At 42.5% G+C, this 69,882-nt stretch overlaps 8 protein-coding genes and 1 long non-coding RNA gene across 15 annotated transcripts; 4 read left to right on the plus strand and 5 right to left on the minus strand.

Moving 5' to 3' along the window:
- Positions 1 to 217: 217 nt before the first annotated feature.
- LOC102715711 (protein OCTOPUS-like) lies at positions 218 to 2,305 on the minus strand. Its single transcript, XM_015841937.2, has one exon. The coding sequence runs from the start codon at positions 2,181 to 2,183 to the stop codon at positions 243 to 245; it is 1,941 nt and encodes a 646-aa protein (XP_015697423.2). The 5' UTR covers positions 2,184 to 2,305; the 3' UTR covers positions 218 to 242.
- A 7,822-nt stretch (positions 2,306 to 10,127) lies between these two features.
- Positions 10,128 to 15,695, minus strand: LOC102717034 (AT-rich interactive domain-containing protein 1-like). Its single transcript, XM_015836972.2, has 3 exons — positions 15,119 to 15,695; positions 10,868 to 11,592; positions 10,128 to 10,683 (listed from the first exon to the last, which is right to left on the minus strand). The coding sequence occupies exons 1-3, from the start codon at positions 15,557 to 15,559 to the stop codon at positions 10,647 to 10,649; spliced, it is 1,203 nt and encodes a 400-aa protein (XP_015692458.2). The 5' UTR covers positions 15,560 to 15,695; the 3' UTR covers positions 10,128 to 10,646.
- A 7,361-nt stretch (positions 15,696 to 23,056) lies between these two features.
- On the plus strand, positions 23,057 to 25,475 carry LOC102715990 (pentatricopeptide repeat-containing protein At3g09060). Of its 2 annotated transcripts, none has more exons than XM_040523433.1 (2): positions 23,057 to 25,288; positions 25,408 to 25,475. In XM_040523433.1, the coding sequence occupies exon 1, from the start codon at positions 23,158 to 23,160 to the stop codon at positions 25,267 to 25,269; it is 2,112 nt and encodes a 703-aa protein (XP_040379367.1). In that variant the 5' UTR covers positions 23,057 to 23,157; the 3' UTR covers positions 25,270 to 25,288; positions 25,408 to 25,475. The 2 variants fall into 2 exon arrangements, with proteins under 2 accessions (XP_040379367.1, XP_040379371.1); XM_040523437.1 differs by having other exon boundaries at positions 23,057 to 25,195.
- Positions 25,476 to 25,928: 453 nt separating this feature from the next.
- On the minus strand, positions 25,929 to 27,170 carry LOC102716268. The gene is made up of 2 exons (XM_006644968.3): positions 26,593 to 27,170; positions 25,929 to 26,503 (listed from the first exon to the last, which is right to left on the minus strand). Exons 1-2 carry the CDS (start codon positions 26,920 to 26,922, stop codon positions 26,051 to 26,053), a joined length of 783 nt encoding a protein of 260 aa, XP_006645031.1. The 5' UTR covers positions 26,923 to 27,170; the 3' UTR covers positions 25,929 to 26,050.
- A 14,165-nt stretch (positions 27,171 to 41,335) lies between these two features.
- On the plus strand, positions 41,336 to 44,987 carry LOC102716548 (coronatine-insensitive protein homolog 1a). Its single transcript, XM_015843509.2, has 3 exons — positions 41,336 to 42,158; positions 43,269 to 43,743; positions 43,831 to 44,987. The coding sequence occupies exons 1-3, from the start codon at positions 41,653 to 41,655 to the stop codon at positions 44,635 to 44,637; spliced, it is 1,788 nt and encodes a 595-aa protein (XP_015698995.2). The 5' UTR covers positions 41,336 to 41,652; the 3' UTR covers positions 44,638 to 44,987.
- Positions 44,988 to 47,168: 2,181 nt separating this feature from the next.
- Positions 47,169 to 50,342, plus strand: LOC102717583 (L10-interacting MYB domain-containing protein-like). Of its 5 annotated transcripts, XM_015832781.2 has the most exons (4): positions 47,180 to 47,254; positions 48,887 to 48,956; positions 49,107 to 49,685; positions 49,765 to 50,342. In XM_015832781.2, the coding sequence occupies exons 2-4, from the start codon at positions 48,887 to 48,889 to the stop codon at positions 50,142 to 50,144; spliced, it is 1,029 nt and encodes a 342-aa protein (XP_015688267.2). In that variant the 5' UTR covers positions 47,180 to 47,254; the 3' UTR covers positions 50,145 to 50,342. The 5 variants fall into 5 exon arrangements, with proteins under 5 accessions (XP_015688268.2, XP_015688267.2, XP_015688265.2 ...); XM_015832782.2 differs by lacking the exons at positions 48,887 to 48,956; positions 49,107 to 49,685; positions 49,765 to 50,342 and adding exons at positions 47,647 to 47,996; positions 48,077 to 48,788 and having other exon boundaries at positions 47,169 to 47,254; XM_015832779.2 differs by having other exon boundaries at positions 48,887 to 49,685.
- Positions 50,343 to 50,628: 286 nt separating this feature from the next.
- Positions 50,629 to 52,679, plus strand: LOC107303475. Of its 2 annotated transcripts, none has more exons than XR_001549452.2 (3): positions 50,629 to 51,758; positions 51,933 to 52,010; positions 52,436 to 52,679. It is a non-coding gene; the product is annotated as an uncharacterized LOC107303475 (long non-coding RNA). The 2 variants fall into 2 exon arrangements; XR_001549453.2 differs by having other exon boundaries at positions 50,629 to 51,103; positions 51,540 to 52,010.
- A 4,653-nt stretch (positions 52,680 to 57,332) lies between these two features.
- LOC102717862 (transcription factor DIVARICATA-like) lies at positions 57,333 to 59,164 on the minus strand. The gene is made up of 2 exons (XM_040520308.1): positions 58,499 to 59,164; positions 57,333 to 58,420 (listed from the first exon to the last, which is right to left on the minus strand). Exons 1-2 carry the CDS (start codon positions 58,930 to 58,932, stop codon positions 57,964 to 57,966), a joined length of 891 nt encoding a protein of 296 aa, XP_040376242.1. The 5' UTR covers positions 58,933 to 59,164; the 3' UTR covers positions 57,333 to 57,963.
- An 8,280-nt stretch (positions 59,165 to 67,444) lies between these two features.
- LOC102718422 lies at positions 67,445 to 68,281 on the minus strand. The gene has a single exon (XM_006646425.1). It carries the CDS (start codon positions 68,279 to 68,281, stop codon positions 67,445 to 67,447), a length of 837 nt encoding a protein of 278 aa, XP_006646488.1.
- Between the last annotated feature and the right edge of the window lie 1,601 nt (positions 68,282 to 69,882).

Consider the following 69,882-nt stretch of genomic DNA (forward strand, 5'->3'; position numbering starts at 1 on the left):
TATCAACCTTGCTCTTACTACTAATAGCTAGCTAGCGAAAAGTGAAAACTCAGGGCACGTCGAACAACACGGTTCATTTAACGATACAAAATACGGTACGGAACAGAGGAGATTATGAGATGAACACCCCCCCCCCCCCCCCCCCCCCAAAATGGACAAAGAACAAGAGCTTACAATAATACATGAAGATTTTATGGCTTTGGCGGTATGACCCTCCCTCTCATTTGGCTGCGCGCGTGGCACTAGTACATCCGGAGCAGGCTCCGGGCGAACGACTGCGAGGTGAGCGGCCGGCCGGCCTTGCCCGGTAGGCCGCCGCCACGCCACGCACTGCCGCCGCCGCTGCGCATCGGCGTCAGGTAGAAACGCAGCATGCCGTTGTCCACGCGCCCCGGGGGCGAGTACCGGGCGCTGCGGTTACGCTCCAGCACGTGCTCGTCCCGCCACCTCGCGCTGCCGTTGACGTCCACGTGGCTGCGCCTCGAGCTGCCCAGCCCGCCGCTGTTGCTGCTGAACGAGCTGCGCGCGCTCAAGTTGCTGTTGCACCGCTGCATCTTGGGGTTGTACCCACGGACGCGCAGGTCCGGCCAAGCCTCCGAGAACGAGCGGTCGGCGATGTCGGACGGCCCGCCGCTCCGGCGGCCGGAGGCCATCCGGTGGATGAACCCCCACAGGCTCCACGTTTTGCGCCACCGCCGCGGCTTCTTGGCGCTACCGGGGCCTGACAGTGCGGCCTCCAAGTTTGCGGAGATGTCCTCGATGAGTGAGTTGGAGCTGAACCCACGGTCGAGCAGGTCCTCGGCGTGGTGTAAGTGGTAGAACTCTGAGCCGCCGAGAGGGGATTCCTTGCCGTTAGCTATGGTGGGCGCTGGTTTTGGCTCGGTGACCTCGAACGACGGCCTGCGCATGGAACTGGAGCGTTCCAAGCTCCGGCGTCTCCGTGTCGAGGAGTCCAAGTAATAATCTCTAGTCTGTAAGGAGCCCCCAGGCGGGTCGACGTCGGCGTCGTCTTCCACTGGGATTTGGCCATCAGAGCGCTCGACAATGGTGGCGGGGGTGTCCTCTAAGACGGACATTATGGGAGGGAGACGGGAGATCGGCGGAGGCGCGCGCCCGAGGCCAATGCCGGCGCCTGCACCAAACAAGTAGCCGTCCCACGACGCGCGCGGCTCGTCCCAGGAGAAGCCAGCATCATCGACGGACATGCGGCCAGCGTCGAGGGAGAAACGCGGGTCGGTGTCGCAAGAGCGACGACCCCCGGCGAGTTCCGAGCCGACCTCACCTCGGAGACGCCTCCGCCGAAGGAACGATGGCTTGTACGGCTTCTCCGGCGGCGGCATTGCCGCTGCCGCGGCCTTGCTCACGGCGGCCTCCTTCTTGAGCTTCTGCTTGCGCCTCCATTTCTGCCACTTCTTGCTGAACACGGACGCCGCGACCCAGAAGCTCCCTGCAATCTCTTTCAGGTCTTTCGGCGGCAGCTTCTTCGGCTGTGACGACTCGAAATCCATGTGATCCTTCATGGCCTTCGCTTCCCGGACCGCAGTGGGCTCGGTTTCGATCTCTCCGGAGGTGTCCACGACAATGACGGGCTCCACCACCGGGAGTATCTCATCCTGCTCCATGACGACGGGGATATCTTCCTCCAAGAAATCGTCCGGGATGAATGGTCGCAGCGGTTGCGGCTGTAGATGGGAAGGAGCACTGCCAGTGGCGGAAGACGACGACGGGAAGGCGGCAGACACACTGCCGTTGCGGACACGGTCACGGTCGTCCTGGTGGAACAGCGACCACAACGTGCTGTGCCCTCGCACGTCGCACGAGCGCCGCTGTGGCTCGTCGGCTCTGGCGGTGGCGGCCGCAGCAGCAGCCGCGAGCGCGTCCCCGCCGCGGCCGCACGAGAATGACTTGCACCGCCGAAGGTCCGGCAGCGCCGAGGCTCCGGGGACGGACGGGCCGCCGCCGCCGCCGCCGAACGGCCTGGCGAACAGCGACCGTATGGCGGACGTGGACTTGCGCCCAGGCGCGGAGGCCGCTGCGGCGGACGCCTCCAGCCCCGTGAGGCGCTCCCGCAGGCAGGCGGTGCAGAAGCCGGTGAACGTCTCGTCCGGGTGCAGGTCGCAGCTCGTCGCGGCGGAACGCCGCGCCGGAACCACCGGCGGGTCCAGCTGCAGCGTCGTCGTCATCGCGCGCTCCTTCCGTCACTTCTCTGCCGCTTCTCCCCCCACCCCACCCCCACCCCCACTCCCGCCCCGGCGTCACAACAATGCCACTATCACTGTTGCACCATTACGCTCGTGGGTGGGTGCTGCTGTGCTGAGGAAGCAGTTGTTGCGGGCGGGAGCACGAGAGAGGGAGCAGGTTTTAGAAGAAGGCCGCGCGCATCGCCGCATCGGTGAACGGGAGGAGAGAGGAAAGCGAAAGTTAAAGGCGAATCACGGGCCCCGGCGAGGCCTCCTCCGTCTCCTCTCTCTCTCTCGCTCCCCCTGTCTCTCCCATCGCATGTGTGATGTGTCTCCCTCTCTCTCTCCCTCTCTAGTTCCTTTTGCTTTGTAGCTCTGCCATTCTTGGGCTTCGTGTCTCGTGTGTTGGCTTTCGTTCTCCTGCACTCTCTCTCTCTCTCTCTCCCCATTCTGCAATCTGTGGAGCTCCGCAATCTACGTCCTATCGGGATTTGCCTGATCCAAAGGTGATTACTTCGATCATAATCTGCACGCGTGTGGTAAAAAAAACCGTCACTTTGCAGTTGCACGGAGCAACGGTCCGGGATGCCGCGCGCGCTCGGCCGGAAGATTCGTCGCACTCTCCGCGTTGCGGCTTCTTGCAAAGAGAAATCCATTGATCTTGATAGTTCCCGGCTAAGCAGCTACTCGACGTAACAAATGGTAAGATCATTTTCTTTACGATTGCAAATGCCTCTACTTCCACTGTATTAGTAAGTTTTTCATGGTTAAAAATACCTGAACACTGCTAATCAGTTCTGTAATATCTGTAGTATCAAAGTGGGGTATAAAAAAGTCCATACTACCAGAGTGCAATCAGTGAAGGCTTGACTTGGAGGATGATCCACTATTTGCATGGATTTGTTTATGCGGCCAGATGGTTTTATCCTATCCAGTCAAAGCATTTTGAAAGCATAAGCATCTCTAAGAAGCTTTTGTTGACAAGTTGATGTGAACTTTGCCTTTACAACTTTTCCCTTCCTATCCTCATTTCCCTGTTCACTTCTCCTTTTCCTTCCCATTCCCACATGCCCAAGACCAAAAGTGCAGGGACTGTTTGGTAATTTTCTAAAGGCCCACACAACAAGAGAATGAAGAAGCACACAGCCAGACACTACATTATCACTACTCCAGTTCAGAAGTTCAGATTTGTCCTACTAGCCAGGAAAGAGGCACCAAAAATTACTAAAGTGCTGAAACATGGCATCTAATTAATATATAACCATGGAGCATGAAACCTAGGGGGTTAGAGGTGTTGATTATGGTGCACTAGGCACATGATAGGAGACCAAAGTTGTCGCCTTCTCGTGCTTAGGAATGATAATTACCAAAGTGCTGAACCATGGCATCTAATTAATCTTTTGTTCACTTTTGCTCCTAGCCTTGATCAGAATAGTCACCACGCATGTGTAATTTGCCTGCATAAGAGCATCTCCAACAACTCATCTAAATTTGGTCATCCATATCTTTATTTGAATGATCATCTAAAATACTTTCATCGTTCACATCTCCTTGTACTCCAGCAGATCATCTATATATAGTATTCTCCATATCTATTTGGAGGATTGGAGAGAGAACATCTAAATATAAAGTTTCTCTCTTCTAATATGGATGACATCTAAAAATAGATGATGAGATAGATGTGAGCTTAATTTTTACTCTTCATTCTCTATTTTTAGGATAGAGGATAGAATGAATGAGCTGCTGGAGATGCTCTAAATCCAAGTGTATCAGCTTCTTTTTTTTCTCTGATGCGAGGGAATAAAGAAACTGGAAGGGGTGATTTTTGCTAGCTTCTCGATGTATTCTCTGCTGTGAGAGAATGGAGGGCTTTAGGATTATGTATTTTTAATTAGGTTAGTATCTTTCTCGTTTTGGATAATGGATAATGAAACAGTCTTTAGAAAACAATATTGTTCATAATTTTTTTAGCATAGTACGTAAAAATATCAATAAGTACTATCTCCGTTTCATAACGTGATTCTCTAACATTGTCTAGATTCAGATAGATACTAAGAGCATTCATAGTGGCTCATCCATATTATCATTTGGATGATAATATGGATTCTTTCTTCATATCAGTTATCAATGTAACGGGACATTCATATTACATCCTTTATATATATTTTATTAATATTTTACAACCGTCTCATCTCTTCTCTTGAGATTGAATGTTAAGATATGGAGTGATGATGCTCTATTTTATCAATTATCTTTTTTCAATATGTAGGATGCTATATTTTTGAAGATGAGATGAAATATCTACTAGATCAACTTTTTCCATATGCTCTATTTTTATAATGGAGTATGGTTAGAGTATCTACTATAAATACTCTAATGGATCTAGACATATATACAAATAATATACATTGATCAATAATGAATGAATACAAGCATAGCTAAAATAACAAGAAATGGGGGAGCATATGGTTTTATTTAACTACTTTTCAAGATTAGTCTATATGTATTTTATCAATACTTCTATAGTAAGTATTTTAGAAGTTCTGTATTTATAATCAGAATTCTAAAAGCTTGACTTTTAAACTTGTCCAAAACGACAAGTGCTATCAAGCATATAGCCGGAGGTATATCTTTCAGACCCTGAAATGGAGGGCAGAAGGCGCAAGCAAAACTAGGAGCTGTTACAATGCAAGCTCAAGGCAGATCACACTGTGTGTAGTCTTCATTTTGTACTTGATCGCACCATTCTCCGTGAGATAATGACTTCAATGATTCGATTTCACGATCTCTCCCCGACTCCAGCCCCCCAAAAAATAATGCTTTCACGCAGCCTCAGCTAAGCAGTGGTTTTGACTCCAGAATCAGACGCAGCGCAGTACAAGTTCAAGCACGCGAGAATAGAGGAGAAAGGAGTCAAGGACATGGTAACATGGTGTCAACTCATTTGTACTGAACCAAATGTGATTACCTACAAAACTAGACCTAAGTAACCATCAACTTTCGAATCTAAAGCTAATCAAGCAAAAAGAAGAAGCTGGAAACACTTCATCCCTTCAGTCAGGGTGAGCTCGATCGCATTGGGATTTCATCGCCGGTGATATCATTGCGACATTTTTCAGGGGACGCCTTTCTCCCGCCATTTCCCGCGAAAGACACCGCCGCGAGAGAGCTCGCCACTAAAGATCCCTGCGATTCTGCTAAGAAGCCAGGAAAACGAGAGAGAAAGAACACGATCTAGCGAGCGAGATGTGTGCAAACTAAATCGAGGAGTACATGGGAAAAGGAGAGCGAGAGCAAAAGGAGAGGTGCGAGCTCTCGCGCGAGGAGGAGATGGGTCATGATTGCCGTAACGTGCGAAAGGATTCGGCTTTCCCGATCCCCCGAGCTCGACGCGACGACGGACGGATGGATAGATCGACGGGATCTCGATTGACCTCCCAGGCTCCCCTTCCTCGCGCGAGCTTACCCTGTGGTCTGCAGATCGCCATCGACCTCACCACCCTCGCGCGTTTGCAAGAACTGCTGCGAGGTGCGCGAGCCTGCAAAGCAACAAAAGGGAGAAAAAGATCCCGTTCTCGGTTTTGGCGAAGGAAAACGAGGCGCTTTACCAAAATTTGAGCTCGATCCATCAGGTGATCGCGTCTCGCCTGTAAAGCTCGCCGCGTCACTGTGCTCGGGTATTTTTTTTTTTTAATCTTCTGCGCGCATCGCTTGCTTCCATACGACGTAGATCCCCAGTGACAGCGCGAGGTGTAAAACATTGGTCATAAAGCCAACGGTTTCTTCTGAGTTCATGTGAAAATATTGCGACATTTTTTCTTTCTCGCACGGTCCAAACAGCCTCAAGATTGTGCAGCGTTTGCAGTGGTGCAGCTCTCCTTGGCGCGTAACGGGACAAGGCAAGCAGGTGCAACAGCGGAGTGTATAGGGACATGTCCTGATCTAGGCCTAACCGCTCCAGTATTGTTTTGGAGCTACGTGTGTGTAGTGTACCTCAGCATCAGCCTGACGCTGCTAAAAACTGCTAAAGGAAGGAGGCTGCTGCTGCTGCTGCTGGCCTGTTGCTGCAGGGAGTCTGCAGAAGCACAGCAGGTTTTTATTGTAGTTATCTGCCAGCCCTCCAGCTCCCAACAATTTTCTACGCTTGGAAGTTTTATGCTCTTCATGGAGGAGCATCCAGCTAGTCGGCAGGAGAAATGTTCAACTCTTGTTGATTTTAATTCATTTGTGTAACCGTGTTGGGAGAGCTAGGAATGAATTCAAAACCTAACCCTTCTTGAGTATGGGACCATGCATCCATCTCGAGCTTGATAGAATTATTGGTTAGCTCAAGTGAGATGAAAACGGCAAAGAAGCTTCCAACATCCAACCGTGCAGGAGCAATTGATATTCTAGCTAGATGACCCAATAGCTGTGCCTGTCTGTACCAGACATGCCATTCGTTCAATAGAGTCCAAGGAATCCAAGGCCACCAAGATAAAGCGATGCTAGGAGAGTTAATATCAAAGCATTTAACGCCAGGTGAAGGAGGGGCTCTCATACTGCTCCTACATGAAACTTGCTACTGATGGTGAGGCAAGCCTTGAAGAGGCACGGCGACACGGAGGGGCCAGTAAGCGAGGGAAAATAACATTATTTTCTCTTCGTCGCAACGAGCGGTCGTTTCGTGTAGTAGAATTTGCAAGGGAATCACCGGCAACGCAGCAGTGCTGATGCTGCCGCTCGGGTTCAAAGCCGGCCGGCCAAAGTGGTGGGCAAAGCAACGGGGAGAGGCAGCTTTAATCGCCGCCTCTTTTGCAGGCGTTGGCATGGCACCGCCACGACGTCTCCGTGTACGTAGACGGTAGCCGCAGCCACCACAAGTAGAGCAGACAGCAGCGGAGGCAGGCAGAGCGTAGCGGCGTAGAGTAGATAGCGCAGTATACGTCTGGACCCGCGGGTGAAATGACGATCCTGTATCGCGACCCACACGGGCACACCACGACGACGACGAGGAGGGAGCTAGCCGGCGCGTGGCGAGGACCATGCCCGTACGCGCGGGCTCGCATCTCAACGCAACTAATCTCGTATGATGATGGTTTATGATGATCAAAGACCAGCTTTTACATTAAAATCAAGCACGGACCTTTCCGAGTTCTTGGCCTAATCATTGCCGCCCGCTAAGATCTCGGGTGGCCTGTCTATGCGGCTCGAGATGGTTTAGGATAGTTTTTTAAAAGGAAATACTATAGCGCGGTCTACTATTTCAACAGGATATGACACGACGGCTATGGCTGCGGCTACGGCTACGGCGGTGGCAGCGACGGTGACTTGTGCAGTGCCGACGGCCTTCTAGTAGTCGAAGTCGGCGGTGCGGTTCAGCCGTGACCCATTCGATTATTTGCGGCCCCGATAGAGAAGAAATACCACGTAATTAACCACTCATTCTTGTTGTGCATTGTCATTACTGCATGCATGCATGCATGGATTAGATGTGGGATGGTGAACTGGTATCATTTGGTACTGGTGCGGTATTATATCTAAAACCAATGAGGTATCATATTTGGTATCTCGTCGAAATCACCCTGTTCCAGTATTAGATCCGGTACCAATGAGGTATCATGTTTGATACCTCGTTGGAATCATCTCGTTTCTAGTATCAGATCTGATATCGAGGAGGTATCGTGTTTGATGTCTCGTCGGAATCATCACGTTTCCAGTATTATATCTGATACCACGAGGTATCATGTTTGATATCTCATCGGAATCATCTCATTTTAAAACAGGGTCACGTAGGGTAGCAGTCTTTTTTTTTAAAAAAAAAGATGGTTTAAGATTTAGTCCAATGTACTCCTTATGTCTCGAAAGAAATGTTTTTAGTTTCTTTTGTTTGTCTCACAGACTATAATTATTAGGAATTATTATATTGAAGTTTGTAAAAGTAGAAAACAAATACATTAAGATTTGCAAAAGTATAAGACAAATACACTGGAGTTTGAAAAAAGTGAGTAGAACGCAAGAACTTCCATGTGAAATCATTTGATTGCTTTGAGCCTATGAGGACTAAAATTACACGAGAAATCTTTAAGGTTCAAAGAATTAAAAAAATCCTAAAAATTGTCAATAAGGATAAAAGAAAAACCAGAAAAAAAATATTCAGATCCTTCACAGTTCTTGCTGTGTTGTACATTTGATTTCGACGATGACAACAACATGCATGACGAGCCGGATGCCTCAAGCAACGACTAAACATTCAACGTCACCAAAAAACATCGGATAGACAAGCCAGCAACCTTGCAATCAATCTGGCCTATCTTGCACCCTCCAGCGGCTAGGAGAAGCACATAAGAAAATGCAAATATACCCTAGGAGCTTGCCTAGAGCAGCCCCAGAATTGAGCCATAGTTGAACCCTCCGCTGAGTGGAGATTGATGCTCCTTCGGCCAAAGAATCCCGGCTGCTTAAATAATTGATGTTGCTGGATAGGAAGGAGAAGGTCATCATCTTCAGCATGTATACAGCAAAGAAAAGGAAAAAGGCTGGGTGCTACCACAACACATCTGTATCTAGCTGAGATCTAGTTTCTCTCGGAGACGATGCACCTTGAGACCCCATGAATCGCCAGGGACGACCACCAAGGCATGAAGATAAGGATGACCGATGTTAGTGAACACATCAAACACCAAAAGAAAACAACAAGATTATTCGATAGAAGGGACTTGCCCATCAAATGGATCTATAAAGAGGGGATTTTAACTTTTTGCTATTCTTTACTTAAATAGTTTAATCTCTCTCACATGACTTATGAGGAGAAAGTGACAAATTTGTTGCCACCGGTATGTAAGAGTGGTAAAAAAAAGTTAAATTCTTCCTATAAAGAAGATGGGGGTTCCGCCCCCTCTCCCTCCAGTCCGGTGGCTCACCTCTAGAGACAAGAAGAAAAAGGAATCAGAGAGGAAGAAGTGCCTGCTTTTCTCTAGGAGGTCGCGAGAGCTTAAAAAAAGAAAATAGAAGAAAAAAACAAAACAAGTCTTACTAAAATTGCAAACAAGAGGCATGAGAAATAAACTTATGTAGCTAAGGCCTAGCAAATTATCAAACTAGTCGCATGTAACTAGCAAAATAAGTAAACTAGTCTCGTTGAACCGGTATGAAATTACTGTATTCGGAGATATAAGGTTAAAGTAGTACCAATGTATACGTGGCACTACAATAACAATAAAACACATGGATTTTTATACATGCTTGGACTCATCTGATAGTTACCCTTAAGCATGTTGTGCTCTTATACGAAATCGGCGATATGTACATAACTACAAAACTAATGCGCACGATACACCTCAAATGTGTTGAGAAAGGCTGAGTAAGAGTAGCTCTTCGAGAAGACACAGAGCAACCATTCGGCCTAAGAGGCGGACGTGAACGTGGTGGTCCACCGCAAGTCAGTACAACAATTTTTAGCCTGGTAGGAGTACATGTATATCAAATCTAATATGACACGACAGCCATATATGACCAAATGAATCCTACCGTCCGGTCCGAACATGTATGATAGCATCCCCTTTTGGAGTGATTTCTACTATTTCCACGTATTATCCGCGATCACCCAGGGAATTCAGTCTCCACCTACTATTTCCACCTGCTATTTTCAGAGCTGTTTTAAAATTCATAGGACACAACTAAACAGCATACACACATGCATATGCATGATACAGTTATTCTACAAAGCAGGTTTCCTAGTGTTCCATGAAATTCGGAACAACAGAAAGCCTTAATAAGAAACAAATGGTTGTAGTACTTGGAAGATAAAGACTGCTTAGGGGAGCTTAATTCCAAGTAGCTGGTGAGTATAGAAAAGTATGGTTCCAGCTTCTGGCTTATAGTTTATTATTTTCTAGATATGTTATTGATTCTTAGAATCTGAATGTGAATCTTAACTGTTTAAAGAAGAGAAGCTGTATTTGCCAAAAATGCCCCAAAACAGGTCTTATAAGCTTTTCCAATCACAACTAGCTCACAAAATACTCACACAAGAAGAGATGCTATTAAAGCTAGAGTTAAAAAAAAAAAAAGGAGCGATATATGCATCGACAAAAAAAACTTGCTAAATGTGATACATTGGTCCTTCCAAGTTTCAATAATAAGAAGAAAAATGTTCCAGACCATTTGTTTTCTTTCCCCCCACTCTAGTTTTCCTTTTCTTTTCCTGTACAATGGGAAATAATTTCAGATCAGATGATCTTCGAGTTACATCTGAATGGATTGTCTTGTGACAGGCATTCAGAATCGTTTGCCATTCAAATAAGTTTTTGTGCAGAATGGATGGGTTGAAGCAAAGTGAACGGCTCACTTTTACCCAAATATCTGCAAAGATCAGATTAATGACCACATGGAGCAATGACAAATCGATTGGGGTCATGAGTGTCTCCACATAGACGAAACAAGTGCACATGCAAAAAAGAATGTGAAAGGTAGTTGTCAGCCGATTCATGGAATAATCTTCACATTCTGAACATCCTGGATCCTGGAGTAAAATAAAATAATTAGAAAAGGTCATCATTAATTGTACAAGACAATATGTATATGTTTGAAATAAATTTGTTATCCTACATTGACAGAAATGTCTAATGTGTAGCTCAACCATCAGCGCATTCAGATTATAACCATCTACACTATATATGGTCCATTCCAGGAAATGTAAACAATACCTGTTGGAAGCACTGGTGCTTTCAGATTGATCTTCATCCTCCTCTTCCTCTGCTTCATCTTCATCACTATCAATCTCCAAAAGATTTAATCTGCATTGGCTCAATACTCTTCTCATCAGGAAAACGTTCAGGTAATAACGCACCAAATCTATCCTGGTCTTTGTGGCAAAATGTTTTGATGCTACCGCCCAAAAGGACTTTTGGTCCAGCACAGGGACCAGCCTCTCGAGTGCATTAAACTTTAGTTGCTCCTCACGAGTCCACATTTTAGAAACCTCCTCGCCCATTGAATCAAATCGCCATTCTGTGAAAGCTTGACCAAGTTCAGACCTTAGCTGATCCCTGGCTACATCTGTGTGATGCTGTCTGCAGAAGAAGGATCCTGGATATGGGCACTTGCATGATTCTATCCTTCCCTGGCCAACTACTGTGTTGTCAGTTTGTAAAACTTCACCTTCAGGTGGCCAAATTCTGATACCTAGCATCTTTGAGCTGTTTGGGTCATTTTTGTAACGAGTAAGTTCATCTGAAGGTGGTTCAGTCCAGTCAGGTATCTCTGCCTGAAAATGCTCACCAACTCCAATCTTTTTCCTTTGTGTGAGGAGCACAGATGTCATGAGTTTCATTCTCTTAGCTAGCCTCTCGGATTTCCTTGTTGGCATATTCATCGAACCTTTACCTTTTTGTCTTTCTGCATGGTTGTTGTGAGATCTGTACTTCCTTTTCTGAAAAGATTAAAAACACGGCAAACTCTAAAACAGTAAGAAAAAGGATATTGTTTTTCACACCATAATGCACAGTAGCAGCTGACATGAAAAATAAAAATGATCCTAATCTGCCAACAAACTGGAAATAAAGCAAAGTAATCAAACATTAACAAACTCCTAAGAAAGGGGGGAAACTTGATTAAAGGATTTCATTAGTACTTGGAAGTAAAATTTGCCAAGTAGATAGGAAGCAATTATTCACCCTTTATATTAACAGGGTCCACATGCCCTTATTAGATGCAGGAAATGATACATGAACCAGTGGTATCCATGTTCTATGTGAAGTCTGGAATTCCAATGAACTGTTAGGATACAGAATGCCACTGGGTTAATGCTACTGCATGATAGATGGCCAGTGCTTGAGAATCTGGTTTGATAAAAGAGAAAATCCTTGCAATGTCTCATGGGTATACATGCAGACAATTTATGAAATTAGAATTGCCATTGCATACCCCCAAAATAAATGTTTGGGCATGCAAAACACAAGATTCATAATAAGATAATAGGATTATAGGAGTGAAGGGCCACTTTACATAAAGCAACACACCATATACACACCCAGAAAAGAACAATTCTGGTGACGGGTGGAATCTCATTATATCATTTGATTTTCCAACTGATGGATATGATAAATGCCTGGAACCATTTCTTTTTTGATGTAACCGCAACATAAGAAGATTGCATACCATTTCTCAAGCCTCCATACTAACTAGATTGCATACTATAACATAACAATAGCCTGAACCCATGATCATTAGTGGTAAATACCAAAAATCCAGAACCACAAGGATTTTAATGACAACATTAGACCTGAATTTCCAACAATTAAACCCATAGGCAATAAATTTAGGATCTGCCACAGCTTAGTATCTATCACCCCTCAATACCATTCTTCTTATAGGCTGTTCAACTGATATTAGCATCTAGATAAGCATCAGCCTCAAGCACAGGACATGTGGACTACAGTAATTGCTTCTCCCAAATATAAAGATGCCATACTGTTATGACACTATGGCACCACACCATACTGTTATCACACTGTTTTTTTCTGGATCAATGCTGGAACAGCAACAAAAATGCATTTCCTGAGACTAAATTACAAGGCTTTAACAGGCTTTTCACTAGTTCTACATGAAAATAGACAAGGTCATCATACATGTTGCATGTCTAGGGTTCCAATATGATGAGACTAAGGGCCCGTTTGTCATAGCTCCAGCTCCCAACTCCAACGTAACTGGAGCCAGAGTTGTACCAAACGGCACAGATTCTAATTTTTTTGGAGTGGAGTTGGCGGAGCTGCTCTTGAAAAATGAACTACAGGGGTGGAGCTGGGTTTTTGCTGCTCCACAGGCTCCACTCCACGCCAAAAGACCCACTACCCTTTATTATTTTATTATAATTACTTGAATCTGCCACTCATGCTACTATATATTATTAGTAAATATTTATATTGTGTGTTAACTATCATATAGTATTTTATAACCATATAGTTGTGTTGTTGAAGTTCAAAAAAAAATAATCAGTATTTAATTACATGAAAAGAAACATAATTAAACTATGGTTTAATCATGACTACACATAATCCGCAAGGCTATTATTGTCAATCTATTTTGTATTCTCTCTTTTAGGAGTTCTGGAGCAGACCAAGCTAGCCAAACAGTTTTGATCTGCTCTTCGGCTCCCACAGGAGTAGCTCTCACTGGAGTTGGAGTTTGGAGTGAGGATCTGGAGTTTAGAGCCCTACCAAACGGGCCCTAAATTATGAGGCTTTAGAAGGCTTTTCACTAGTTCTACATGAAAATAGACAAGATAAGATCATCGTATATGTTGCAAATCTAGGGTTACAATATGATTATCAATAAAATACATCACAAATATCATTGATAATTCATATACACTGCATCATGTCAACACTCTGCAACCATGCCATACAGCACTCCAGATTCCAGATATCTAAATTTTTGCTTAATAATAAGTTGTCTACATTCAATTTACATGTAAACAATTTCACATCAGTAATGAACCAGAGTTTCATTAGTGTCAAAAATAGTGATACAGGACAGATATCATAAGCTGCAACCTACTGGTGTACAACCAAACCATGTCTATGTAAATACCTAACTTCACAATGTTTCCATTACATCCCTTGAACCGTGGTTCAAGAAGGCGCTAGTTGGACGGCTGGATTGCGCCTAGTGCCTAATGGGCGCCTAGGTCAGACCAACTAGTCAAATCCAAGAAATTAGTAAGAATATTACATAAAAATTAGTCTACATTGTATATAACACTAAAATAGCGACAAAAAGCCACACAAGGTAGTTCAGCTGCCTAATCCACCATCTAGTGCCGCCTAGGTAGTGCCTAGCACCGACTTTTAGAACACTGCCTTGAACCACCAATATGTCAGAAAAGGATAGTTTGCTGACGCAATTTTCTTGTTTTATGTCTTTAATCTAGCTTTCTCTTAATATTTAGCACAGTTTTCTACAGCCTTACTCCAGGTGCCTATAGTCAAGTGAGTAAAATTCATTGTCCGAAGAAGGGAAAGACTGCCACTGAATTCATTAAAGAGGAGACTGGAGTTTCAGAATGTGGTAACTTTACCCGCACCACCCAATGACCATAGAAGATCTAGCAGAAATTTGAAAGAAACAAACTAAGTAAACAAAAGAAACTAATCTAAAGCACTGGCTCTCAACACCAGTAAAAATGTAAAATCCTACATCCTACATTTACTCCATATGTAGATTCCGAGTATTCCTCAATATCTATTTCGATTTATCTACAAGTTTTAATTTTTTTTATCTTAGCATAACTTACAGATATGTTTAATTACCTGTTGTTAACAAATAAAATGTCGATTAAGAAGCCTTGAATGGTTCAGTCATGAAGCAGAATGTTTTCTGTTGTGAGAATTGAAGGTAAAAAAACAGATGATCCTATTGTTCATCTAGGCAAAATAGTGTCTGGTGGAATCATCATGATTCATGAATGCAGGCAACAGTTTTCTAACTGGTACACTATATGCCACCGCCATGTGGAAATATATTGTAGTAGGTCGCACTGTGCCTCATTTCCACGACAGGCCGTTCCAATAAAGCTCCCCTCACTCCGAAGATCTCGCTGAGATAATGGAATGTTTAAGTCAGGATTCCCCTCCCGGATTAGAATCTTCTGTCATTGTAAAAGTAAACAGTGCATTTGTGTTTATGCAGGCTGTGATTTATTTCCCAGTGACAGATTCTATGAACAGGGGAGGACCGGTCAATTGTCAACACGCGCCCCTTGCGAGGCTGCGACTCCAGAGTCCAGAGATACAAAAGCACATCCAGAAAACCAAACCTAATGGTACGAAAGGGAACAGCACAAAGTGACAAAATCCTAGATGCAGCAGCAAACACAAACGGGGACGTATCAAGCAAGAGGCCACATGACGGTCAGCATATGGGCAACAGATCAACAATTCAGGAGGACACGAGCTCACCTTGAAGAAGCTGGGTAGCTCATCTGCGTTCGCGACGTCCTCCATCCTGAGGTACCGAGAGCGCCGCAAGGCCAGCACCTGACGCTTCCTCGCCCTGACCTCCCCCGCAACTGGCCGCGCCGCCACGGGATCCGCGGCGACCTCCCGCGTCCACCGCAGCACCTCCCCCAGATCCCCAACCCCGCCGGGGCCACCGCCGCCGCCGCAGCCGCCGTTGCCACCACCTGCGCCGCGGAGCGGGAGCAGGATCTCCCCCACGAGCGCCTCGAACAGCCGCCGTGGCTCGCTGGCTCCATGCGCCTGCGCCAGCGGAGAGGCTGCAACGGCTGCCGACGAGGATGTGGAGGCGGAGGTGGGCGCGTGCCGCGGCTGCTCACTGCAGTGGCCGCCGCTCAGGGGGAAGGGGTCGTCGACGAGCTGCTGCTGGTACATCCCGACCATCGGGCCGAGGTCGCGGCGGGCGGCCGCGGCGGCGGGGGTGGTAGCCGCCGCGCCGCTTGCCCTCCTCAGCTTGCTGCCCCCGCCTGCGCCTGCGAGGATGGAGGCCGCGGTTTATTAGCTGTAACTTGTAAAAATTTGGGATGGAATTATGGAATGTTCGGGGTTAGGGAGTGGAGAGAGGTGGTGTGGTCCGTCGAGGCAAGCCCGACGGGGCCCACTGCCAGTGAGACGGGTTCATTGTGCCAGTGTGCCTATCTCGTCACGCAAAGCTGAAGACGATTGACGCCTCCGAACAAAGCAGATGTTTTCCTTCCAAAATATAATCATTTAATTATTTAATTTTAACACTATCATATTATTATTTGTCTTAACAATTACTTTGTATATTCTAATTTATTTTTCTAATTTTATCTCCACCAAACACCTTATTCTTATTTATTAAGGGACATACTGTCATAGTTATATTTTGGGAAGTGTTTGACTTGAGTACTGCATAATATTATACTCACTTATTGTATTACGACAAGCAACAGGGGGTGATTGTTTCTTATATTTGCAATAAAAAATAATATGTTAATAAATTTTTATTTACGTGTTCTTAACCATTTAAAAGTAAAGACTAAAGTAAACTATGATAAAAAAAATTCTAAAATTAATTATAAATTTAAGTTTAAAATTTTAAATTTTGGTTTATACGTATAAGATCAGGGTGAGAGAATTAATGGTCACTAAAATCCGGCTCTCCATGGTCCAGTCTGTTTGTAGGAGTATCAATTACCTATAATCAATACACTAGTCGCTTCTTTTTACTAATCAAAGTCGTGCCTAATCATAGAGCAAATTAATAATACCAGTATTCTTGAAGGAATCATATGGTTTATTTTGCTTTTGCTCGATGATGAATAAGCACGGCAATGATGGCATGATGCAACGAACTCAACCAAGCGGTACTGTCGTGGTGCTACAGTATAGGTGCAGAGCACAACGTCATATGTACTCATATCCTTTCTTGCCCCCGATGACATGTCAATGTCACCAGAAAAAAAAAAAGATTGATAAACACAAATTATGTAAAGGGAAAACATACTACACTTCAATTGTTCCAAAATATAATTATTTATAAGATATCAAGCATATACAATAGAGAAAAAAATTTGGTTACTTTAGTGTTTTTTTTTAAAAAAATTTGAATTGGTTAGATTCAGTTTCTAAGCATCTAATTGAATCCGAAATTATTGAAATGATTGATACAGTAGAAATCAATATAGAAATGTTTATATGAGGATACAAAACTTGAATCTTATAAAATACTTATATTTTGCGTTACACAAGAACAGCATGAGAACCTGAATATATGCACCACAAGATATTGAATTGGTCCTAACCGGACAGAACAAGGGAGTAAAACAAAAGAAAGAGGAAAGAAAACACCTGAATTAAAATATAGTACTTTGCTAGTCTTTGTTTTAAGGATAATCTCTTATATATCCCTAAAATTTTAGCTAATCTCTTCAATGTCCTTGAATTTTGCTTATATACTTCTAAAATTTTATTTTAATCCCTTCCATGCCTCTCCCATCAGTTGATCGTCTACTTTCTACTACTATGAAATTGAGTATTTTACACTTTGGGTGAACAAAGAAGTTAATGAATCATATTATTAAAAATATAAAAATTTATTGTGTGAGACTATTAATGGTTATAAGTTTGTTAGGCGATACATTATTTATGACAAAATTTATTTTTAGATAATATAATAAAAAATATGTATTTATTTTATTTTTAAAAAGCTGTGAAAATGAGGACTACCGATGCTCACGATATTTTTTTTAAGAGTGCTCCCAATAAAAAAGCTATTGTCATATTAAATTTCAAGTAAAAAATTATTTTTTTTATATTTATATTTTTAAAATTTATGTCAACTTTTTTCACACTAATTATTTATTCTCATTAGTTACATAAAATACACATACTATGCACTCGAACAAAATTTCTAATCATTTTGCAAGCTTATATTCAAATCTAAATCATCAAGAGCATTGAAGACATTTGTCGTAAACTTATCAGTGAAATGATGGAAAATGTAATGATAGGGGCAATAAAGAGATCAAGTTAAAATTTTAAGGTTATAAAAGGTATCGAATAAAATTTTAGAGATATAGAAGGAATTGTGTGAGTTTTCAGGGTACACATAGAATTGACCCCTTTTTTTTAATTAGCTCTATTGTGACGTGTTGTATTTTGCTTACAAGTGAAACAACTGAGTAAGCTGACGACAATGCTCTAATCAATTAAGCTAGAGCTCATAAACCTAGAAAATAAATAAACCAACCAAAATTATTTATATTTAAAATTTCTATTTCCGTATTACTGGCACTTTAAAGTCAAACTGAAAGACAAATCATAATGAAGAAACAGAGTAACATTAAAATTAAAATTTAAAATTTGGTTGCAACACCGACAAGCAAACTAAGAGAGCCAAAAGATAATCCGTATGAAAATATAAGTTATCTTCACACATTGCGCTATCAAACTGTTATTTCTCTTAAGGTTGTGGTCATTATTTATGTACCGACGTGTAGTATTCACAATATAGGGGCTCTTTGGTTCACTATCATACCAATACAATTTGGTAGTGTCAAAAACTTGGTATATTATAGCAGAGTTGTAAAAGTTTAGTTTAGTTCGATCAAACTTGAAGTCAAGGTTTGGATTAGTACAAAACTGAGTTTAGCTACTGGCTAGTGCCAATTGTTTTGCTTCGATTCTTCAAACCAAGCTCTACTGATTTGCCAAAATATCATTAGCACATGTTTTGGCATCATCCTAAATGACCCATAGTCGTGGCACTGATATCATACACTCGTAGCCACCGCAGTACCATTTTTACAAATTACAAGACCAAGCAGCAGTAACATTTTTTTTACAAAATCAGACAGCAACTCTGGGCGTCTTCTTGCGCTAACCTCGTTAGAATTGCATCAAAGCCACAAAGTGGGAGGAGAGCCACGGGCAACAGATGGCCCCGACAAGGACGCATCAAGTTGATGTGATTGCTCTTGATCGAAGGAGAAGATAAAGAGACAGCCACAGTGCCACACGCGAATATCTAGTTGGGTACACGACCGAGGTGAGACCACCAGCCCCACGAGGCTTTTCAGATAAGCAGATAACTGTACTTATGGACATGCTTACTATGTCCAAATATATAAGGGATATTTTTCGATTTATAAAGATTAATGATAGAAATAAATGACTAGTATATTCTTAATTAAATGAGCGGTTGAACAGAAGGTTAGTTACTTAGTTTAGGGATAAGATGGTAAAAAATTTAAATAAAAAATAACATATATAACTAGTAGTAAAATAATGTCAAACATTTAAAAAGAAGATGAAACCTTACGATCTCTTATATATTTGAACGGAGGGAGTACACGGTAGAGATGGTCAGTGTGTAATACATGATTGATTCTGTTTTAGATAAATATACTAACATTTTTACTTTTAAGGTTTTAATTGACTACTCTCGTACTTTGCATCTAATTGTTTGATTTGGTTATTGCCTTAGTATAGGAGCAAAACCAAGAACACCGCTGACATACAGGGATGTGCGAAGATCAGTCTGTCGGTAATTCAAATATCGTGATCTGACAAATGGGCTTGCTAGCCACATCAGAGATGTCGGTCCAGCCCGAATGGAGATATAACCTCCTAAAGTGGTGTATCACAACAATATTAAATGTCATTGAGACAAGAAGACTTGTGGTGCACTAAATTAATCTTGAGTTTATTTATATGATACAGTGAACTATATAACTCTTATTGTCTCAATGATGTTTAATATTGTTATGACTCATTGCTTTGGAGAGTTGTATTGCCTGATGGACTCATCAATTAACCTCTAAATTAAGAGGAGAATGTTGGTTGTTTTATCGGTTTTTGCTAAAAATCGAAAAGAGATATATCCACCACCATCTCAAATATAACAGACCAATGGTTGCTTATGTGATCAGAGAAAACAAATGAGAAATAAATATTTGAGGAGTTATCCCCAAGATCCACCAACGTGTTATAGAAGAAAGGAACACAATATGGGGCCGCTCATTGGTTCGTAACTTCTTCTAAAATCCTAAACTAGAATGCATTCGTGAGGCGATTATCGGCTAATATCGCTAGCATTACAAAGACAGCGACATCAAGAAAAACACGGGTGATTATATGATGATCAAGCCGGCGTAACAAAAGAGAGAAGAAGAAAACAATAACTTTATCCGTATGTCTTTATAATTATTCCGCACAAATTTTATAGGCAATCATGTTTAGACTAAGGTTTAATTACTGTAAATAAGTGTAGTACATAACATCAATCCCTCCAACGGGATAAACCGTCCGGCTGGGACAGGACGGCAACATCGGCGGCTGAGACAGCAACGGTACCTCGGACGAGCATGGAAAAGAGTCCCCAGAATTTGACGTAATTCGTGTACTGTACGTTCGTTAATCTGTGATGCTACCTCGACCTTCTGTTCATGATGGGGGTACAGGAGTACAGGACATGATAGGCAGGCAGCTCCAACCAGCGGAGGACACGACTTGGGAGATTGACCAGTAGTGTATGGACTTGGAAGAAGAGAAGAAAAGTGGTCAAATCCTTCGCATGCATAGGCGACGCAATGCGAAAGATTCCTGAGACGGAGTAGAGTATTATTTATAGATAAAACAAAAAATTAATTAGATAGTTACGGGAGAAATCATGAGACGAATCTTTTAAATCTAATCAGTACGTGATTAGACATAAGTGCTACAGTAATCTACATGTGCTAATGATGGATTAATTAGGCTCAAAAGATTTGTCTCGTGGTTTACAGACTAGCCATAAAATTCGTTTTTTCATTCATATCCAAAACCCCTTCCGACATCAAATATTCATATCACTGACTAAACACCTTCTTAGCCAAGCTGAGTCAAGGCAGGGCCGGCAAGAAGAGCCGTGGACCCAACCATGCGCCCCCAATTAGTAAATCCCGCGGCGGGGATCGAGCGTCCACACCGGAAAAAGCTCTGCTCCGTTTGTTAAAAAAATCAACTCTTCGATTTCCGTGTCAAGCGTTTGACTATCTGTCTTATTTAAAATTTTTTAAAAAATTGAAAAAAATAACATTAAGTACTATTTATGATTTATCATCTAATTAAAAACAAAAATGTTAATCGTAAATTTTTAATAAGACGAAGAGTCAAACATTATAGGTAAAAAAGAAAAATTTGGTTTGTTTTGGGACGGAGGGAGTAAATATTTGCTACAATCACAATAACAAAAGCTAGATCTGACAAGGTTAGCCTAGCACTAAATAAAGCTCCCCGTGCACGCGATTGGGGCACTGGTTACAAATTTGGGCGTAATTAGGGCTCGTCTCCACCATCAATTCCACAGTGTAAGAGCATCCCTAACAGCTCATCTAAATTTGGTCATCCATATCTTTATTTAGATGATCATCTAAAACATTTTCATCCTACATATTCCTTTATACTCCAGTAGATCATCTATATATGACATCATCTATATCTATTTGGAGGATTGGAGAGAGAACATCTAAATATAGAGTTTCTCTCTCCTAATATGGATGACATCTAAAAATAGATGATGAGATAGATGATCTGCTGGAACTCAACTTTTTACTCTTCATCCTCTATTTCTAGGATGGAGGATGGGATGGATGAGCTGTTGCGGATGCTCTAATAAACGAAAACGAAAGATATACGAACAACTAAATACAACAATTAAACAGATGGAACCGTAAGACAATAGAAAGGAGAAAGGAGGGGGAGGGTGGGAAGGAAGGACGACGAGAAGAAGGAACCGAAAAGGGATGGATGGGAGTACTCACGGTCACATGAGAGGAGTCGCTCACCGTCCGATCGGGGTCTCGCGGATCGGGCACGGCTGCAGCGCCCAACATACGGGCGGCACGGCCCATCGAGAGACGCGGCAAGAGTCACCAGCGAAACGCTACGCCTACGCGACTCCGGGGGACCTGACCAAACTGGAGAGTCTGTGGTTGTGCGAGGAAGAATCGGGCGGGACCCGTTGGAATAAAGAGTTCTTTTTTTCTCGTCGCAAACACCCCGCTCCCCGCGGTAGGGTGATGTTCCAATCTGTGTGTGACGGCCTTTTTTGTCCGAATATTTTACTTGTTAATCACTTCGGTTCCAATTATTAATATTTATCATTTAACATAATTTGGTTAAAAATTTAAAATATTAACCATCAAAATTTATTTTAAAAGTATTTCATATATATCACAACTAATTATATTTTAGAGTAAATTCTGCAAAACATCTTTTTTTTATTGTGGGTTGTCAAAATAAGCAACTACAGTATTCTACACAAAAATCCTAGGAAAGGGCATTTCAATTGAAATCTCAAAACATGATATTGGTTCTTTCTCTTGCTCTCGATGATATTGTAATGGAATGACGAGCCTACTTCTTCGCTTTTTGCTAAAAATCCAAATTATTTTCTTTAATAGAAGGATAGAGTGAACAAAACAGTGTTAACTTTGTAGTTTCATGATACACACCTTAAATATGTAGTTTTGGGATAGTTGATCAAACTACCTATATTTTTGTGAAATTTACTTTAGATTTTATAAGATCTTTTATTAAAAAATATTGTGGTTAGAGTTTTAAAAGTTTGCTAAATTCATGTGCTAAATTTTAAATATTTATGATTAGAGGGAATGATATATAAAATGCTTCAAGCTTTTATATACTTTTTAATCTATTTATTTCTTATCGTTATTAAATAAACTTAAGGAGGAAAGAGGTTTTGACCTCCATTAGAACTATGTGATTTTATTAGAATTTTAAATTTAGTAGCATATGTTTTTAATGCTAATTTACATGACCTTACGAAAAATTCTAAACTTAAGGAGGAAAGAGGTTTGTTTCTGGCCCAAGCATCCGGTGACGGGCATCTGCTTCGCTACGTCTGAAGTTGGCTTTTATACGTATGCAAATAAATTTGGATAATAACTCAACACCCAACTATTCCTATTATAAATTTTATAAAGCACACCTTAAACTTCTAAATATTAGGAAAATTCTAAATAGATAGCCGGGAATGATTTTATAATAAGTAAATATTTTCCTAGGAAAAATGGTAACACATTTCTTCATAAATATATTTTCCTTTATGAGAAAATATAACAAATGTCATTAAGAAACACTCTAAGAAATGCTATTGACTAGTGTGAGTTCTACAAAATACTCTCAGACAAGCAAATTTATCTAAAAAAATACTATTGCCGTTAGGATTCCGTCAGTATTTTCATGTTAAGTAGTATAGTATGAATAATTTATTTAACGACAGAAATAGAAAAAACCATAACGGTGATACTCTCAGACAAGCGAATTTATCTTAAAAAAATACTATTGCCGATTCCGTCAGTATTGTCATTGGTATTTTTTTTTTCGATTTTCTCAAAGCTTTATGGGTAGTAAACCACACGTGTGTTCAGGAAGTTCTCCGTTCTTGCGCCCCTGCTGGCCGCCGCCGTTCTCGCGCAGCCGCCTAAGTGGCCCACGGCTCCCACGACCCAATGCCGCCGGCGAAGCTCGACCCCGATCTACCGCCCATCCACCGCCTACTGGAGCTGATCAAGTCCGAGCCAGACGCCACCGCGGCGCTCGCCCACCTTGAGCTCCTCGTCTCCACCCGCCCGGCCTTCCCCCCGCCCCAGCCGCTCCTCTTCCACCTCCTCCGCCGCCTCGCCACCTCTTCCCCGGCCCACCTCCCGCGCCTCCTCAACCTCCTCCCGCGCCTGCGCCAGCGCCCGCGCTTCTCCGAGTCCGCGGCGCTCGTCGTCCTCTCGGCCTTCTCCCGCGCCATCATGCCTGATGCCGCGCTCGACGCCTTCCGCGCCCTTCCTTCCATCCTCGGCTGTAACCCCGGCATCAGATCCCACAACGCCCTCCTCGATGCGTACGTCCGCGCCCGTCGTTTCTCCGAAGCGGACTTGTTCTTTGCCTCCCTCTCCCATGGCGCCTTCGGCCGCCGCCTCGCCCCCAACCTTCAGACCTACAACATCATCCTCCGCTCGCTCTGCGCCCGTGGCGACCTCGATCGAGCGGTCACTCTATTCGACTCCCTCCGTCGCCGCCAAGTTGCTCCCGACCGCATTACCTATTCCACCCTCATGTGTGGGCTCGCGAAGCACAACCGCTTGGATGACGCACTCGACCTGCTCGACGAAATGCCGAGGTATAGAGTGCAGCCTGATGTCGTTTGTTACAATGCACTCCTCGGTGAGTGTTTTAAGGCCGGTGAGTTCAAGAAAACGATGAGGGTGTGGGAGCAGCTGGTGAAGGATACAGGTGCAAGCCCCAGCCTCACTACTTACAATGTAATGCTTGATGGATTGTGCAAGCTTAGGAGATTTAGGGAGGTGGGTGAGGTATGGAATAGGATGGTGGCAAATAATCTCCAACCAGATGTAATTACCTATGGGATCTTGATCCATGGTTTGTGTCAATCTGGAGATGTGGATGGTGCTGCACGAGTATACTCAGAGATCATCAAGACTGGGCTTGTCATTGATGGTGCCATGTATAATTCACTCGTCAAGGGGTTCTGCCAAGCAGGGAGGGTACAGGAAGCTTGGAAGTTCTGGGATTGTGCTGGCTTTGCTGGACTTCGTAATTTAACAACTTATAATATAATGATGAAGGGGCTCTTTGACAGTGGTATGGTTGATGAGGCTATAGAGCTATGGGAACTATTGGAGAAAGATGTGGCGTGCATTCCTGACACAGTGACTTTTGGCACTCTGATCCATGGATTATGCCAGAATGGCTTTGCTAATAAGGCATTTACAATATTTGAGGAAGCTCGAGTCAGCAGTAAACAATTGGATGTGTTCTCCTATTCATCCATGATAAATGGATTATGCACGGTTGGGCGGTTAGTTGATGCGGTTAAAGTATATGAGAAGATGGATAAGGATGGCTGCAAACCGAATTCTCATATTTACAATGCACTAATAAGTGGGTTCTGCCACGCATACAGGACTAGTGATGCTGTTAGAATTTACAGCAAGATGGCAGGCAATGGCTGTGCTCCTACACTCGTCACATACAACACTTTAATAGATGGTCTGTGTAAGGCTGAAAAGTATCAAGAAGCTTCAAGTGTTGCAAGGGAAATGGTAGCGAATGGTTTTACACCTGATATCACTACATATGGATCATTGATCCGTGGTCTTTTTAGTGACAAGAAGATCGATGCTGCTCTTTCTATTTGGAATCAACTTCTTTATAAGGGTCTTCGGGCTGATGTGATGATGCACAACATTCTAATCCATGGCCTTTGTTCTGCTGGCAAAGTCGATGAAGCTCTGCATATTTTCTCAGATATGAAAGAGAGGAAGAACTGTTCCCCAAATCTAGTGACCTATAACACCCTGATGGATGGACTTTATGAAACAGGTTATATTGACAAAGCAGCAGCTCTCTGGACCTCCATTTCAGAAGATGGGTTGGAACCAGACATAATTTCATATAATACAAGAATTAAGGGCCTATGCTCTTGTGATAAAATACATGAGGGGATCCAGTTATTGGATGAGGTTCTCTCGCAAGGTATTATACCGACTGTAATTACATGGAATATCCTTGTTAGGGCGGTGATCAAGTATGGACCTATCCAAGTATAACATATTCAAATTCCTTATGGTATTGATTTCTTTTATTTTTTTAATCATATTATTCTGTTTCAATACATTATACTTTTCACCTTGCTCTGTGGTCTTATGCAATATCCTTTTTAAGCACCTCTTATGTTTATCATGAAGCTCGCTTGAGGGTATCGTGATGAGCTCTACATTAAGAAGGAAGTCAGTCGTTTTACGGTGGTACACTGGTATGCTATCTACTTCATTAGTAGATTAAGTAGCAACCTTTTTCCAAAATTTTTGCTTCACAACTTTAGCCGTATTTTCTTGCCTACCTTTCTTGTTCTTTTGATTCTGCATTTACAATTGAAAGTCTTTATTTTTCAACCAACCTAGGCCCAAGTTCTTCAGAATTTTTTATACCTTTGTGAGATTTAGAAACCATACATGCAAGTCACAGTGGCCAATAATTGCTCTTGCCCTGTGATAATATAACACCTTTGGATACATACTTTTCTCTCTTAAAATATTCAATTTGTATGAATTTTTATGTGCATCGGATTGTAACCCAGTTACCTTGTTTTGGCTTTTGAAAGTTTAATGGCTGAAACAAATATCTGATGCAAGAGTGAAGCTAGCTTGAGTTTATCAAACCACAGATTTGAGAAACCTGTGGTCTATTGGCCAAGCTACAAGTAAAATAAATTCTCGGACTCTAAAAGACTATATTCCATTTGAACTTTATACACTTTACATTGCTAGTGAAAATGTTGATTAAAATATACTGCTACTTTTTGATGAATATCTCTTTTTAAGTCTTCATTCATTTTTCTTCCCCTCCCTTCTTTTCAGCTTCTGGTGATGAGATATCCTGCTCATAGATGACCTGAGCAACCAAACCAATGAATATTAGAACCAGCGCTGCAACTTTCCTCCACTCCACCTCAGGTGTTGCGAAGACAGCGTTTGCAATTGTAAGCCCGAGTATTGCCATGAGTCCAAGGTAAATGTTCATCCTAGTTTTTGATCCTGCACTTTCTTTTGCAATCTCTTTGACCTTTTGTGCTTCTAGCTTGGGTGTCGGTTTGACTGTGAGCTCCTTTTTGTTGCGAGGCTTCACCTTCCCAAGGCTTTTGAAGAACATTCCTTCGTTTTTCTCCTTCTCAATCCAATCTTCAAAGTCTTCAAGCACCCTTTCATTCATTTCTATCTCCTGCCTTTGGACTTCAGCAGTTTCCTCAAATGCCTGCATCTTGCTGTCCAGCCTCTCCATTATCTACCACATCAATTACCACAAAACTCCGTGAATTGTCAAATGGTGAGAAACGATAGACGGCTCAACTTATCATTGTGGGAGGTGCTCACCTGGTCCCCAACTTCATCAAGCTCTTTCATGGCGTTCTGGCCGATCAGATCGAACTCGCTGTCGGCATCCTTCGCGAACTTGGTCAGGTAAGCAGAGCGCTCGTCCAAGAAGTTTGTGATGCGAACCTTCTGCGCCTGAAGCATTGCGATCTTTGCAAGGACCTCCTGCTGGCGTTTGTCTCCGCCAAGCGACGACGAAGCATCGGATCCATCATCTTCAGATTTGCAGGCGCATATAGAAGATCTCTTCCTATTTAGCAGCGCACGTCGATATGGGGAGGATCTGTGAAGCGAGGGAAGGGACGTCCTAACGGTGTGAAGATTAAGCATCTCCTCTTAATCCTTGCTACGCTGCTCTTGCTCTGCGAAGTATTGTGGTCTTGTGGAAGGATTTGTTTCTGCCCACCACTCGATGCTTGAGTTTGCGAACGATATCCTTTGGGCTTTATGACCAATTTGCCCCTTGCGTGTTGGGCATTCTCAGGTCGATTTCTTGGACGGTTCCTTACGTGTTGCCGTGTTGGCAATTATATCAGCTAGGTCCATTTTTTGGACCCTTTCTGAGAGTGAGCACAACTAGATAATTTAGATTTTTTTTTTAAAAAAATCTTCTTACTGAGATTGGCATCGTTTGGCCTCGAAGGTGAAATATCTTTGAGTTACAGTAGTGCATATATATATTAAAGAAGAGACTGATTGGCTTTCGAGCGTTTGGGTTGAGCTCTTTTTTATTGTTTTGCTCTTTGTTTCTTCCTGGTTGAGATTTACATGTAAATTAGTAATATGCCCGTGCTAAATGCTACAGTGCCCAGGTATGTTTGTTAATAAATTATTTAATTTCATACCCCTTCGTCCTAAAATAAGTGTAGTTTTTAGTTTTTGGATACCATCTTTGACTCTTTGTCTTATTTAAATTTTTTTACGATTAATATTTTTATTTTCATTAGATAATAAAATATAAATACTACTTTACACGTGACTAATTTTTTAAGTTTTTTATAAATTTTTAAATAAGATAGATAATCAAATGCTAGACATAGAAATTGAAAAATGAAGTTTTTATGGGATGGGGGTATAATATGTTTGTTGATCGATTAGTTAATTTTATGTTTGTTAAACTAAATTTTATAGAACCGATCCAATTAAATTTATAATCGAATATTAATCTTAAAATGGGTGCGGATCCAATATAAATAACGCTTCAACACTCATGACTAAACAACTTTATTTTCGTGGCATCAGATGTATTAACTTACAACTGTTAAATTGTTTGCAACCATGCAATTATGAACTGGGCTTAATAGGTGTAGGTGGGCTGCATCAGCCGTCAAGGCTGGGCCTCAAAAGAAGGACCATGTGCCAAGCGAATCATGGCGTTATTTGTTACCCTCGCAGCCCCACTGATTTGGATGTGAACTAAGAGCATCTACAAAGAGATGTCTAAAATTAATCTTTAAAACTAAAATTTGAGAATTAGACTAGAAAATATATCTCCAACAGGTTACCAAATACATTTCTAATATTTACCGTCTAAGATTATCTCAATTGTATTTTAAATTTAGGGCAAAAATATTAATTCCTAATACAAGTTATTCATTTTTAGATTTCTGTTAGAGGAGTGTATAATTTTTATGCCCAATATTTCCTTAAATGAACCCAATATAAGTTTTTAGATAGCAAAATATTAGCATTCTCTTAAAGATGCTCTAAGGCAGCAACTGATATGAGGGTCCTGGTTCAGGGGTGGAGCTACAGTGTTTCTTGGGGTTCTCAAACACCTGGGTCAAAACATTTTTTAAGTTGGAGTTAATGTATTTTATCATATATGCATCTCTCTTAATCCAGTTTCAGGCACTCATAGCAGTCTAAACTTAGTTTAAAACAATAAAAAGTAAGTGAGAGTCACCCCTCTATATTTTGTTCTAGCTCCGCCCTTGATCTGATTTGATTTATGCCGCTTTAGTCCCATGCACAAGGATAATATCCTTAGTAACCCTTTAATCATGATATATTAGAAATGATATCTCATTGGTATACAAAAGGGTAGCACGAAGTATTTTTAACAAAGATTAAGGTTGAGATGAAACTACTTTGATGTCCCTAGGGAGAGAAAAGTAGTATACCCCAGAAATGCTGTGGACAAATTTTAGATAGTAGAAATACTTTATATTTTTTTGAAAGGAATATCATTCATTTAGTAGGTGCAAAGGAAAAAAGAAGTTGGCATATATACCTCGGAGTCGTGTGATGGCTTACATTGGGGAAACAAATTGCTAAATGTAAAACAAGCTATATGTAAAATCAGTGAGAGTAAATTTGGACAAGCCATGACGGAAGTGATTTAGACGTCTAACCATTCCAGCGTGGTAGTTCACGTTTTCTCTCCTAAGAAATTAACACATGCTAAGAATTATCATGACATAATTAAGTTGAAGTCACAGCCTCTGGTGATCGAAATGGTTCGGACGTCTAACTATCCCAGCGTGGCAGCTCACATTTTCCACTAGGCATGTTTAAAGGTAGGGATTGGGATCAGGTGTAGTCCTGGCAGTCGATCCATCCCCAACGCCCAGAATGAATCAAACGGCTGAGACTTAAGGAATGTCCTTTCCCTCTTCATTATCTTCTCGTATGTTCATATGCTTGTTCTATCTCTTTCTTCTTCTCCTATGTACTTCGTGCCTTCGTCACTCCCAGCAAGAGCGACTTGGCCCAGAAAACCCCGTTGATTCAATTCGGCAGAGCGAGCGGTTCCTATCATACTGTTCGATTCCATTAAGATTCAAGGTTAAGTGGGTTTTTCTTGTGCTCCTCATTGGTTGAAGCATTCTCATCCTGCCCTTCTGCTCCGACCGCTCACTTGCCACCTACCCATCGTCCAAGAGCACTTGAAGTCTTGAACTGAAGCCCAAACTGGCGGAATTGTTACTATCGTCTACTTCGATGTAAAATACTCTCATATTTTATAATACAAAGACCGTCTAGTATTACATAGATTTATAATGAATATTAATAAATCTAAACATATATACGAGCTCTATGCATGATCATTTAATAAATCTAGATAAAACGAAAATGTATTATAATATAAAAAAATAGGTCAAAGAAAGTAGTCGCTGTTGCCGTTGTAGCCAAAGTCCAAGTGCTCATTGAGAAGTGCACGAGCTAAGTGAAGCACATAAGCAGAAGTTGCTCTCAGGATCATCCAATTGCATCCTGACATCGACCATTTGATGTATTTTAGATGGCATGGATCAAACCTCCAGCACAGGGAAACCGTCACTGACTCGCCGGCTATGCAATAACCCCCGTTCAGGCCGTCCAGCTCTTCTCACTGGCTGGTCGGTCACACGACTATAGAGACCTGCTTTATTCCCGACCATTTGCACCTCTACCTTTTGTTTTTTTATACTTATAAACTAAAATTTTAATTTTCAAACATAAATTTAGAGTTTATTTTGAGGTTTTTTTTTATTATAGTTTATTTTTTAGTTTTGTCTTTTAGATCACTATAAACACGTATATAAAAGTTTTTCATTATACTACCTTCTTTTCGTATTGTAAGACTTTGTACCCTTATCTAAATTAATTCATTAATGAATGTATATTATTTATGTATATATGTCTAGATTCAATAGTATTCATATGAATGTAGGCAAGACTATAAAGTCTTATGTTGTAAAACGGAGGGAACAATTTATTTTTTAGCTTTGTCTTTTTTAGTTTATTTTTCTTTTAAAAAATCCACAATATGACTCTCTTGATGTATTTTGGATGGGATGGATCAAACTGATAGATAATTCAATTCAATCATAAACAATAGATTATGAATTGAAACCCTAATCAATACAAGATCACTGATTAATTCAAATGCGGAAAACTAAATAAACCTGCAGATAAAGCCATCTGATTCCCTTCTTTTCTTTCCTTCAATTCCGTCTTCTTTCCTTCGTCTCCGGCGAGATTAGATCGTCGATGATCTGTTCTGAATCTTCGACCTTCAGGTCTCCGGTACTGCCCTAGAATCGCCACATGAAACCCTTCCAGCGCGTCTCTGATCGGGAGAGATTAATTTCGAATTTCTGGTTACGAGAATAAGCGACACGAGCGTCCCCGTGGGCTCCTCTTCTTTTATATAGCACTGGTGAGCCTCGGGGGCTTTTCCTAATCCGATTCCGACTCGTAACCACCGATCGCAGTTATGACCCATGAGGGTTACGAATTTAGAGTTAGAGATAGATTACGGATAGGATTACGGTGGTTATATCCTTTCCTAAATATCGGCTAACCGATAAATCAACCAACATTTTCCCCTTGATTTAGAGGTTAATTACGAGTCCATCATATAATATAGCTCCCCAAAGCAATGTGTCACAACAACATTTAGCATTATTGAGACGACAAGACTTATAGTTCACAATATCATATAAATAAACCCTTGATTAATTAAGCGGGTGTTGATTGAACTTAATTGCCCCAGTTTCCAGGATCATATTCAAGGTCATTACACAATCCCATGTTGGCCACATGTTCTTTGAACAAATTGGGAGGTAAGCCTTTGGTTAACGGATCCGCAAGCATTGATTTAGTGTTTATGTATTCAATTTTAATTGTTTGATCCTGTACTATATCTTTCACAACATGATATTTAATGTCAATGTGTTTGACAGCTTCACTTGACTTGTTGTTACTCGTATAGAAAACTGCGGCCTCATTGTCGCAGTATATTGTTAGTGGTCTTTCAATGCTATCAACCACTTGTAATCCCGAGATAAAATTTTTGAGCCATACAGCCTGCCCCGTTGCGTGATAACATGCCACAAATTCTGCCTGCATTGTCGACGATGCAGTCAGTGTTTGTTTAGTACTTTTCCATGAAATGGCTCCCCCCGCGAGAGTGAATATATACCCAGAAGTAGATTTCTTGGTATCTAAACACCCTGCGAAGTCAGCATCCGAATAGCCTGTAACTTCAAGCTTATCAGATTTTCTGTATGTAAGCATGTAATGTTTAGTTACTTGCAAATAACGCAATACTTTCTTTACTGCCTTCCAGTGGTCCATACCTGGTTTAGACAGATATCTGCCAAGCATCCCGGTTACAAACGCCAAGTTTGGTCACGTACAAACTTGAGCATACATTAAGCTTCCGACAGCTGAATATATGTTACCTTAGTCATTTCTTTTTCTTCCAATTCATTTCTCGGACTTTGGAATGAACCAAATTTGTCCCCTTTCATAATTGGAGCAGGTGAGGTTGAGCATTTGCTCATATTATATCTTTCCAATATTCTGGAAATATATGATCTCTGAGATAATCCTAGCACCCCTTTGGACCTGTCTCGGCGAATCTCGATACCCAAAACGTATGATGCATCACCAAGATCTTTCATATCCAATTTCGATGACAAAAAATCCTTGGTTTCTCGCAGCAGATTCTTGTCACTGTTTGCTAATAAAATATCATCTACATAAAGTACTAGTATAATGAATTTTTCACCTTTAATTTTGGTATAAATGCAGTTGTCCACCTTATTTTCCTTAAATCCGAATTTCTTGATAATTTCATCGAACTTAAGGTTCCATTGTCTTGACGCCTGTTTAAGTCCATAGATGGATTTCTTAAGTTTGCATCCCATATGGCTCTTTCCTTCCACAACAAACCTTCCGGTTGAACCATGTAAACATTTTCATTTAAGTCGTCATTTGGAAATGATGTTTTCACATCCATTTGATGGAGTTCTAAATCCTAATGTGCCACTAGCACCATGAAAATTCTGAATGAGTCTTTCTTAGAGACAGGAGAAAACGTTTCATTGTAATCAATTCCTTCTCTCTGCGAAAAACCCTTCGCCATAAGTCTTGCTTTGAATCCTTCGATATTTCCTTTGGAGTCCAGTTTAGTTTTGTAGACCCATTTGCAGCCTATTGTTTTTACTCCTTTAGAAATTTCTACTAGATCCCACACTTTATTTTGGCTCATTGATTTGAGTTCATCTTCCATGGCTTGAATCCACTTGGATGAATTTTGACTGCTTATGGCTTCTTTAAATGAGGTGGGGTCGTCTACCTTTCCAATATCTTCACTCATGTAAATTTCATAATAATCAGGGATGGCAGATCTCCTGTTCTGTTGTGATCGTCTTAATTCTTGATTTTCATTATTGACCACAGACGGTTCAGGATCAGGTTGCGGAATTTCTTCTTCATTATGTATCACAGGACTCTGTTGAGGCTCATTATTTTCATGGGTTTCGGTATTTTCCTCAGCAGTAGCTGTAGCGCCAACAGTGAGAACTACAGTTTGTGGTACATCATGAAAAATAGGGACATTATTCTCTTGGATTTCTAGAGGAGAAGAAACACTCACCCGAATTTCCTCAAGATTAATTTTCCTTTCCTGTGAACTCCCCGTTTTATAATTTTCCAAGAAGACAACGTGTCTGGTTTCTACAAATTTAGTGACACGGTCTGGACAGTAAAATCGATATCCCTTAGAATGCAACGGGTAACCGATAAAATGGCAGCTCACAGTCTTAGGGTCTAATTTCTTTAATTGGGGGTTGAATAATTTAGCTTCTGCACGGCAGCCCCATACTTTCAAATAATTCAATGTCGATTTTCTTCCGGTCCATAATTCATACGGAGTTTTCGGCACCGACTTGCTTGGAACTCTGTTTAGTATGTGCGCAGCCGTTTTTAATACCTCAATCCATAATTTATTTGATAAGTTGGAGTGACTAAGCATGCTCTCCACCATCTCCATGAGTGTGCGGTTGTGTCTTTCTGCCACTCCATTTTGTTGAGGCTCCCCAGACATGGAATATTGAGCAATAATCCCATGAATCTGAAGATATTGAGCAAATGGACCAGGACTTTGCCCAAATGGAGCATGTTTCCCATAATATTCACCATCACGGTCCGATCTCACTATTTTAATTTTCGCGTTGTGCTGGTTTTCAACTTCTGCTTTGAATATTTTGAATTTTTCGAGAGATTCGGAACGATCGCTTATGGGGTAAATATATCCATAACATGAGTAATCATCCGTAAATATGATGAATGAATCAAAACCATCTACAGATGTCACTGGGAACGGTCCACAAATATCAGTGTGAATTATTTCTAGTGGACTCGTGCTCCTAGTGGCTCCTTTCTTAATTGATTTAGCAAATTTTCCTTTAACGCAATCTATGCAATGATCAGCGTTAGAAAAATCTAAGGGGAGTAATAATTCTTCTTTAATGAGACGTTCGATTCTCCCCCTAGAAATGTGGCCTAAGCGACAGTGCCACAATTTCGATGAAGTCTCATTTTTATCATTGCAGACATTTATGACATTCATCAAAGTATGATTCAAAGAGAGCAAGTAGAGTTTGTCTCGCACGAAGGCAAGACCAATTACTTTATTTAGATGTTTAATGTAACAAGTTCTCTTGGAAAAATAACAGTCACATCCTGACTCTGATAGGACTCTAATTGAAATAAGATTTCTTTTAGCGAAAGGAGCAACTAAGACATTATTAAGTATTAAATTGTAGCCACTGGGAAGCTTGAGTGCGAGGTCACCAACAGCCTCCACTTCAATCTCCGCTCTATTAGCTACTCTTAGGATGTGCTCCCCCTTTCTTAGCGTTTGGACGTCATTCAATCCCTGTAGTGAATTAGTAACGTGCACAGTGCCACTGAGTCAACCCACCAAGAATTTCGGGAAGACTTAACATATAGGGATTAATTAACGTTGAAAATTTCATTAATTTCATTTATACCTTTACGGGCCAACCACTCCTTGAAGCGGGGGCAGTCTCTGTGCCAATGTCCATCACTGTCACAGAAGGTGTAGTGAGGACTCTTGAATTTTAGACCAACCGAAGGTTGAGCAGTTGATTGAGCAGCCTTACTCCCTCCTTGTTTCGGAGGGTGAAATGGCTTTCCCTTTTTCTTTGATCCAGAGGCTTCTCCTTGATGGAACTTTCTCTTGCCCTTAGAGCTGACGAGGTTGAGCTGGTCAATATGTTTCTGCCTTTTGGCCTTTTGATGCTCTTCCTCTTCCACTACGTGGGAGATAAGCTCTGAAATGGTCCACTTTTCTCTTTGAGTATTGTAATGAATTTTGAATGGATCATAATCAGAGTTTAGTGAGTTCAGGATGAAATGGACAAGATAGGCTTCCGAAATTTCCATGTCCATCGTCTTCAGTTGATGAGCCATGTGTAACATTTCCATGATGTGTTGCCGGATGTCTTTCTTTGCATCGTAGACAGAAAATCCCATTTTCATGATAAGAGTACTGGCATAAGTTTCGGTACACACCTTGTAGTTCGATTCAATGTTGGCCAGGTACGTCTCAACATTGTCAGAGTCAGCAATCTCCCCTATAATGGACGGAGAGATGTTGCTTTTGATGTACATTAGGGACACTCTGTTTGATTTCTCCCAAGCGAACCACTTTTCATCGTAAGCCCACTTGAGATTGATGTATTCCTCATCATTCTCATCCATGTAATCAGCTAATTTCGGTTCCACAGGTGGATCCTCTATAAGTGCAAGATCATTTTCCAACTACCCCAAATTCAGGAGCATGTTGTTTTTCCACTCAGCATAATTAGCTCTATCAAGTGGCTCAATCCTCTTAAGCTGTGACAAAGCTGCAGATAACAACTTATAATATAAAACATTTGATCAAAAAATAAAGATATTATACATAATACTTCTCCAAATCTAGTCACCGTTGGGCAGAAAAGACTTAGAAAATAATAAAATAAATCCTTAATTATATCACCGTTGGGCAAAAATAATCAAGGGAGAAATAATCAAATTTAAATTGACGTGAAATCATAAATAACGTTGGTCAATAAATAACTTCACATCATAAATTCTTTCTAGCAAACTTCCCGTTGGTTCCATTTGACTAGAAATAATTTTCTGAGCAATAAAATATATTTTATCAATTTTTTAGCAATTTTAAACAGTCCAAACAAGGTATAAATTGATTTCTAAAATTAAAAATAATTTAAACATAATTAAATTAAATTTTTGGCCCATCCAATTACCGGCCCGGCCTACAAGAGGTCGACCCGTTAGGCAGCGTGCGTGCGTAGGGGGCACCGACCCATGCGGCCCAGTCAGCCCACAAGTGGCGGCAGCCCAGGAGTGAGGGCAATTAGCCCGTGGCTGTCCGATTGAATCGGACGGCCGAGATTCGGCGCGGCGAGGCTAACCCACCCGGCGGCCGAAACTCTAACCCTAAATGCACCCGGCGAGCGACGAGCGTCCGGGCACTAGATGGCGGCGGCGCAGCGGTTCGATAGGGAGGGCGCGCGCCAAAGGTGCGGCCCGTCACCCGTCGGCTGGGGGGCGAGCACGCCCGGAGGCGGCGGCCCAAGCTGATGGCCGATTCTCGTCGGCGCGGAGGCCCGGCGACGGTGGTGGCGCACGCGCGGCGGAGCCGGCGTGGCCAGAGGAGGAGAGCGGAGGTGGAGGCGCACACGCACGGGCTGAAGCCCGCTCGGCGGCGGCGACCGCTCGCTCGCTCGCGCTGGGCGAAGCCTGCACGACGACGACGACGCATGGCGACCACGCGCGCGCGCACGCATGGGCTGAAGCCCTCGCGGCGGCGGCGGCGGTGGATGGCCAATTCCACCGGCGTGGAGACGGTGGTGGCGGCGACGTCATGCGGTGGCCGAGGCCTACACAACGGCGACGACGACGACTAATCTCACTCCGGTGAGTTTCTTCAATCCGAAGTCGGATCAAATAGTTTTGGTTGATTGCAATTTGATCTAGGGTTTGAGGTTTTGATTTCTTGGTTTGGAATTCGAATCAACAACAGTGTATGTAGCTAACTCGGATCCTTCACCGATTAGATTAATCAACAGACCGAAAACAATCAATTGATTCATAATCAATTACTGATGGGATGAAATACGACTAGGATTGGCTCTGATATCCAATGTTAGATAATTCAATTCAATCATAAACAATAGATTACGAATTGAAACCCTAATCAATACAAGATCACCGATTAATTCAAATGCGGAAAACTAAATAAACCTGCAGATGAAGCCATCTGATTCCCTTCTTTTCTTTCCTTCAATTCCATCTTCTTTCGTTCATCTCCGGCGAAATTAGATCGCCGATGATCTGTTCTGAATCTCCGACCTTCGGGTCTCCAACGGCACTACCCTGGAATCGCCACACGAAACCCTTCCAGCGCGTCTCTGACCGGGAGAGATTGATTTCGAATTTCTGGTTGCGAGAATAAGCGACATGAGCGTCCCCGTGGACTCCTCTTCTTTTATATAGCACTGGTGGGCCTCGGGGGCTTTTACTAATTCGATTCTGATCCGTAACCACCGATCTCAGTTACGGCCTATGAGGGTTACGAATTTAGAGTTAGAGATAGATTACGGATAGAATTACGGTGGTTATATCTTTTCCTAAATATCAGCTAACAGATAAATCAACCAACACAAATGACTGCCAAAGTTAAAGAGTCGTTATAACAACCTCATCCAATCCCAATAAAGTATAGCCCGATGCCATAGATAATAGTATGCGTTTATTTAGAGGCTACATCGTTATAATAATTGAGACACCCAAAATTTTAACTATTGTTGCCAAAAATTTTTTTAACTATTAATTAAATAAATATTTTTGTTACTATTATTTTTGTATCTTCCTACATACAGCAAAGTTTTCATTTTATAGAGGCTGTTGTTGTTAACTGCAGTAACGGTATTTCTTTCTTCTCTCTTCGCTGTCAACAAATAAGCTTAGAGCTCCTATTAACTGCCATGGTAAATGCCAAAAGTTAGAACAAGTTAAAGTCGTCGTTTCTAGTCTTTTTTTTTAAAAAAAAAACTGTCAAATAATAATATTGGAAGACGATCAAGCTGGAACACATTTATTCAACAACCACCGTGCAATAACGCATGCATGTAGTAGTACGACTTGAGGTCGTATTAACTATCACTATTAACAAACTGGAGTGTTCTACTAGTATTTCTCAAGAAAATAAAACAGCACCCAATTTCAAAATATATGATGTATTTTGTTAGAATATGCTGTAATTTTTATAACAGAAAGTTATATTATTAGAAGTGTTTTCTTGTGATTATATTGATTATATTATTGTGCTACACAAAAGATAATATGACTACTTCCTTCCGTTTTATGTTGTAAGACGTTTTGGCTGTGACTACATTCATATATATATATTGTTTATATAGACATGTAGTATCTACGTGAATCTAGATAATAATTGAAAGTCTTACACTCTCATTTTTTCTATGCTTATAAGCCTGGGAGTTAATTTTGAGTTTTTTTATTATACTTTATTTTTCAGTGTTGACTTTTGAATCGCTAAAAACATATATAAAAATTTTATTCATAAATATTTTTTATCTACAAATATACTATCGAGTACCAGATACATTTTGCGCCGAGTAAATCCCCTGCAGATGCGCCGGGAACTGGAATAGATGAAACACGGCCATGAGACGCCCATCCCAGGCCCTGTCATGAGGAGTAATTCAGCAGGCATGCCAGCGACGAACATGCAGATGCCGGCCGGTGACATTATCTGCAATTTGGTCCTTCCTAGATGAGCTTATCATCTCATCTCCGGGCGTGGGAAAAAAAAAAAGAAACAAAACCAAACCAAACCTATCATTTTGCTGGTAATCCGATGCAATGTACTGCGCTGCGAAAGTCTTTCAGTTTGCAGCTTGGGTCACCCGTGATGCGTCGCTGTCGTCTCCGCGGCGCCCGTCCGATCCCTTGGGCTCCCCCCACCTCCTGGCGACGCCAGTGGTGATTAGAAAATCAAAACGATATATTTATAAAGAAAATAATTTATAAACAACGTTTATATATATATATATATATATATTTTTAGCATTTTAAAAGTAATGGTTGAAAAATAATGGTGAGAAAAATCTAAATTAATACCATATTATAGATTAAAAATTGAAAATTTAATTTATAAGTATAAGTAGAACAGAAAAGACGTCGCTGCATAACTTCCGCAATCTGTTGGGAAAATGTCAGCGTTCGGCCAAGTCCAACGATCTGCATGGCCGTATGGACTAACCGCTCGAGTACGTACAAGCTCGGTAATCATGTCGAGACTTTCAGCGCGCAACAGAAAAATGTTAGCTAAACACGCAAGTCAGTAGGATGCATTAGGTCGTGCAGGGGATACGTGTCTTCTGCATATATAGTTTTAGTGCGTGCTTGGATGATTAAATTTGAACGGACGGTCCATTAATTGTCCTTTTAAGTACGCATGTAACATGAAATCTCTCATCAGGATTTAACTACAGCATAATAACTGCTACTTCCGTTTTATATTGTAAGATTTTTTAATTTTGTTTAGATCTATCACGGATGAATGTATAAAATTTATATATATCATTAGCATCCATATGAATTTATACAAGGCTAGAAAGTCTTATACTATAAAACGGAGGGAATAGCTAATAGTATAAGATTGTGTTGATCTATGTTAAATTAGTATGAAATTGCCAGATTTGGTGCCCTGTCTTTGGCTCTTTGAGAATGTACACACAAATTTAAATTTTAGAACTTAATTTTAATTTTGAAGTCCAATATAAATAGATTCAAATAGTTACATAAACAATGAAAACTTTGCTACAATTGGCTAAAAACAACTTACTCATAGTCGTTATAAGCCAATCCAACACTTACATAACTCATCGCCTAAAACCCCAATGAAACAATGATCAATGCCTACCGACTTAAATAAATCTAAATTATAACCATAACCCTTTAGGTCGAACCTAACCGATGCAATACAATATAAGATTGATAATTGCTTATAGATTTAAGCAAGCTGATATGACACCGATCAAAATGGCTAGATAAGATCGGCTAACCTCCAACAAAACATTAGCATGAAACTATCGGCTTAACAAGATTTACATTATCAACAACATTCTAGTAGGTCGGACCTAACTGATACAACAGGAAATTGTATATCACAATCTGATCTCAATGAGTCAATAAATCTGTCTAATGTTATGAATATAAATCTATCAAAATCATCATTGTGATCGTAGAGACACATCGGCTAAGACAAAAGACTAGACTTAACCGAGATAGTTCTAACTAAACCGATGTGTATCTAAACACAGTGCTATTAAAGATAGAATTAAAATATCAAGTAGGCAAATATACCAATCGAACCAAAGCAATCTAAGAGATCAAAGCGATGCAACCTTGAACAACACCAATATAATCCTGATCGGTCATGAGACAAAACTTCCTAAAAATAAAAGGAAAAATTATTAAATCATGCATAATTAGTATATATAATTAAACTGTCATGACATGATCTTTATAATTCTTTTTTGAACTCGAATTCTTCTGAGATAAGTTTTTCATCGATTAGTTGTGCTCTTTCTTTAACTGATTCACTAAATAATATTTTTCAAATCTTGGCGTTAACACCATAAAACACCTAAAAATAGTTTTAAAACGTACGATTCGCCACAGTATGTCCCCCCCCCCCCTCCGAATTTCGGAGAGATGAATGTTATTTTTGACTTTCAAACGATATTGATGTTTACATTTTCAACGAATATATTGCTAGCGTGTTAACATTTCCATCCCAATATATTTTTCTTGATATATTTGCATGCCTTTCAATTTCAAGAGGGGTCTTGCAAGAGGCAAATCCAAATATTAAAACAAATTACTAAATGTGACATAATGATTATAGTATTACGAATCTACATAAAGGTAGCAGGAATTTTATTCCGTGGACAGGGTAATAACCCAAAATTTGACAAGAGAAAAAGGAAAGAGGAAGCATCTGATATCAAGTAAATTTTGTTGGGCAGTGTACATCATGTCACAGTTGATCTGACCTTGAGTTACTATGTGAAGCATTTCCATATGCGAGGGACTCCACCCATTTTGTTATGACCAAAGTGTTGTGTGTTAACGACGACATCTAAGCACGTCTCCATGCAGTAGTATAGAAATACTTATGTTTAGAAAAAAGAGTGTACAGGATAAGTAATCCATGTTAAATCGATCCTATCAAATATAAACATGCTGTTGCAATAAAACAGCATGCAGTTCAAGGCCACTTCCCATCTATTGTCCCACAGCTATTCGTAGATGTGTAGATTGGTCTCGTCCAAATTTTGTAGCCTCGTTATCTTAAGGCGGCTGTGGTCCAGTGAAAAGGATGCCTCCGTATGAAACAGCTAGGGCAGAGCCAGCCAGCAACAACAAGCAGCGGCCGGTACGCAATAATGGAACTCTCTCCATGAGCGGTGTAGATGCAACAAAGTACCGAGATGGAGGGGAGAGAAAAAAACAGAGTATTTACGCACTGTTGTCGGCTAGCTGTATCTGTATGTGTTCCAGGGTAAATCCATCCGCTGGTGGTGGTGGTAGTGGTGCTACGCTACATGTTAATTTAGGCGGATGCTTACGTGATGCTAACACCCAACACGGCCGATCTAGCAAGAGGCATTGAATTCTCGATCGATGATTTGTTGGTTTTCTCTTTTGCTGAAAAGGCGTTCACTAATCACTAGCACCTAGGTTATGCATCTACGTAGTAGTGGAATATTATCGGGCACCCAATATTCGGCTAGCACAAAGCTTCCGACGACGAGGAGGAGGGGAGGGGACGAGGGGTGGACTCTGGTGGCAGCTCGGCTCGGCTCAGGTCTCACCTGCACTGCACACAGCAGCACAGGTGCACTGTGCAGTGCCCGGTGGGCGAAGCCATTTCACCCGCGGGCTTACGTGGCCCGGCACCACCGGCCGAGCCGTGCGGGGAAACAAGTAAACGCTCGCCCGCTCGCTCGCTGCGTCTCCAATCCGTCGTCCCCGCTTGGCTGCTGCGGCTGCTCTCTCGCGCGGCCTTCTCTCTTCTCCCTCCAATAATTCCGGCTGCCCTCTGGCTCAAAAGCCCAGGGAAATTGATGGAGAAGAAGGGGGGGTAGCCACATGCCTCCGGGTTCGGGCTAGATCTTCGGGGAGACGGCCGCTGGGAGCAGCCTATCCGGCGGCGATCCGATGGGGGGCGAGGTGCCGGAGCCGCGGCGGCTCAATCGGGCGCTCAGCTTCGACGACTGGGTCCCCGACGAGGCGCTGCACCTCGTCATGGGGTACGTCGACGACCCGCGGGACCGGGAGGCGGCGTCGCGGGTGTGCCGCCGCTGGCACCGCATCGACGCGCTCACGCGCAAGCACGTCACCGTCGCCTTCTGCTACGCCACGCACCCCGCGCGCCTCCGCGAGCGCTTCCCGCGCCTCGAGTCGCTCTCGCTCAAGGGCAAGCCCCGCGCCGCCATGTACGGGCTTATCCCCGACGACTGGGGCGCCTACGCCGGGCCCTGGATCGACGAGCTCGCCGCGCCGCTCGAGTGCCTCAAGGCGCTCCACCTCCGCCGCATGACCGTCACCGACGCCAACATCGCCGCCCTTGTCCGCGCCCGCGGACACATGCTGCAGGAGCTCAAGCTCGACAAGTGCATCGGCTTCTCCACGGACGCCCTCCGCCTCGTCGCCCGCTCGTGCAGGTACCGCCAGGAGTTCTTCTATTTCCTGTACCACTTACCTGTAACAGTGAATATTTTTCCTATACTTGCCTACGCGAAAGTCAGCTGCTGCAACTGAGCAGTTGCTCCTTTTCCTCATTTAGAAGTTAGGGTTGATCTGGTGGAGGTGCTAATTTGTTGTTAGTTGATTTTCCTAAATGAAGTAATGGATGGTAGTGGCATGTTCTAAGTTCTAACATGGGCGAGGTTGAGCCAAGCTTGCTCACTTTCTGGATTCACAAATTCCTTTTTTTCCCTCGAGGAAGGAGTAGTCACATATTGGCTTCCACGGTCCACACGTGATTAGCTGAGGCCATTACGCACCGAATTTCAACGGCAAAATTTGTGAGCATTAGATGTGCAGAAGATTTTGCCTCAATAGATTTGCTGTGGTTCTTTCGTTTACCTACTTTCATTATTTCATCTAATTATGTACCTTTTGATCTGGGTGAGAGAAGTGCCCATATGATACATAAAAGCAACTTATAAGAGGCAGCAAGTCTGGCATAAGCAAACTGCTATAATTTTTTGAGGTAGACCCATAACGGCAGGTCATCTATCTTTACCAAGAGTACTGGTTTAATGACTGGATCGTACTTGAAAAGGAATACCCTGTTCCTGCTTAGACATATTTTGAACCAAAATACAGTTGCAAGTCGGTGATTATGTTGCCAGTCAATTATATCATCATGATCAGATTCATGTGGCAGTATGTCTTGTCTCATGTTTTGTGTTAACTCTACTTAGTTTGGCTTTGAGCTCGCAACAATGATGTTTCACCAGTTTCTCCATAAATAATAATAAATAAATAAACCCAGAACACAAGAATGCTTTGTGCTGAATGTATATATTTATGTTTGGGACCTGTCTTGTAAAGCCTGCATATGGAGATGGTATGCTTCCTGATGGTTGGAAGTACTTCACAACTCACAACACGTTAACTATGAATTGTTATGTTTCTTCCTTTTTTGACTTAAATGCAATCGCTGTCCTTTCCTTTGATGCATATTTCTTCTAACAGCAATTTATTCATGCCCAGTCCTAAGATTACATCTATCTTTGTAGTAAACTGTCATCCTAATTTGTCAGCAGATCCCTGAGAACTTTATTTCTCGAAGAGTGCCCTATTACCGATAAGGGTGGTGAATGGCTTCATGAACTTGCTGTCAATAATTCTGTTCTGGTGACACTGAACTTCTACATGACTGAACTCAAAGTGGCGCCAGCTGATCTAGAGCTTCTTGCAAAGAACTGCAAGTCATTGATTTCATTGAAGATGAGTGAGTGTGATCTTTCAGATCTTATTAGTTTTTTCCAAGCAGCCAATGCTCTGCAAGACTTTGCTGGAGGAGCATTCTATGAGGTAGAAGAGCTCACCAAGTATGAAAAAGTTAAGTTCCCACCCAGATTATGCTTGTTGGGGCTTACCTACATGGGGACAAATGAGATGCCTGTTATCTTCCCTTTTTCGATGAAGCTCAAGAAACTGGACTTGCAGTACACTTTTCTCACGACGGAAGATCATTGTCAGATTATTGCAAAATGTCCCAACCTACTAATTCTTGAGGTAATATGTCCTGCATACAAGTATTGACTGTGTATAAATTAGTGGCTGCCATGCCATTTTAACTGACAATGTAGATGTCCTCAACAGGTGAGGAATGTGATTGGAGATAGAGGACTAGAAGTTGTTGGTGATACATGCAAGAAGCTACGTAGACTCCGAATTGAGCGGGGCGATGATGATCCAGGTCTGCAGGAAGAGCAAGGAGGAGTTTCTCAGCTAGGCCTGACAGCCGTTGCTGTTGGTTGCCGTGAATTGGAGTACATAGCTGCCTACGTATCGGATATCACCAATGGGGCCCTGGAGTCTATCGGAACTTTCTGCAAAAATCTTTACGACTTTCGGCTTGTGCTACTTGACAGAGAAAGGCAGGTAACAGATCTGCCACTTGACAATGGTGTCCGTGCTCTATTAAGAAATTGCACAAAACTTCGGAGGTTTGCGCTCTACCTTAGACCAGGAGGGCTTTCAGATGATGGACTTGGCTACATCGGACAGTTCAGTGGAAATATACAATACATGCTGCTGGGAAATGTTGGTGAATCTGACCATGGATTGATCCGCTTTGCAGTAGGCTGCACCAACCTGCAGAAGCTTGAATTGAGAAGCTGCTGCTTCAGCGAGCGAGCTTTGTCCCTCGCTGTACTGCAGATGCCCTCCCTGAGGTACATATGGGTGCAAGGATACAGAGCATCTCAAACAGGTCTTGACCTCCTGCTCATGGCCAGGCCTTTCTGGAACATCGAGTTTACGCCTCCAAGCCCTGAGAGTTTTAATCATATCACAGAAGATGGAGAACCCTGTGTGGATAGTCATGCTCAGGTTCTTGCCTACTATTCCCTTGCTGGAAGGAGGTCTGACTGCCCTCAGTGGGTGATCCCCTTGCATCCTGCGTGATTGTAAATATGTCAAGTTGCGTGTACCTTCCTGTCTATCCCTGGGGCATAAGCATGGCCTAGTATGGTTATTGTAAGAACCTTAGCTTACCACGTTTGTGATTGTGCTCGAATAAGCTACTAGTAGTACTTTAGCCGGGGTCTATAGTGCAATAAGATGTTGTACTTGTGTTACCTATCTAATCCTAGGAAGCTGTATACTAAGTTGCTCTGTAACTGTAAGAGTGATCTGTGCTTTGGTCCTGACCTGAGAGTTGTGAGATGTACTCCATTGTAAGTATCAGAAATCCATATGTTTCTGGGTTCTTTTTTGGCCTATGCTATATGCCTATATAAGCGGGGGGTTTGGTGTCGTAGTTGCTTCAGTTGGCATAGACACATCAACACCAGTAACCAGTTGTGCTGAAAACAACCGCTCCGCTGCGAAAAACCAACTGCTGCTTCTTCCACGATGATCCAGTAAGAATAGCGTAACACGACGGCCATCCGGCATCCGTGCACAAAGTGTCAAAGTTTGCAAGTTGAGAGGAGAGGCCCCTGCACGTAGCGACTAACGAGTACTTAACCGATCCTCGGTGGCAAGCGGGCGACTGGAACGAATGGCCGAGCGCCATGGAATTTGTGCTGCCTCACCACTTAGGGACGCCGGGCCGCGACAAGGTCGCGTACATGGCATAAAAGAAAAGCCACTGTTTGGTGAAGACTAAATTAATGGCTACCGAACAAAAGGCGTGCATTTGAGGCTTGCCACAAAATTTACGGGTGGGGGCGGATTTCCCCGTCAAGACAAGGACGTCTCTGTCGGCTTGTGTTCAGGGAATGAACTGACCGAAAAAGAAGCGGCTTGATGTAAACACGCCAAGAGTAGGAGACTGTACGTACCTCCTGTCTCTTGTTATACTACTCGAACACTTGTCCGCGGCGCTAGCGTGTACAGCGGATTCCATGAATGGAGTCACCCTCATGTGATTTCGATTGTTCGATAGTAGTTTCAAGAACAGTCTGAATAAAGCCACTGCTGTCGAAAGGCATCAAGGATAGTGATTCAGGTTGCAGTTCATGGCTTTGATGCGATCAGTGTGTCGTTTAGCTTTCGATACTGTTCCAAATTGCATCCTATGTTGTTTTCAGCTTTTAAAAGCTGGTGCAAATAACATTTCAATTTCCAAATTGTCAAGCACAGTTGCCCCCAAATAGATTGGTAACCTTGAGCGTGTTTGGTACCTTCAGAACCCGTAGCCTGCTCAATGAGTGCGCAGCACCGCCGATTCTTTGGGCATGATGACTGTCCGCAGTGATGTTCATATCGATACTACCTTATCATCGCCGTCAATATACTTTTTTTTTGATAAAAGACTAAAATGAGTCGTGCTTTTACTGAAAACAAATTGTTTAGGGTTGGGGTTACTAGCTTACATTATTAGATCCAGAAACACAACAAAACATTTTTTGATCACATCTTACACATGCTGCACCAGGATACCAACACCTCCTAAGCCATCTCTAAACAAACTCCAAGCGCTTAAAACTAAACAACACAGATCTCCTAACCCACTCTAGCGCGCTCCCTAGAATACTTCATGATATTTTCTTTAATTTCTCTTATCATGTAGTCCATGCTTTCCTCTTCTTCCTGCCTCAGAAGCGTCTTCCAATACCTAAAAGAGAAATAATACGATAAACAACAGTTAACGGCGATGGAAATATTTTTTTCCTAAAAATCATATCGTTTGTAGTTATCCAAAGATTGCAGCACACCGCAGCAAGTAGAGCAATCCGAACTCTGACAAATTTATTTCCAGCTCGCCCTAGCACCATCCGGTGGTAATATTCAAAATTGAAACCTCACCCCAACGTATCTCTACAAATACACTAAACAAAAACAGTTATAGGACAACCAAACAAGATACAATTAGCATCTTCTAGCATATTACATAAACAGCACCCCATCCTATCTTTTTTTTTACTGAACAACTGTTTGAATTCTATCCTTATCAGCTAACAATAAGGATAGAATTCAAACAGTTGTTCTCAGAAAAGTGACTCTCGATTCTCGTACTCGATTCCCTATAGAATCAGCAAAATCTAATCCAAACAATTATTTTGTGATTCTGATTCTGAGGTGAAACAGGAGAAACGATTCTCATTTTTACACATGCCACGTGAATCTAGAAAAAACGGGTTTCCCACTTGAATCCAACCAACCAAATATAGAGATACCCCTAGATTTTATGAAAAATTACCCACCAATGCCACCGATATACCCCTTCCCACCTCCTCTCTCCATCAGAACAGATCGCACACGATACAGATCGCGCACGGTAGGGCATCGGCGATCTGCCCCCGACCAACGACGACGACGCCGCCCCCACCGACGCCGCTGCCGCACCGGACCGCCGTCGAGCCCGACTTGGCAGCCACCCCAACCGTCGCGAATCAGATCCGGAGTGCTTCCTGCTGCCTGAGTGCAAGCCGCCGAAGTGCTCCCTGCCGCCTGAGTGCTTGCCGCCGCAGTGCTGCCTGCCGACGCCCCCGAACGCCGTTGCAGCCGCCCCCGGTCGTGGCGCTTCTTCTCTGCGAGAGCCCGAACAGCAGCAAGAAATTACTTCTCTTCAAGGGTATACTACTTTTCTACTTTTCTATTTGCTAGCTGTTACTTTAAGAATAAAAAGATTAGCTAGCTATTGACGTTCTTGTCAAGCATACAACTGCAGCAATTGTTTATTTTATGATTATAGTAGTTATCTGCCTCCTGAACATAGGTAGCTAGTAGTACTACTTTTTTATGATCATAGCTAGTTGTAGTAGTACTTGTTTATGACGGTTACAAGTTACAGTACTTTGACAATAATTTATGATCACAAGCTATGGCACTTACAACCGTGTGATAATGAAGTATAGTATGTCGTCTGTTTTTGCCATGCCATCCAACATAAGCCGAATATTGTTTTTGCCATGCCATCCAACATAAGCCGAATATTCTAAAGTGATGAGAGCATGCTTTGAACAGTATTTTTTATGTAGATGGACCCATCAGAAGATGAATTGAATGGAGCAAATAATGCTGAATGGACAGATGAGAATACTAGGATAGTTTGTGAGTTGTTTGCATTTGAAGTTAGGGATGGAAAGCGTCCTAGCACTCATTTGAATAAGGTCGGATATGATAATGTAATTGCTAAATTTGAAGAGAAGACTGGCTTGAAGTATAACAAACTTAAGTTCAAGAATAAATGGGCCAAGTTAAAGAAGGACTACAATCTATGGAAGAAATTAATAAGCAGAGAGACTGGATTAGGTTGGGATGAAGCTAGGAGAACCATTATTGCATCTAATGATTGGTGGGCCAAAGCGAAGAAGGTATAATGATGCTTATTTTTCTAAAATTTTTAAGCACGCATTGTAAATACTTATCGTAATATTATCTTTGTGTTCCATAGGATCTACCCGGATGTCTCAAGTTTAAGTTAAGAGGACTTCAGAACGAACATTTACTCCAAGAAATTTTTGAAGACCCTCGAAACACAGGAAATGATCATTGGAATCCTGCTAGGGGTGATCTACCAGAAAGTTCATCCCAGCCTCCTCCTACTATTAATGTTAATGACATAGAAGAAGTGAATGGAGTTGATAACGATGATAGTGGTGACGAAGATTTCACTCCTCCTGCAAAGAGAGCTAAGAGAGCTCGTGGTAAGGAGGTGAAGAAACCCAAAACTAGTGGTGGAAATTGGTTCTATGAACAAATGACCCGTTTTGTTGACAACCAGGAGAAAACAGCGGCAACTGTTGAGTCTTTTGTTAGGAGGGAGGACACTTCAGGGTGTGCAATTAAAGATGTCATGGCTCTCGTTAAAGAATGTGGTGTTATTTTTGGTACCAATGAGCATTTCATTGCTACTGAGATTTTCACAAAGAAATCGGAGAGAGAGATGTTCATGACCTTGGATAATGCAGAAGAAAGATTAGCATGGCTCAAGATGAAACATGAAGCCAAGTTAGCCAAGTTAGAAAAATAGTGTCATAGTTTGTTAGTGTGTATGGGTGGACTATTTCAGTTATATTTTAAAAGTTTTGTAATAATTGTTTGAATACCAACTATTCTGGTTTGCATTGACATATTTTTATATTGAAAGATAGAAACTAATTATATTTTTATTATGTCACTTCTGCTACAGTTGCGATGACTCTCCTATCTTTCAATAATTTAAGAATAATACTTGATTCTAAACTAGTTTTTATTGTTTCAGATGTCTTCTAGTGAAACTGATGGAAGTGATGCTTCTCAGAAAAGTGACTCTACTGATGTTGACGAAGATGGTGAGTTTGCTATGGAGATTTTACGACACCATCAAGCTTTGCAAGCGACTGCATTCTCGGTTGCTTGCTTGCTTGGACAATATTTTATGACATATTATGATAAAAATAAACCAAGGACATCACAGCTAAGTGGGTATGCATGGGTACTAGAAACTTTGAGGACACCAGGAGAGAGTCATCATATGTTCCGTATGAATAGTGAGCTATTTTGCAAGCTACATGACTTATTGGTGAGTACATATGATCTCAAATCTACCAACCACATGAATTCTATAGAGTCGGTTGCTATTTTCCTATTCATACTTGGAGGCGGTGAATCCAATAGAAGGGTTCAAAATAGGTTCAAACATTCTGGAGAAACAATAAGTAGAAAATTTGAGGAGGTTCTTTTTAGTGTGGTTAGTATGTGCAAGGATTACATATGTCCAAAAGATCCTAACTTTCGAAGAGCTCATAGTCGAATAAAGAATGACAAGAGAATGTTGCCACATTTCAAAAATTGCATTGGTGCCATTGATGGGACTCATGTGGCAGTAAACCCACCACATGAAGAATATATTAGATATATTGGTAGATACAAGAGTCCCACTCAGAATGTGATGGCAGCGGTCGACTTTGACATGCGTTTTACCTATGCTTCTATTGGACAACCTGGTTCTATGCATGACACTAGTGTTCTTTATCATGCATTAGAGGTTGATAAAGATATATTTCCACATCCCCCACAAGGTATGCAATTGCAGATCTTTTGAAAATTTTAATTTGTCTTATTTTTTAGTCATATAAATATTCAATTTTTATATTGTAGGTAAATATTATCTTGTAGATGCTGGATACCCAAATAGACCAGGATATATGTCACCATACAAGGGCCAAAGGTATCATGTTCCTGAATGGAGAAATGAACCTCCTCCAAGTAGAGAGCAAGAGTATTTCAACCAGTGTCACTCAAGTGCACGCAATGTCGTTGAGCGAACCTTTGGTGTGTGGAAGATGAAATGGCGAATCCTTTTAAAGATGCCTACATATCCCATGGACAAGCAAGAAATGATCATTGCTTCGACAATGTGTCTCCATAACTTTATACGTCAGAATTGTACATCCGACAAGTATTTTCGTAGGTGTGATCGTGATCCAGATTATGTCCCGACCATACCTGCAAGATATGCAAAATATGTTGTCTCATAAAATGCATCTGATACGTCTACGACACACTCTAGTGATAGATCCATGGATATATTTCGTGATAACTTAGCAAGCACATTATGGCAATCAAGATGAAAGTTCTCGTAACATTGTAGTTGCCATATTTTTGTAAGAATACAATAATGATTTATTTTTATAATAACTCAATTTATGAGTGGACAGATGTAATGAATATGTTATGCTGTGCAAATGCAATGCATTTTTCATATGGTTTAACATTGTCTGAATACAAGTTTTTTCCCACATGTTAACATGTAGAAAAATTTAATACGTATATATGTCGGCTTACAATAATTATTGAAGTTTACATTATGCCACATGTACAAATATATAAAATTCAAACATCTTGCTACGTTAGGGGTAGTATTGACAATTTATATCAAAAACTCATACTAGAAACCAAGTTTTTTGTTTTTAGCCAAACGCCCTATCAAAGTAATTCTGATTCTGTTCTTAATCTGATTCACATAGAATTAGAATCAGAAACACAGAAACCCAAAATCTGAATCCCTGCTAAAAGGGGCCAAAAACTGCGGGCGGAGATGAGAGGAATCGGAGGGGGCCCGCCGTTTCATTGTCCACGCCTCCCTCCCTCTCTCATCCATGCACAGCGGCGGCCACTGCCCCGCAGGTGCAAGTGCAATGGTTCACCTCTCGGTCGCCCCATTTGTGGGGGCCGATCGCGGATCGCCGGCCCGCCCGCATCACCGTAACGGACGCGGCGCCCCTCTACGACGTCCTCCGCACCACGTTCATCTCATCTGTCGATCTGGACTCTGGTGCGGGCTGCCACTGCCAACGCTAGGTTGGCGCTCGCACACGGAGGTCGCGCACTCGGGCACGTTCGTCCTTGCCGTTGCTAACCTGCACGGCCGGCGACGGCGACTTTGAGTCACGGCCACCTGCTCGACAACCCGATCCGGAAATCTGATGATGGCACGGTGAGATCTAGCAAGGGGGACTGTTGCTTGTGCCTGAAACCTGTTCGTTCAAATGCGTCCTTGTGTCCGGCAAGGCAGTTTAGGTTGAGGGTGTGTTTGCCTTCCTGTGCCCGTCAGGGAAGTTAGTGCTCGTAAATGGACCGATGGGGGCATGGGTGGATGTAACATCACTTGCTCGCATCAAGTGCGGGAGAAGTGGAAACGGTATACACGAGCACATAGTCTGGTCATTTGTCTCAAGTGGTGCTAATGCTTGTCTTGCCGTTTCGAGTGGAACCAGGAATCCTGCACCTGTTGGATGTGGGCTGCCCTGCCCTGGATGGATGTATTTGAGGGCAGGTTACTGTAGTTTGAAACTTTGAAAGGCTAGTGGCGATATTGACGTTATCACTGGATGATGGTTGAAGTCTGAATATGTATTGTTTTCCTGTTTCAGGGTTTTGAGTTGTTGACCTGAGAGTGAGAGGGATGTCAACAGTATAAGGCAATCACAAAGGTTCAGGTTTTAGAGACACTAGTGAATAGCCAGTTTGTGGCTTGGTGCTCGAATGAATTTGACACATATTTACCGGGTACTCCTGTCACCTAAAATCCACAGCTCCTGGCTCTATTGCGACTGTTTTTGCGTGATCTATAAAGAATGCTGCACAGATTGGTAAACATTTCTTGAAGACCCAATCTTGGTGGCTATCAACAGTTTTACAGTATGCAGGCGTGATCACTTGATGCTGCTGCAATAATTTTGTCTATCAAGTCTGCCAGTGTACATTTCATTTGCTATTTCATTTATCGCCTATGTGTGTCATGATGTTATTTGATATCAGTGCAGACAGTCGACGATTGCTTGGCATGGAGGTGGCGAGGAAGATAAATACAATGGTCGTCCACAATATAATTCCTTATAATGGTATATATCCGCTGATTAGATATTCTAGATTAGTTTATCATACATTACCACATGGTAAAGACAGGTTTCATGTTTTCTAGCTGAGATTGCAGCGCAGAAATTACTGTGTTATCCAGTTGTCCTCTTCGTAAGCATAGGGTAAACCAGTCAAACCCTGTTATAGCTACAAGTTTTTCTCAATAACTTCCTAAGGTTGTGCAATAGCACACTATAGGTTTCATTTCAACTATATATATACAAGGAGAAATACTTGCTTGTTTTAGAGTTTAATAGATCATTACAGTATTGTTCTCTGGTATATAACTTATTGTTATGTCTGCATATTTCTTCATTCCATTGTATAGCATACATTTGTTTTTATCCTATTTGCTGCACCACTATTGCTGGTTTTACCAGATGAAAATAACTGTGCACTGAACCTCCAGGAACAGAAACTGAAGCTTTGCGGTAGAAATGCTCATTAGCAGATATGTTCCAGATAAGTGGTTTCTTGAAGCATTTAATATGCTATGTGTAGATGCGCCAAATCATGAATTCTCAGTCTTTACCAGCCAAAATCATGTACGGATATACTCCCCCGGTCCAAAATAGATGCCATTCTGTCAAGTTGGTTGTTTCCCTTCGTAAAATTTTCTTCTAAATGGCCTTTGTTGAATGTTTATAGGTAAACAGTGGAAATTCTTACTATGATTCTTTGTTATCTTTTTGGGTATGTGTTGAAAGAAGTTGATTTTTTTTTGTTCCATTCAATTTTGCAATTGATGTACTATTATAATCATACTGGATATGCTTGTTACAGAGATTTATTGTGTTGGAATGAGGTTTGTAACTCACACTTAATTGGTTTTTGTCCTTTAACGTTACTTTATTTGTTCCTTGAGCAATCTTTTCAGTTTGACTGCTTTAGACTGTTTACAGAGATCATGTTTATACTGTTTTATGGTAAAGTACAGACCAAATAACTAACAATGTGGTCACAAGATAAAAATAACTAGTATGACTTACCCTACAACTGCTCCCATTGAGAATATACTGTTATTTTTCAAAGAGCGCAAACTTATGTGACCGCCACCTTTGGAATAGCATTGCATTGTGCAATAGACTTTGAGATCCTGTTGGCAGATTATAAATCCTGACATCAGTTCAGCTTAGCCTTTGGCAGTAGCATTGGGCATTTCACAATTATGAAACTTTCATTTACTGCTATCAGGAACACAGCAATTCTTAGGAATAGCGCCTTAAAGCATGCAAATGCACAAATCTCAGGTCTCTCCTCTGAATTTTTTTTTCTCTTCCAATAATCCAAATATTGTTGATTCCTGCAATGGTCATTGATGAAATACAACAATAATAACCATACTACTGCAGTTCTAAACATTGTAAGGGCAAGGGCAGAAATTTTCCACATCCACTATATCTAGTCTGAGGCTGCAGCTAACTGAAAATTCCTTTCGTCTTTTACCAATCTTAAGCCTAAGCGACAGTTTCTGGACCTGTTAAGCAGCTACACAAAACAAACTGTTTGGACTTCATCTCAATGAAAAAGGGCTTTCAGTATAGGTGCAAATTTTTCCTTTCGTGTTTAATCAAGAGATAACAAAGGAGGTGATGAGCCATGCCAACTTTATGAAGGATGAGTTATCTCTTTTACTGCTCCCTCCGTTGCATGTTGTAAGTTCTTTTGTTTTATCCTAAGTTAGACTTCACTAACTTTGACCTAGTTTATAGAAAAATATAATAACATCTACACACTACCAAATATATACACTATCAAAACATATTCCAAGGTGGACTTTAATGAAGCTAATTTGATGTTTTAGATGTTGGTGCATTTTTATGTAAACTTGGCCAATGTTAGAGAAGAAATTTGACTTAGGAAAAAACTAGAATGTCTTACAATATGTAATGGGAGGAGTATTTAGCCTCTAGTTCATTATACATCTCAAAAGAAAGGTAAGAGAAAATGGAACTTGCATTTTTGGGTGGTCAAGTGGTCATAAAATGTCACGTAAGTTATGAAGAATGTACAGGACCTACTTTTAGCTGCGGTAGCGTGCTCTGATGTGCAGTCCAATCTTACTTTTGCTGTTCTTTTTAAAAGAAGGATATTTCTTACCTTTTAAATTAGATCATTGTAAAGAATGTAACTTTGGACCTTTGGTATTTCTTCTTGTTGGAAATGCAACCATGGTTAGTGAGCTTCAATTCAATCTCTGTTGGTGGTGAATAGCGGTGCTCCTTCCCTTGTTGTGTCACGGATGTTGTTTTTTTGGAAGTTGTTTTGACCACAGGATTACTGCTGATTTTGCCAAAGTTGTTTTTTTATAGAGATAAACTAATTTGCTTTTTTACTAGGTTTGTCAAGAGGAAAAATATCTATGACATTAGAGTGTAACGAGTGGATATGAATTGTTTGCCAATATCTTACTTGCCTGTAGATTCTTGTGCCTGTACATCATGCACTATACCCTTTTTTTTGTCCCCATACATTATGTAAAGTAGCAGCTTTTTTCCTTTTACTGAGTCTCAGGTCGTGCATGTTCAGTGCACTGCAGTTTCATCTAGTGCATGTAGATACTAGAAGGCCCCTATGCCATGTTCCCTTTCATACATCCATATTTCGGTTCTGTTTCATGCATCCAAGTTAATAACCAGTTCCTTCTTGATGACGCTAAAAACTGAATATTATGTCTGCTTCATTGGCTCCGGGCCTCCGGTTCCATATCTCTTGCAAATTCTGAAGGTCCAATTGTTTCAAAAGGAATGCCAGTGGTTCGGAGAACATGCATGATCTTAGCTGCTGGATTATGCTTGGCATCAGGGCTGTGGGAATCACTGACTACCTGGAGATAACGATTCCTCTGGCATATTTGTCTGCGGCATGGCTTCAGCCAGTTGTATCAATTGCGTCAGAACATGGAGATGCTGAATAGTCGAATACCACCAAGGAAACAGGTTTCCAATCGGGCGTGAGCAGAATATGTTCAGCAACCTCTATAATTCAATGGAACAAGCAGATGTCATCGATGCGTTGTCAATACATACTGGTATGTCCTGTACTTAAACAATGCACTTCATAACTGCCCGACTTCTCATGTAAGACATGTGAATTACAAAATCCAGATTGCACTTCCCCTTAAACAATTTGCAGGCTCCCCAACGGGAAACGACATCTACCTGCCCAGTTCAATAATTCTGCTACTATGCAGTAATCCATGTTGAAGCATGCAATATTTCCGTCTGCTACCACATCAACCACGGGAAGCATGTCAACTACGCCAGAGGCTCAGACTTCGCTGTACCTACCAAGGTGATCGATCTTCTATAACCAAATTGGAGCTCAGGTACACGCACCTTTCCACCATTATTCAAGAAAAAGGCCTATACTTTCTACAGTGGAATAGTGGATGATGCAACCTAAGGAAATTAAAAAAGATTAATGGTGCTGGTCACTAATAGCACATGGTTTATCTTTATATCCCCCGGTTATGATATGTTTTGCCGGTATCGCGACAGGCACGTCTGGGTGGTCCGGGGCGGGAAAGTGGCTTGGAATCTGGAATCTCCTCGCTCCACCTCTAATTCCTCAATTATATCGTCCATTTGCAAGAATCTGAATATTTGCAGGAAGGCGAAGGGCGGACATGACGCCCCAAAAGCGCGATGGCGTCGATGATGCTTTCACTCTCCCTGCCGTGCCCAATGGCAGAGCAATTGCTGGAAAGGAGCGCACCACCGCCAGTACCGGCACTTTCTTCCACCTCGCACGAACAAAAGTCGCTGGAGCACAACACAAAGCGGGCAGTAGCACCGGTGCCACTCTACACACCCCCGTACCGCGTGATGGCCACCGTTGCCATCTCCCAGGGAGGAGAAGGGTAAAAGAATACTAAAGTAAAACAGAGGATGAAAGCGAAAGCAAAGGGCAAAGCACGGGGGTTGCGCCCTGCGTCGCGTTGGATTTGCATGAATCTTGCGTGCTCCGGGGGAGGGCCCCTGCGCCGCAGCCCCACGGCTGCTGCTAGTTGTACCCGGAGAGCTGGCTCTCGGCGTGTGGCTGGAGCCAAGGCAGCAGCACTGGCTTGTGTAAAAGGCGAAGGCGATTAAACAAGAGCCCGGTGGTTAGCAGTAGAGGAGACACCAACCACTTCCGTGGGATTCAGAATTCAGAGACGAGTCATGTGGCGCTCGCAGGCTGCAGCACCGGTGAGTTTTCAGTCTAGTTTTCCAGGTCTGCCTTCCACGCTTTGTCGTGGCCGGGCGAGACACCCCATTCGCCGGCGCAGTCTATTATAATCCGGCTAATGCGATCCCTGGCACTCAAACTGGATTCACTTGAAAGTTGAAATGAGCAAAAGAGCAGCAGGCGATGACTCGTGAAGGAGAAAGCGGAGTGGTCACTGGTCAGGTCAGGTGCTACTGCTACCTTAACGCGTGACGTGACTGAACTGGGGTTTCCTTATTACGAGGGCTGAGTCAGACACCACGCAATGCAACAGAGCAAGTGGCATTGAGCCACTGACATCCCCACTTTTCTCCGGTCTGTGATCTCGTATTTCACCGTACATTCGGTCGGGATCGCCGACGCCATCGACGGTGAGATACCATGGCCTCCGGCTGAGGCTGGTCGGTGCGGCTTGCCGAGCAAACAATCAAGAGAAAGGTTTGTATGCTCGCGTCGATCGAGCAGAGCCTTTCGCTTTCTAGGAACGCCCTAGTTTTAGTAGTAGTATATGTCGCACTGTTGTTAATGAGCACCTCCACTACAACTGTCTGTCTTGAGGCCGTCCTCTGTAACAGTGTCTGCCACTGCCCACCGGAGCTTTTGAGTGGATCTGCTCGTCCGGAGAAGAAGAGTCATGTGGCCGTGTGCCCAAGCTGGGCAATGAATGAATCTTGCAGCTGCTGGCTGCACAGTGTCCACCAACTGGATGGTGCAAGTATCTGGCCGTGGTTTTGCTTTAGAGTGAAAAGAGGACAGTGAGAAGGACTCGAGATTATTGGGGCATGTGGTTCGTCTTACTGGGTGGACCTCCAACTCATTCCCGGTTACTGCGTGCCAGCCACTATCAGGCAAGACACAACCTTCATTTCATTTCCAGCTGAGCTGATTGACGAATCAATTGGACTCTCTCTGCAACTGGCCAACTAACTGGAGAAGAGAAGCGCTGCCCTTTTTGAACTCAGATTCAGAGCAAGACGAGGCTGGCAAGTATCATGAGGCAGAGTATTTTAAGCCGATCTGATTAGCGGCAGGTGAACAATTAATATATTTGGGTCGTATGGAAAGTACACTACAACTAAGAGACGGAGTCCACGGAGAGGACGATCGACGTGGACACGGGATTACCATGGCATGCTTTCATTCAGATCGGCGTGATCAAATCTGAACTTCTCATTGCGGTGCAACAATGGCAGCTGTTTTCTTTTGTTACAAGCATCGAATGGCATGATACCAGGGCTACCAAATAGGTGCACTAATACATTACAACTACCTTATTACAACAACAGCAACACATAAAAAAACCCGTTATACTAGCTTACAGTCGGACCTGGTACCGCTGATCGAAACAGTCGCCGGTTAGTGACTGGAAAACAGGACGCAGGTTTCATGAAATGCTTATTGAGTAATCGAAAGCTCCTGACCCTTTACTTTCTATGTACACTGGAGTTGGCGCCGATTGCATCTCGTGGCTCTCCATGGACACGAAGCTGCAGGGAGATGGTAGCAGTACACTGAACGGCGTGCCACTGTCTGATGTACTGAAGCTTTCCGCTCAGTACTTCGTGATTCTGAGACGCATGAAGCAAGCCTGCAACCAACTTGCAACTGGCTAGCCAAGCACGCACTGACAGACTGCAACTTGCCCTGACCCTCTTCGTTCCCGGAGATATGATCGAAGCCTAGGTCTGGCTTCTCCTCCAATGCGGTTCTCGCCGCCGAGAACGGACGTCACAACTGTCCGCATTGCATCTGCAGAAGGATAGCCTCGTCGAGGCCTGGCTCCGTGCCGCCGCCCAAGAACGATGCACTTGGTTCTAGCTTCACGCTGCCGTAGGGGTGGCTAACGCCGAGCGCTCCCGGCAGCGGCGACATGAAGTGCCGTTGCGTGCCGAGCGACGGCGGTTGAGCTGGTTTGGCTTCCACGATGGCGCCGAGCTGGTCCGAGGCCGTGGTGAGCACGGACGGCGGCGACGGTGAAGGGTTGGTGGCGTCGTCCTCTGGCAGGTTGACCGTGGTGATGTCGTGGATGCTAGAACGGCGCTTGTCCTTGCCGCCGGAGCTGAGGCGGATGAAGTACTTCTGCGCGTGGCTGGCCACTTGCGTAGGCGTCCGACTCGTCACAAAGTAGCGCGAGATGTTCCTCCAGTCTCCCCTCCCGTATTTCTTCAGCCCCATCAAGAACGACCTACACGGAAGAAGGCAATCAAAATCCAGCCAATTGAAGCGACAAGAGCCTCGTCTGATCGAATCGTGTGCTGCTTACTTGTGCTCCTCCTCCGTCCACGGGACGCCTTTCTTCCGCTCCTGGTCCGGTGCCCGGCCGCGTTTGAGGCAGCAGCCGCGCCTGAACCCGCCGTCGCTGCCATCCCAGTCCTGCAGCGTGAACCCGGAGCCCGGGGACAAGCTGCTGTAGTGAGGGAACGGCACCAGCCCTGCCTCGATGGAGCCGACGTCGTTCTCGAGGTCCCTGTAGTGGTTCACCACGTCTATGACCGTCTTCCTGGGCAGCATCTCGGCGACCAGCTCCCACCTGTTGGGCGCGTCCCGGTCGATCTGCGCGAGCGCCTTCTCGAACACCTTGTTCTCCTCCGCCGTCCAGGCGTCCGCTCCGGCTCCTCGCCGCTCCTGCAAGTACCAGTACGGCTGACCGGGAAAGTAGGGCAGCGGCAGCACCTCCCGGAACGCCTCTGCCATCATCTTGGCCTCTCTCGTACCGGCTTAGCTGCTGGTGACGACTTGGGACGGTACGGGCGCACGGCGACGAGCCGAGAGCCCGAGACGAAGACGGGAGAGAGAGGGGAGTAAAATGGCGAGGTGGAAGGAAGCGTGCGTATATAGGGAAGGAGTGAAATTCGGACGGATGCCGAAGTGGACGGAGTTTATTCCGCCTCCACCGTTGGAGGCCTTAAAGAAAAGGTAAACAAGAGAGTGGATGTTTGTGATTGGGCCTTGGTGGAGTTTGTGGCATCTCCAACCCAAGAGGGGAAAAAAAAAAAAGACAGGCTCTTTGTTAGCCCTCTTAACTTTGAGTAAGGGCATCCACCATGCTCTACCCTAGTCGGTGACTTTGTATAGGTTGTGGGTTATACTACCATCAGTGCCGAAGTTCAGTTATCTGAGTATATTCGAAACTTTGAAACTCATCGATGGTGGCAATTGTAAACGCTATTACATCAGTTTCACATTCAAGATATTGCTGTCATCTCTAGATTCATATGTATATTAACAAAGTAGAGTCATGTATAAATCATATTCATTGATCCATAGATTATATATATGTATATATATTGAGCAATTTTACCAAATTTTATATAGAAAACAGTGGTACCTCTTGGTATCTTAGGTACCAATAGGTACCAAATTTTACATAAAAAATAGTGGTACCTTATGATACTTTCTCAAGGATGAGAAAAAGCTCATATATAATATTCATTGGTACATAATAAATCTAGATAGAGACAAAACATTTTATAATATAGAATACATGGAATACATGTTATCTAGAGGTCAACTTAAAGTAGGGTTCACAGCTCGGTCTTTGGTCAAAATGCAAGCCCTACTAATCAATTTGCTCTTTGATGAATTTCGTTCAAGGTTAGAAAACCCTAAGTAGTTTTAGGACTTATAGGTGCTCTTAGTTTCGGGCAATGAAATTCAAATAAATATGTGAAGAGTAAAGTACATAGCCGGTCCTTAAACTTATGGCGCGGTACCACTTAGATACATAAACTTAGAAAATACACATTTAGGTCCACGATCTTGTTTTAATATACCATCCAGATCCACGATCTCGTTTGATCATCCAGGTTCATGAATTTGGACCTGGATGTTACATTAAAACGAGATCATAGACCTAAACGTACATTTTCTAAGTTTATGGATCTAATTGGTATCACGCCACAAGTTTAACTCCAAAATTGAAAATGAGATTGGTGCCTAGTAGGCAAGTTTACCTTAGAAAATGGAAGTAGGTCGCTCCTGCTCAGCAATATCAGCGGCAATCAAATGATTACCGACAAAAACCTAGTAAATTTTACCGATAGTTTTTTAATTAAACTTGGTTGATGTATTTACCGGTTTCTGTAATTCTATCACCGTATTTTGGCGGCAAGTCTGGTTTGAAACTCTGCTCGTAGCCAATGTCCACTATTTAGTTACACTTTTAGGATTTAAATTTCATCACAAAATAAGTGTAATTTTATAGTATTGTTTTTTACCACTTACCAATTTATCATCTAAGCTATCACGTCCCTGATAATCTCTCGAAATGATACTACTACTAGGTAAGAACCTCTGAGTTCAGCTTGAGCTTAGGTACTGTAGAGCTTAGCTTGTGCTTATTATTCCCTTATCTGCCATGCCACGCATAATTTGCTTCCCTATTTGACACCTGTATCTCTCTTTCTGTGTCACCAGTTATTTCTATCTGTGTGCCGTGTCGCTTGTCAGGTCTGGAGAGAAACAGTTGTAGCAGTAGCAGTAGAGAAGATAGCAGCTTTCTCGTTGTGCAATTGCAGGTGGCGTTGCGTTTGTTTGCCTCCTGCCGCCTTTCACCCACGCCTTCTTTTGATTTTTTTTTATTTAAAATCACGATTCTAGAGTTCTTTGGTCCCTTTTTGTCAAAGCTACACTCACGTCATCTTGCTCACACTAATTTTAAGCCAACGGCCAAAAAAACAAATTGCTATATGATTGTTATATACTTCGTTTTAAATTAAGACAACATATTACCATGGATTCCTGATTTATAATGTTAAGTGGTATGTATATATATTATGAAACGAAGAGAACATATGTGGTTAATGATTTAAAAGTAAATACTCAAAAACCAAGGCTTTAAATTTAATTTTTCGCCGTGGCTTTTCTTGGTTATTCTTTGTTAACTTCTCTTGCTGCTTTCATTTGGAGAAGAAAGTAGTAGTATTCCATTATGCAATGCAGTTATACAATGGTCGGGGTGTTTGTCAGTGCAACTGCTCCATGGAACTATGAGGAAAGTTAAGCATCACACTAGCGGAAGGTTTCTTTGCTTGTGCTGCAGAATTTTATAGGGTTAGGGGGTGTTTAGTTAGTGAAATGAAAATTTTTGCATCTCACAGATGTTTGACCGGATGTCGGAAGAGGTTTTCGGACACGAATGAAAAAACGAATTTCACGGCTGGCGTGGAAACCGCGAGATGAATCTTTTGAGCCTAATTAATCTGTCATTAGCACATGTGGGTTACTGTAGCACTTATGGCTAATCATGTACTAATTAGGCTTAAAAATTCGTCTCGCAATTTCTCACATAACTGTGTAATTAGTTTTTCGATTTATCTATGTTTAATTCTCTATTTAAGTGTCCAAAGATTTTATGTGATGTGTTTGGATGAGAACGCACTGCACTACCGCTACTCGTACTCGAGGTGCAGTGAATTTGGTGCGTGGATTCCCAACTGCAAAAAGCAGAATCTCAGATTCACGACCCGGCTCACATGGAGGTTCACTGAATTTGGTGCGCTGTAACCGGACTGTGTAGGACAGGCAGGAGCAACAGTAATATAGATAATATAAACGTATACTAGTCATACTCATTTAAAAAAATATTTTTCGCTTAACATACGCATACTCGTATATAACATAAAATACTATAATACCCTCCAATTTATTAAATCCCGATATAATTATCTCCTTCTTTATCCGTTCCTATTACATTTATTTTTTATTTTTTAAAATTCTAATGCAATGATTACTTATAAATAGACTTATTTTAAGACTAGCTAAAATGAGTAAAATGATCTTATTTTAGATGGAATAGTACTTAAAAAACCGTAAATGTTTGAAAAAAAAAATGTTGCATCGCAGAATTGATATACCAACAATGTTAGACTGATGCCATTTATACAAGCGACTCACCGGTGCTTATCAACTACCTACCTGTTGCTGGACCACTACACTACACAGTAGCACATAATTATTGTCTTGTTGGAGTCTCATGAGAAGAGAATTCAAGTGGAGATTCCATTTTTCCAGCATCTGGATGGCGTTTTCTTTGCGTTGTTTATAATATTAGACAAGTGCTCAAGCGAAACGTTGTAAATTTCCAAACAACCCTTTTAGAGGTTTGTCTCGAACATAGATACTGCAGGTACCTTTTTCCTACAAATTTCACGCAGGCATAAAAATATGCAGGAAATAAGAAGGTCGCTTTGACGATTTTACCTCCGCTTGAGAGTTGAGAGGGTTCACGCGCTACATAATTTTGCGCCGACCTTTTCAAGCTGGGAATGCCTATCCAGAACACACACATAAACAAATTAGCGTACCTTTCAATCACCTGTCACGGCAATTCTTAACTTACAGTAGAGAACGGACACTGAGGTAATCTAATGACAGATTGACACACGAGGACAAGAGCTAAAATTCTCCACCCTTACGAACTTTCAATAACAGGTTTACCTACTCCCCTGCTTTGAGCCTCCGATTTCACCCTTCACTCGGCTTCCTGCATCTCTCTGTTGCCTGTTTTCCAGATGAACGGAACTGCAGATTTCTCAAGGAGGAAATAAAAAAAAACCAATGGTAGCATCGCATCACGTTGCTCGACGTATCGATGGCGCGCAAGCGCAACCCGTTTGGTGGACTTTTTTGACTTTGGGTTGAGCAGCCGCGGCCGTACAGTGCTACCAATCAGCGGATGGGAATTCGGTCGCTCGCTGTCACGGCCCACGTCGCGGTCCCGAGCGGCCGACGTGACCAACTACCACCCTTCTCTTTTGTTTTTTTCTCTCTCTCTCACTCGTCGCGCTGCGGACATGACAGTGACGCGGTGAGGGAGGGGGCTCAGCCGCTCAGCTGTTTCGTCCGCAGCGATGCGGTGTCGAGCGGAGATTGAGCGCCAGCGCGCGGCCACTCGCGCCCGGGGATTTCTCGTATAGTAGAAAAAAACTGGTCGCCTGCGACTCCGCGACTTGGCTTCCCTATCTATTCTTTTCAACGGATTCCCGGTGGTTTTTGTTAGAAATATAGAGATTGAGATAAGGAGAGAGAGAGAGAGCTGAATAGTGAGAGTTGCATGTTTCATTGATCAAAATTCTTCTTTTATATAGAGAATTTCAGCCTACTAAAGGTAGCTGTTACAAATACATAAAACATCATCAAACCATATGAATAGAGGTGGTTAGTGTCTTGTTGATGGCCGGTTAATTTTTTTGTATGAAAGCACATTATGAGCTGTTATTAGAATGATTTAATCCATTGCATTAATACAATTCATGGGGCTGCAAAGAGGAGAATTAAACATTGCCATTGGATGCCTTGACTTGATTAAATATGTTGTGTAACACTCCCCTTTTGATTGAGTCCTTGTTGAGATTGACGCGTTTTTTAAAAATTATACCTGCATGCTTTGAAAATTAATTTATGCCTTGTTCTGTCTCTAGAAAAACCCCGTGGGAAAAAAATGAGATAGGGCATATGCTTACATCAACCATTGCCTCATTAAAAACTTTGTATGAGAAAAACCTGATGGTTAAAAACTAATAAAAGAAAAGAGTACAATGTGACGCGTTAAACAAGTTCCATCGTTCAGAGGGTCTCCCCCTGAAGCTTGCAAGTCTTTGAGCCGTCTCATACCAATGCCCTTAACACATTTCTCGAATAAAGAAGTTGGTACGGACTTGGTAAAAAGATCTGTCAGATTATCGCAAGACTTTGTTTGCAAGATATTTATTTCTCCACTTTGCTGAAGCTCATGGGGATAGAATAACTTGGGGGCAATATGTTTGGTGATATTGCTCTTGATGTACCCTGTTTGCATCTGTGTGATACAAGCGGCATTATCTTCATAGATAACGGTAGGTGATTCCGAGGAACCAATACCACAAGATTGCTCAATGTGGTGTATCATTCTGCGAAGCCACACGCATTCGCGTGATGCCTCATATAATGCGATGATTTTAGAATGATTTGTGGATGTAGCCACCAATGTTTGTTTAGATGACTTCCACAATATTGCAGTTCCTCCATGAAGGAACACAAAGCCTGTCTATGATCTGGCATTGTGGGGATCAGACATATAGCCAGCATCAGTTTACCCAACTAAGCTAGGATCATCAGTGTTCTGGAAGAATAAACCGAGATCCTTAGTGCCATTTAGGTACCTAAGAATTTGTTTTCCTCCGGTCCAATGACGCTTTGTTGGAGCAGCGCTATGTCTTGCTAATAGATTCACTGCAAATGCAATTTCAGGTCTGGTACTATTTGCAAGGTACATTAGTGCTCCAATGAGATTGAGATAAGGATATTCATGTCCTAATATCTCTTCTCCTTCCTCCCGTGGTCGGAAAATATCCTTTTCTTTATCGAGAGATCGAACGACCATGGGGGTTTTGTTTGGATATGGTTTGTCCATATTGAATTTCTCCAATAATTTCTGGACATAGACAGATTGATGCACCAAAATTCCTGAGTGAAGGTGCTCGATTTGCAAACCTAAGAAAAATTTGGTTTTACCCAAATCCTTCATCTCAAACTCCGTCTTTAGATGGTTGCGGGCTTCATCAATATCGTGTGTGTGTCCAATGATATTTAAATCATCAACATACACTGATATAATACAAAATCCTGTAGAGGATCTTTTTATGAAGACGCATGGGCAATCATCATTATTTGAGTAACCCTTTTGCAGAAGATACTCACTTAGTCGGTTGTACCACATTCTACCCGATTGTTTAAGACCATAGAGTGATCTCTTGAGTTTTACGCAATACATATTGCGATTTGCGCTTTTATTCGATATAGAGATCCCATCAGGGACCTTCATATATATGTCCGAATCTAGTGACCCATATAAATATGCTGTCACAACATCCATCAACTGCATAGATAGACGTTTTTGAATTGCCAGTGATATTAAATATCAGAACGTAATTCCACTCATGACTGGAGAATATGTTTCATTGAAATCAATGTCGGGTCTCTACGTGAACCCTTGTGCTACAAGCCTCGCCTTATATCTCACCACCTCATTGTTCTCATTCCGCTTCTAGACGAAAACCCATTTAAAACCCACAGGGAAGGTTTTTGGAGGTGTAGGTATTACTGGTAAGAATACCTCTCTTTTATTGAGGGAGGCCAACTCTGCTTCAATTGCTTCCTTCCATTTGTTCTAGTCCGAGCGCTTTTTGCACTCTACCATGGATTTTGGATCTGGATCATTTTGGATGGTATGTGCAACTGATGAGGCAGAGTATATGTCGATAATTGTAGTCTTACGATCGAATGGTTCTCCAGACTCAACATAATTTATGGAAATTTCATGTACCCCAGTTGACGGCTCAATATTTTCCAATATGATCACGTCGGGGCGTTCCAATGTGGGAGGTGGATTAGTTGAATCCACTTGGTGTCTCTCAACTTGAGGTTGAGTTTCATTTACTGTGTCAAAGGATTGTTTTCTTTGTTTCCTCGTACGTTTACGAGGGTTTGCCATACTTCTCCCATCCTCTTTTGAAGAAGGGAGTTGAATAGTTTTATTTGGTACCTTTATTCTTTCGGGCACATTCCTTGCAGGAATGTATGATTTTGTGACACTTTTACTCATAGTAAATGAGTCTGGCAAATTATTTGCAGCAATTTGCAATTTAATAATCCTTTGAACTTGAAGTTCGGATTCTGTGGTACGAGGATCCTCCTTTAGGGTGTCTAAGGCATCCCAATTGATTTCCTGGCATTTAGTGTGATACTTGAATTCTTCTCCTAATGTCGAGAAATGTTCTTCGTTGAAGATACAATCTGCGTACCGGGTTGTGAGTAAATCCCCTATAAATACCCCACGTAGATCCCTATTTTCCTGTGAGGGCCCATTGATGTATGCTTTGGTGGTGAGATCGGTACGTATACAGCGCAACCGAATGTCCGCAGATGGGAAATATTAGGAGTATCACCACGAACCAGTTGAAGTGGGGGAGGTTGTATGGTATGCAGTTGGGCACAATTGTATTAAGTCACCAGCATGAAGTACTGCGTGACCCCAACATGAGGTTGGTAGGTTACAATTTTGCAATAATGGTCTGGCAATGAGTTTTATTCTTTTGATAAGAGATTCAACTAAACCATTCTGTGTATGAACATATGGTACAGAATGTTGAACTTCAATCCCTAAAGCCATACAATAATCATTGAAGGCCTTGGAAGAAAATTCTGCAGCATTGTCCAATCTAATTGATTTTATCTGGTGTTCAGGTTGATTTGCTCTAAGTCTGATGACTTGTGCAATCAATTTTGCAAAAGCATGGTTGCGTGTCGATAAAAGACACACATGTGACCATCTTGTGGATGCGTCTATTAGAACCATGAAATATCTAAATGGTCCACATAACGGTTGAATGGGGCCACAAATGTCACCTTGAATGCGTTCAAGAAACTTTAGTGGTTCAGCCTGTATTTTAAGATATGATGGCCTTAAAATCAACTTCCCAGTTGCACATGAGGTGCAGACGAAATCTGAGGTTTGTGGAAATTTTTTATCACTCATGCCATGTCCCATTGAATTGCTCATGATTTTCGGCATCATCCCGACACCGGGATGGCCAAGGCGTTCATGCCATGTTTTGATTGTGTCAACATTCTGAAAAATCACTTTGTATGCAACATGTGGAACGGGTTTGATGTATGTGTAGTACAATCCAGACGGGAGAGAAGGCACATTTTCAAGTGTTTGTTTGCCATATCCAGTATCTTTGGTCAAGAGGATGAACTCCTCATTGTTTTCTTCATGTGTTTCCACATGAATCCCATTTTTTTGGATATCTCTATAACTTAGTAGAGTACGTGTTGAATCGGGATACAATAATGCTTCCTCGATATATATTTGTATACCCATTGGAAGTATGATAGTGGCCCTTTCGAAACCAACAATCATAGCATCGCGTCTTGCGATGGTCAAAACTTGTCCTTCTCTCTTTGTGAGAGTTTGGAAAAATTTGACTTCCCTAAGTATAGTGTTAGTGGTACAACTGTCCACTAGGCACATCTCTTCTTCCATGGATTGACTCCCGAAAAATCTATATAATGCAGAATTTAAATTCATAAGAATAAAGTATAGACAATAATACAAAATTTATTAATATGATAAAGGCAATGTTTACAACTTAATAAGCAAGAGAAGTAACATCATTGTTTTATAACAACCATTTCGATGGCAAATTGAAACATAAAGTAATGAAGCCTAATGTAGGTCTCCATATATGTCTTGGGAGGCATATTCGACGAGCATGTCGTCGATGTTCATGGAATCATCGTCTTCGTTTGGTGGAGTCTTGGTGTTGCTTGGTCCCGCTCCATGAGGGATGGGGTCCATAGCTCCATTCTCCAGCATTCGGGATGCGAAGTTGGCTTCATACTTCTTGTTGTTGTCTAATCGACCCATAGACTTCATGTATAGCTCAACAAGATGTTTAGGGGTCCTGCACTTCTTAGCAATATGATTATAGCATCCACACCTGAAACATGTGGTTTTGTTGCTATTATCATTCTTTTGCTTAGAGATGCCTTTCCCCTTCTTGTCGGTGCCATGTTGCTTTTTGGATCTCTTATTTTTACACTTTCCTGAAGGTTTTCTAGTCTGATTATTCCCTTTCGGGACATTTGTCTTCGCATTTGCATGTACTTCAGGCAGTGGAGCAGTACCCAATGGCCGTTGGTTTGAGTTCCAAACCATGAGCTCATGGTTCTTTTCTGCCTGTTTCAATGTCTGAATTAGCGAAGAGTAGACTATGAAATTCTTCTCACGGTACTGTTGAGTAATAATCCTTTCTGATGGCAACATTGTAGACAGAGTCTTCTCTATTTTGTCTACCTCAGAAGGTTCTTTCTCACAAAACCGGAGTTTCGAGCATATCTTATGAACAACATGATTGTACTCGTCTACAGTTTTGAAATCCTGTAGGCGTAAGTGATTCCACTCATGCATAGCCTCTGGGAGGATAATAGCCTTATGCTGTTCATATCGATCTTTAAGAGCTGTCCATAAAACAAGAGGGTCCTCCTCATACATGTACTCCATTTTCAAATCCTGATGGATATGATTCCTTATCACTTTTAAGGCGGAGAATTTAGACATGTTAGAGGGGGTGACACCCCCGCGACTGTTTCATCTATACATCTGTATAGTCCTTGGGTCGACAGACTGACTTTGACGTCCATTGCCCAAGTAGGGAAATGAAACCATCAAGAGCGAGGATATCAAACTCTTTGGTTGCCATGTCACCTACATTGTGATAGCCAAAATTTTGAGAAATTATGGCATATGTATGCAATATGATGTGCATAAAATTAAATTCGAACAATAAAGTAAAATTCCTCCATTTTTAAATTTGAGTTGGAGGGATAAACAAAATATTGAAGTATATATTAGATCTCATACTTCAAATAAATATTCTAATTTAAAGAATTGCATTAAAGGAATAACATATGCATACATATATACAAAGTGCTTTGTTTTAAATAATTAAAGAACTGGTAAACATAAACTTCATTGGAATATTTGAAGTGCTATAAACAAACTGATATATATATAAGACAGAGAATTACATGGTGCTAAAAGCAAATATAGTATCTCTGTTTATTTGCAGTAAGTAAATAGTTCTAATGACAGGGATTACAAAGCAAAATTACTGAATAAATAAAAAGATAACTGGGTGGTGGGCCGAAATAATTTATTTTTCGGCCCACCACTTATTCAGTCCAGGAGGTGGGTGGCATGGTTGCGGCCTGTTGGAAACAGGCCAGCCCAATAGGCCGGCTAGGGCAGAGGACAAAGGGGGGGGAGGGGGTTGGGGGAACGGGCAGGGTTTAGCCCTTCCCTCCACGCCGCCATCGCCACCGCCGACTAGCGCCGCCGCTTCCGCCGGTCCGCCGCCGTTGGGACGCCGCGGGAGGGCGTCGCCGAGCCACCGGTCCGCCGCCGAGGCCACCGTCGAGGGGATGACGCCCGGCCGCCGCCCGACCGACAGGACGCCGCCCAGCCGCCAAGTCGCGACCGCCGGCTGCTGCCGGGCCTCCGAGGGTCGGATGCCGCCCGGCCGCCGGCTGCTGCCGGTAGGGTGCCGCCGCCGCCGACTTGGACCGCCACCGCTAGGCCGCCGCCTTCGTCCTCCTGGACCACATCCTCCTCCGCGCTCAGGCCTCCCCCTCACCCGAGGGTGGGGGACGGCTGGCCTTGCCACCGGCACTCATCTTGGCCGGGACATGCCCGGTCTTGATGATGCGGCCTGGGCGCGGTGGTGGAGATGGAGGGGCAATCACGGGGCCGTTAGAGCCCCCTGCTGCCATGTAGAAGGGCGGGGCTCCACGGCGTGCGGCAATGGTTCCTCTGATGAGGAACTCCGGCGGATTAACCTGCATCGGGGAATGCGGTGGAGTCGATGGCGAGTAATCCGGGGATGGCGAGGGAGACAAGGCGCAGTGGGCGGAGAACGACGAGTGTGGGTTGTCCAGCCATGGTGAGGACAGAATGACCTCACCACGGCTGGGACCTCCTGCTGCAACCCGTCGGGCTACAGTCGCACACGTGCAGTCCCCACCCATGGGACTCACAGTATTGTGGCGACTCCACCAGGATGCGTCCTGGTGCGGTGCAGGGGGTTGGCAGAACCGATGGACCTT

Source organism: Oryza brachyantha, chromosome 1, assembly GCF_000231095.2.
Source record: "Oryza brachyantha chromosome 1, ObraRS2, whole genome shotgun sequence".
Lineage (NCBI taxonomy): Eukaryota > Viridiplantae > Streptophyta > Magnoliopsida > Poales > Poaceae > Oryza > Oryza brachyantha.

Excerpts from the sequence above, each read along its gene's own strand:
- LOC102717034 (XM_015836972.2), bottom strand. The coding sequence starts at position 15,559 with ATGGTCGGGATGTACCAGCAGCAGCTCGTCGACGACCCCTTCCCCCTG. Across the intron at positions 11,593-15,118 it reads AGCTACCCAGCTTCTTCAAG|AAAAGGAAGTACAGATCTCA; the intron begins GTGAGCTCGTGT and ends TAATCTTTTCAG. Across the intron at positions 10,684-10,867 it reads AGCACCAGTGCTTCCAACAG|GATCCAGGATGTTCAGAATG; the intron begins GTATTGTTTACA and ends ATTTTACTCCAG.
- LOC102715990 (XM_040523433.1), top strand. The coding sequence starts at position 23,158 with ATGCCGCCGGCGAAGCTCGACCCCGATCTACCGCCCATCCACCGCCTA.
- LOC102718422 (XM_006646425.1), bottom strand. The coding sequence starts at position 68,281 with ATGGAGTACATGTATGAGGAGGACCCTCTTGTTTTATGGACAGCTCTT.
- LOC102717862 (XM_040520308.1), bottom strand. The coding sequence starts at position 58,932 with ATGATGGCAGAGGCGTTCCGGGAGGTGCTGCCGCTGCCCTACTTTCCC. Across the intron at positions 58,421-58,498 it reads TGGACGGAGGAGGAGCACAA|GTCGTTCTTGATGGGGCTGA; the intron begins GTAAGCAGCACA and ends TCTTCCGTGTAG.
- LOC102716548 (XM_015843509.2), top strand. The coding sequence starts at position 41,653 with ATGGGGGGCGAGGTGCCGGAGCCGCGGCGGCTCAATCGGGCGCTCAGC. Across the intron at positions 42,159-43,268 it reads CTCGTCGCCCGCTCGTGCAG|ATCCCTGAGAACTTTATTTC; the intron begins GTACCGCCAGGA and ends ATTTGTCAGCAG. Across the intron at positions 43,744-43,830 it reads CCAACCTACTAATTCTTGAG|GTGAGGAATGTGATTGGAGA; the intron begins GTAATATGTCCT and ends TGTCCTCAACAG.
- LOC102716268 (XM_006644968.3), bottom strand. The coding sequence starts at position 26,922 with ATGCTTAATCTTCACACCGTTAGGACGTCCCTTCCCTCGCTTCACAGA. Across the intron at positions 26,504-26,592 it reads TTGATGAAGTTGGGGACCAG|ATAATGGAGAGGCTGGACAG; the intron begins GTGAGCACCTCC and ends TTGATGTGGTAG.
- LOC102715711 (XM_015841937.2), bottom strand. The coding sequence starts at position 2,183 with ATGACGACGACGCTGCAGCTGGACCCGCCGGTGGTTCCGGCGCGGCGT.
- LOC102717583 (XM_015832779.2), top strand. The coding sequence starts at position 48,887 with ATGTCTTCTAGTGAAACTGATGGAAGTGATGCTTCTCAGAAAAGTGAC. Across the intron at positions 49,686-49,764 it reads ATTTCCACATCCCCCACAAG|GTAAATATTATCTTGTAGAT; the intron begins GTATGCAATTGC and ends TTTATATTGTAG.